The following is a 72,089-nucleotide window of genomic DNA, read 5'->3' on the forward strand; positions in this document are numbered from 1 at the left end:
ACCATCTACCAGGTACACGGTACCTACTCTTGCAACTCGGCCAACATTGTCTACCTGATACGCTGCAGGAAAGGATGTCCCGAGGCATGGTACATTGGGGAAACCATGCAGACACTACGACAACGGATAAATGAACACCGCTCGACAATCACCAGGCAAGACTGTTCTCTTCCTGTGGGGGAGCACTTCAGCAGTCAGGGGCATTCAGCCTTGGATCTTCAGGTAAGCGTTCTCCAAGGCGGCCTTCACGACACACGACAGCGCAGAGTCGCTGAGCAGAAACTGATAGCCAAGTTCCGCACACATGAGGACGGCCTAAACCGGGATGTTGGATTTATGTCACATTATCAGTAACCCCCACAGCTTGCCTCCTGGACTTGTAGAATCTCACCAGCTGTTCTGTCTGGAGACAATACACATTTCTTTAACCTGTGTTTGATGTTCCCTCCACCCACATTGTCTGTACCTTTAAGACCTGGCTGGTTGTAGGATTCGCTTTCTAATCAGTATTCTGCAACTTGATTTTGTCTGTTTGCACTGTTTGAGAGCACATTTCCACTCCATCTGACGAAGGAGCAGTGCTCCGAAAGCTTATGGTATTTGCTACCAAATAAACCTGTTGGACTTTAACCTGGTGTTGTGAGACTTCTTACCGTGTTCACCCCAGTCCAACGCCGGCATCTCCACATCATGCCCATCAAACACTCCCAGGACAGGTACAGCACGGGGTTAGATACAGAGTAAAGCTCCCTCTACACTGTCCCCATCAAACACTCCCAGGACAGGTACAGCATGGGGTTAGATACAGAGTAAAGCTCCCTTTACACTGTCCCCATCAAACATTCCCAGGACAGGTACAGCATGGGGTTAGATACAGAATAAAGCTCCCTCTACACTGTCCCCATCAAACACTCCCAGGACAGGTACAGCACAGGGTTAGATACAGAGTAAAGCTCCCTTTACACTGTCCCCATCAAACACTCCCAGGACAGGTACAGCACGGGGTTAGATACAGAGTAAAGATGTCTCAAAAGCCTCTCAGCAAAATGACTGAGTGGCCCAATGAGCTGGAGGCAGGACAGGGCTTGTTAACTCCCACAGAGTCTCCAAAATATAAAACTGAAAAGACAGGCTGAAGTTTTCTGAAATCTGGGAGCAAGGTTCTTTCTGCAATGAAAGGAGTGAGTGCAGGATAGTAACAATAATATACAAAATAGGCAAGATAAACTCAATCAAAATTATTCACTGGAGTGCCGTCTTCAGGCGTGATTGACAGATTTGTCCAATTATCTCCATTCTGGTCCTGACTTGTGATGTCATTATTTGTGTTTATTTATAAATGCTTGGGCCAGGAGACAGAATTCCCCAACTAGTGTCAGCACAGTTACCCTTTTGGCTCCACAATGTAGGCAAACGTTGAAGTGATCGGATAAGAACGTTTTGCAATCCTTACTGTTAGCCGACTGGTGAATTGAGAGATTCATTTTCCAGTTAAATGTGTAGTATTTTGTAATATCCTCCTCCCGAACCCAGTGATTGGTGTGCTTGTTGAGTCAGTCAAGGTCAGTGCTTTGCAACTTATTTCAGTTTCATATCTGTAACTATACACAAAATGTATCTGTGGATAGGATGATGAGTTGGAACTTTGGGCAGAAGTGTTGGGTTTTTTTCCCGGAACTAAATAAATGGGAAATCCCATTTTGTACTCCCACTGACAACGGAAATGATTGGCCCAGGCTGTGGAAATACTCACAAACCAGCTTCCCATCCATTGACTCTGTCTACACTTCCCGCTGCCTCGGGAAAGCAGCAGCATAATTAAGGACCCCACGCACCCCGGACATTCTCTCTTCCACCTTCTTTCGTTGGGAAAAAGATACAAAAGTCTGAGGTCATGTACCAACCGACTCAAGAACAGCTTCTTCCCTGCTGCTGTCAGACGTTTGAATGGACCTACCGTGGATTAAGTTGATCTTTCTCTACACCCTAGCAACGACTATCACACTACATTCTACGCCCTCTCCTTTCCTTCTCTATGAACGGTATGCTTTGTCTGTATAGCATGCAAGAAACAATACTTTCCACTGTACACTAATACATGTGACAATATTAAATCAAATCAAAGCAGAGTGTGTCAAAGTGAATCTCTGCAAAAGGGAGAAAGTTTGAAGCAAGAATTGAACATTTGTGTGATGGCAATAAAATCATTCATCTTCACATCTCATGGGGACAGAAAAACGTAAAAAGGGCAAAAAGAAAGGATAGATGGCATGATCCCAGCGAATGAGAGGATGAGATTCCGAATAAGGCAATAATTGTGAAAGTCCCTGGAGTGCCCCCTGCTGTCCCTGTCTCTGGTAATACAGATGTGGAGGGTTTGATTGGGGAGTCCTTCTCAGGAGTGGTCACCAGAATCCTGCCTCACCTCATTAACACACAGCACCAACTGGATACATGGTTCTATCATTTCAGTAACTTCTAAGTCGAGAGCGATTATTATTTGGATGTGGACATCACAGGCAAGGCCATCATTTGTTGCCCATTGCTAACTTCCCTTGAAGAGAGTGGCTTGCCACATCATTTCAGAGGACAGTTAAGAATCCAACACATAGCTGTGGGTCTGGAGTCACATGTTGGCCATACCAGGGATGGCAGGTTTCCTTCTCTAAAAGACCTGAGTGAGCCAGATGGGTATTTACAATAATTGACAATGGTTTCATGGTCATCATTACTGAGACTAGCTTTCCAATTCCATGTTATTCATTGAATTTAAATTCCACCAGCTACCATGATGGGAGTTGAACCCCGGTCCCCAGAGCATTGGCCTGAACCTTTGGGTTACTCGTCCAGTGATGTTACCGTTACACCCGTCATTCACATTATTTGTTACTCACATGGTCTACATTCATCAAACTTCAGAAATTAATTTCCAGAGAGTCCGGACAGCACACACCCTGCTCCAGGCACCATGCTCCAGACACCGTGCCCCAGACACCGTGCTCCAGACATTGTGCCCCAGACACTGTGCTCCAGACATTGTGCCCCAGACACCGTGCTCCAGACACTGTGACCCAGACACCGTGCTCCAGACACTGTTCCAGACACCGTGCTCCAGACACTGTGTCCCAGACACCGTGCTCCAGACATTGTGCCCCAGACACCGTGCTCCAGACACTGTGCCCCAGACACCGTGCTCCAGACACCGTGCTCCAGACACCGTGCTCCAGACACCACAGGCCAGACACCATGCCCCAGACACCGTGCTCCAGACATCGTGTCCAGACTCCGTGCTCCAGACGCCACAGTCCAGATGCCATGCTCCAGACAGCGTGCTCCAGACACCGTGCTCCAGATGCCATGCTCCAGACACCATGCTCCAGACACCGTGCTCCAGACGCCACAGTCCAGACACCATGCTCCAGACACCGTGCTCCAGACGCCACAGTCCAGACACCATGCTCCAGACACCGTGCTCCAGACACTGTGCCCCAGACACTGTGCTCCAGACACCGTGCTCCAGACGCCGAGCTCCAGACACCGTGCTCCAGACACCGTGCTCCAGACGCCACAGTCCAGACACCGTGCTCCAGACGCCGAGCTCCAGACACCGTGCTCCAGACACCGTGCTCCAGAGGCCACAGTCCAGACGCCATGTTCCAGACACCGTGCTCCAGACGCCATAGTCCAGATGCCATACTCCAGACACTGTGCTCCAGACACTGTACCCCAAACACTGTGCTCCAGACACCGTGCTCCAGACACCGTGCTCCAGACGCCACAGTCCAGACGCCATGCTCCAGATGCCTTGCTCCATGTGGAAGTTGTTATTCTCCAGATGTTGCACTGTTGAATCTTCCTGATGAGGTGAGAATGGCTAAAATGTTGTTCATTGGGCGGAGTGGGCTGAGGTCCTGCTACGGGATGGGAGTGCCAGGGTGGGAGGGGGGGGGGTGCCGGGCTGGGCGAGGTGGTGGTGGTGGGGGGGGGGTGGTGGGGGGGGTGTCTGAAAGCTCCAATCTAGTTCAGCGGGCAGGGGAGTGGGTCACTGAGGGTGAGGAGGGTAACAAACATCCTGATTGGTGGAGTGTGTCTGAAGGCCAAATGTTTGTTCATTGAGACCGTGGGTTAGGCCTAACTGACCACCGGGTTGTGGTATCCTGCGTGAAAGTTTGGGAATCTTTAATGTAATTTTCAATCATTGCTGCTGTTAATCACACCCAGGACTGAACGCTGTTTGTTCTGACAGTCAGAGTTTGTTTGAGGTGATGTTAATAATCCCTGTAACTGGGCTGGAGTTTAATATTCTGGATATAGATGAATTAAATCAGCTTAGTGTCAAAAAAATCAACAATGGTTGGATTTAAAAGTCATTAATTTAAAGAGTGACAGAACATCACAAATGTGCAAATTCTTCCTCCTATGATGTAGATTCTATCTGACCACATTTGGTTATATTATGTCAGAAGACTAAGGAAATTTGGCACATCCGCTCCGACTCTCACCAAATTTTACAGATGCACCATAGAAAGCATTCTTTCTGGTTGTATCACAGCTTGGTATGGGCTCCTGCTCTGCCCAAGACCACAAGGAACTACAAAAGGTTGTGAATGTAGCCCAATCCATCACACAAACCAGCCTTCCATCAAATTCACCAAGGACCCCACGCACCCTGGACATACTCTCTCCCACCTTCTTCCGTCGGGAAAAAGATACAAAAGTCTGAGGTCACGTACCAACCGACTCAAGAACAGCTTCTTCCCTGCTGCCATCAGACTTTTGAATGGACCTACCTCGCATTGAGTTGATCTTTCTCCATACCCTAGTTATGACTGTAATACTACATTCTGCACTCTCTCCTTTCTTTCTCTATGAATGGTATGCTTTGTCTGTATAGCACGCAAGAAACAATACTTTTCACTGTATACTAATACATGTGACAATATTAAATCAAATCAAATGTTTACGGTGCCACTCACAGATTAATACATTAATGATCTTGGGGTAAGGAAAACTTTTAATATATTGTAGTTATATATTATGTATTTGTATCTATTCCTGGTCATAATATTTTACGCTATGCATTCCCATATGATCCACTTTATAATGAAATTGCCTGCGTAGGGTGTCATGCTATAGTTACAGCCTCCACTCACTGGAATGGGGTATTACCCATGGCAAGATTGTGTAATACAGCGTGACAGCTTTACATTGGCAGTTGCTGTTGTAATCATAGACAACAACAACAACTTGCATTTATATGGCACCTTTAAAATGGGAGGATGCCCCAGAGTTTTACAGGAGTGCTAATCAGACAGAAATTGACACTGTACCACAGAGCGAGGACCAACCATAGAACCATGGAAGTCCGACAGTCCAGAAGGGGGCCATTCGGCCCATCGAGTCTGCACTGGCTTTTTGACAGAGTATCTTACCCAGGCTCTTTCCCCCACCCTATCCCTGTAACTCCACACATTTACCATGGCTAATCCATCTAAACTACACATCTTTGGACACTAAAGGGCAATTTAGCACGGCCAATCCATCTAACCCGCACATCTTTGGAGTGTGGGAGGAAACCAGAGCACCCGGAGGAAACCCACGCAGACACAGGGGGAACATGCAAACTCCACACAGTCACCCAAGGGTCCCTGGTGCTGTGAGGCAGAAGTGCTAACCACTATCCCACCGTGACAAGTGTTTAAAAGCTTGGTTGAAGAGGTAGGCTTTAGCAAGTGTTTTAATGGAGGATTAGGGATGGAATTCCAGCCGATAACATGGGGATTGAATTATGTCAATGAAGCATGGTCCAATTATTCTCTGGCTTTGAACGCTAATTTCTCTGAAACCTCCAAATAGAAATAAAGCCCGCGTGTACACAGGAGGATCATGGTCCCTGTGATTTGATCAGAGAAGCCCTTACAAATTGGTTCTTAAAGTCAAGTATATCAATCCCGGAGATCCTTGTGACCTGTCGGGGAAATGGGTAGGTGATTAACTTGTGGGAGGCAGAATTGGATGGGGGGTTGGCTGCTTATCTTAGAGGGCACTGTATGTGTGTGTTGTGTCGGGGAATATGTAGCATCCGTAACTAACCAGAGATACTGCCCCGGATTCTTAATGCCTCCCATCCTTCATCACCATTTAGATTTAATTAGTGCAGTAACTGGACTCTGGAGGGTGGTGCCTACTTGGATCTTGAGTGTCTGCACTGATTTAAAATAGTTTTAGAAAATGCCTGCTGCAGAGACTTGAGAATGTTAAACTATGAATATCTGCAACCTGAGCTCAGGGAGACTCTTTGACGAGGTAGCGTTAATAAATACACGACGCAATGGTGGTCAAGGCGATTTCTGTTGTGATACACTCATCCCATAATAAGCAGCAGGTTTATGACTGTCGCTGGATTTATTAATACACAACTGGAGAAACTGCATTTAAAATAGTTTAGTGTGTGTGAGGGCTCTACATCAGTGACTGCACCGCCAAACAACAGTGCTTTGGAACATCCTTAGGTCGTGAAAGATATTATAGAAATGCAGTCCTTTCCTTTTTTAATATCTTAACATTGGGTGACAGTTTAAACAGGTGGTAATGGAACATACATAGTCCATCATACATCTTTTCCCCATTTTCTCGATAGGCCGAATGGCCTCCTTCTCCAATGTAGGGATTCTATGATTCTATGAAATTATTTGAAGACCAACATAGTGACATTACACAGAGCAAGGTTTTGCTGAGCTTGTATAAGACATCAGCTGGATCTCTGCTGGAGTATAGTGTGCAGTTCTGGACACAACATCTTCGGAAGGATCCGAAGACATTGGAAAGAGTGCAGACACACACACACACACACACACACACACACACATTATACAAAGGTCCGTTGACCTCGGGTGGGATTTTCCGGTCTTGGGGCGAGCGAGGCTGGAAAATCCCACCCAACGAGTGGGTGGGGTCTGGAATGCACGGCCTGAGAGTGCGGTGGAAGCAGGTTCAATCAAAACTTCTGAAAGAGAATTAGAATGTTATCTGAAAAGGAAGAATGTACGGGGTTAGGGGGAGAAAACGGGAGAATGGAACGTGCTCATCTGGAGGGCTGGTACAGACATGATGGGCCGAATGGCTCCTTCTGTGCTGTAACAGTTCTGTACAAGAAGGGATAAAAAAAGCTGAGATAAAATTCTCAAATCCTCAAACTCATCAGCTTTGACTTGGAGACAAAAGCCCTTACTGCCTAAACCAAACTCAAAGTGAGGGCAAAATCATCAGCAGAAGTAAGAAATGAAAATACCAGAAAATGAAGGAAAGACGTGTAGGATTCTCAGGGGAAGGGAGTGGGGGGCTTGACAAGGTGGATGCTGAGAGGTTGTTTCCCCTTGTGGGAGAGACTAGGACCAGAGGGCACAGTCTCAGAGTAAGGATCACCATTGAAGACCGAGATGAGGAATTTCTTCTCTCAGAGGGTAGTGAATCTGTGGAATTCTTTATCGCAGCGGGCTGCAATGTTCAAGGCTGAGATAGACAGATTTTCAATCAGTAAGGGAATCAAGGGTTATGGGGATAAAGCGGGAAAGTGGATTTGAGGATTATATCAGATCAGCCATGATTTCATTAAATGGCAGAGCAGACTCGATGGGCCGAATGGCCTGCTTCTGTTCCTTCATCCTATGGTTTAAAGAGGTTGGCCTCTCAAACCTGGGTTAACATTTCAGCTACAAGCGCTCCCAGTGGAAGGATTCCATTTTCAGGTGTTTTCCAGCCCAGCTGGTTTCATATTTCTCTGAGCTTCTGTTTTGTTCTCGATATTACTGAGCTTGTACCCTTACCAAAGCTTCTCCCAGCCTCGCTGCACCCGACTAGCTTCAGCAGTCTGCTGGATAGCCTTACCGTAATGCAGCAATAAAGTTGCACAGATGCTACTGCTGTGATTTCAAGGTGATCTTTGAAAAGCCCTTGTATAACGAGGGCGGTAGAGAAGGCTTTAATCTCAATAGTGGGGGGAAAGATAGGTGTGATAAATTAAATAGTGAAGGCAAGGCAAAAGATCGAGGTAGGAGTAAGGGAAATGATGATCAGAGCATGGCAGGAAGGGACAGTGTACAAATCTAAGTGTGCACCAGCAGGTTAGACTAGAGATTACAAAAATAATATAAAGACAGAACCAAAGGCTCTGTATCTGAATGCATGTAGCCTACGTAACAAAACCGATGAATTGAACACACAAGGATTTGGATGATTTGATAGCTACTATGGGGACATGACTGCAGGAAGATGAAGGCCAGGACCTTAATATTCACAAGTACACAACATCTAGGAAGGACAGGAAGGTAGGAAAAGGTGGAGGGGTAGCTCTGTTAGTTAGGGTTGATATTGATACAATAGAGGGTGATGACCATAATTCTGGAGATCAAGATGTATTATCAGTTTGGATAGAGATGGAAAATAGTAACGGTAAGAAGTCACTTGTGGAAGTGGTTTATAGGCCTCCTAACGGTAGTCACACTGTAGGGTAATGTACACAGGAAGAAAGGCGAAGGCTTGTGAGAAAGGTACAGCAATAATCATGGGCTATTTTAATCCACATTTAGATTCGACAAATCAGATTGGGAAAAGTAGCCTGGATGATGAGTTCATAAAGTGTTTTCAGGACAGTTTCTCAGAGCAGTGTGTTTGAACACCCAACCAGACAGCAGGCTACACTGGATCTGGCATTGTGCAATGTGATATGATTAATTAATTACCCCATCTGAAAGTACTCCTGGGCAGCAGTGATCCTAATATGTTTGAATTTCACATTCAGTTTGTGTGTGTGTGTGTGGGGGGGGAGGAGTTGCAGGAGTGGATCTAAGACTAGTGTTTTTAACCTAAATAAGGGCAATCATGAAAAAAATTCTAAAGGAAGGGCACACTATCCATGGCTAACTGAAGAAGTTCAAGATAATATTAACTTGAAAGAAAAAGCAGATCATTTCACAAAGATGAGTGTCAGGTCACAAGATTGGATAAAATATAAAAAACAGCAAAGAATGACTAAAAGATTAATAATGAGGGAAGGTTAGAGTACGAGAGAAAGATGGTGATAAATATGAAAATAAAAAGTAAGAGTTTAGACAGGTATTTAAAAAGGAAAAGATCGGGTGAAGTAAATATTTGTCCACTAGGGAGTAAGAATGGAGAATTAGTAATGGAGGATAAGGAATGGATGAATTGAACAGCCTGCCTTCACCGTGGAGAATACAAATAACATCCTCAGAACACTTTTGAATCAGGAGGTGAAAGAAAGGGAGGAACTTACAACAACTGCAATCGCCAGCTAAATGGTACTGAGAAAATGATCAGCTCTGAAAGCTGACAAATCTCTGGGTCCTAACGGAACTCAGGCTAGAATCTTAAAAGAAGTGAATGCTGAGATAGCATCCGTTTCAATTTCTCAAAACTCCCTATCTTCTGGAATGGTCCATCAGACTGGAGAATGGTGGGTGGGATTTTCCACAGCATGCTTCGCGGTGGTGGAGGCCTTTGGCTGACGGTGGGATCTTCTGATCCCGCTGCTTTATACAGGGTTTGTCCATTGTATGCAGCCACCCCCCACCCGCACCCCCCCACCCCCTCCTCCTCCCCCCACCACCAGGAAATCTACGATGGGACGGAAAGATCCTGCCAGCGGGAATGCTGCAAAATTCCAGCCAGTGAATGTGACTCCTCTATTCAAGAAAGGAGAGGGACTAAAAACAGGAAACTGCAGGTCAGTGAGCTGTGTGAAACCGCTTTTCCTCCTATTAGAACAAAGTACAAAGAAGAACAAAGAACAGTACAGCACAGGAAACAGGCCCTTCGGCCCTCCAAGCCTGTGCCGCTCATTGGTCCAACTAGACCATTCATTTGTATCCCTCCATTCCCAGACTGCTCATGTGACTATCCAGGTAAGTCTTAAACGATGCTTCCACCACCGTACTTGGCAGCGCATTCCAGGCCCCCACCACCCTCTGTGTAAAAAACGTCCCTCTGATATCTGAGTTATACCTCGCCCCCTCACCTTGAGCCCGTGACCCCTCGTGATCGTCACCTCTGATCTGGGAAAAAGCTTCCCACTGTTCACCCTATCTATACCCTTCATAATTTTGTACACCTCTATTACGTCTCCCCTCATTCTCCGTCTTTCCAGGGAGAACAAGCCCAGTTTACCCAATCTCTCCTCAAAGCTCTCCTCAAAGTACCAGGCAACATCCTGGTAAACCTTCTCTGCACTCTCTCTAAAGCCTCCACGTCCTTCTGGTAGTGCGGCGACCAGAACTAGACGCAGTACTCCAAATGTGTCCTAACCAGCGTTCTATACAGCTGCAACATCAGACTCCAGCTTTTATACTCTATACCCTGTCCTATAAAGGCAAGCATGCCATATGCCTTCTTCACCACCTTCTCCACCTGTGCTGCCACCTTCAAGGATTTGTGGACTTGCACACCTAGGTCCCTCTGTGTTTCTATACTCTTGATGGCTCTGCCATTTATTGTATAACTCCTCCCTACATTAGTTCTTCCAAAATGCATCACTTCGCATTTATCTGGATTAAATTCCATCTGCCATTTCTCTGCCCAATTTTCCAGCCTATCTATATCCTGCTGTATTGTCCGACAATGTTCATCGCTATCCGCAAGTCCAGCCATCTTCGTGTCATCTGCAAACTTGCTGATAACACCAGTTACACCTTCTTCCAAATCATTTATATATATCACAAATAGCAGAGGTCCCAGTACAGAGCTCTGCGGAACACCACTGGTCACAGTGGTCACACTGGTTACTTTTCTTCCTTTAGCCAATTAGTTTCAATCTGTGCCCTCTCGCTCTCTGTTCCTTCCCGAGCGGGAACAGGTTTTCCCTATCTACTCTATCCAGGCCCCTCATGATTTTGAACACTCTATCAGATCTCCTCTCAGAATTCTCTTATGTTATTTCAACATCTGTCGAAGGAAAACCACTGGAATCTATTATTAAGGAGGTTATAGTGGGGCATTTAGAAATTCTCACTGCAACCAAGCAGTCAACATGACTTTGTGAAGGGGAAATCATCTTTGACTAATTTCTTGGAGTTCTTTGAGGAGTTAACAGGCAACATGGATAAAGGGGAACCTGAGAACGTGCTGTACTTACATTTACATCAAGGGATATGGAGAAAGCAGGAATATGGCATTGAGATCGAGGATCAGCCATGATTATATTGAATGGTGGGGCAGTCTCAAAAGTCCGAATGGCCTCCTCCTGTTCCTAGTTTCTATGTGACGATGCTAGCTGAGCCCCGACCTTGTTTTTGAATATAGCTCACGTGTCTGCTTTCAGCGACAATCACTTGATTGTCATCAAAGTGAAAAGTGCTGGTGTGGCAATTAGTTCCAGTTGGTGATAGCACTGCCTCACTCAGGTAAGCTAACCAGGTACAGACTGAGGATTGAACCTGTGACTGTCATGGAGACGGTGACACCCTGACTGATCTGAGCCACCTGGGGACTCAGCTGTTTGGAGACTTTTTCTGGGCTTTTTGAGGTCAGGACGGAGTAGTGAGTGAGTAATTCAGTGACTGGAGTGTGAGGCTGTGTGCTGACAAATCGGATTATTTGGCTTTTGATGTGAAATGTGCATGTGGAATTTCACAGACAGGTAGCAGACTTGTAATTGGATCATCTCCGGGCTGCGTCATCCAGCTGTGAGAGGAGCAGAGGCAGGTGGGAGGACAGAATGTGTCTGGGAAATCTTCAGCCGCTCACTGAAACCCGAGCCTTTGTGTTGTAAATAGAAGAAAACCAAGAAAGATATTTAATTTCTGTGACGCCTTTCACAATCTTGGGACATCCCAAAACAGTTCACATCCAGACAAGGATTTTTCACAAGTGGTGTCCGATCGGATCTTAAACACCCACCGCAACAGTTAAATGTGTTTAATTAAAGATATCTAAATGATCAACAGCCAAAACTGAGTTCTTTTTATTATTTATTAGGTTCACAAGTAGGCTTACATTAACACTGCAATGAAGTTACTGTGAAAATCCCCTAGTCGCCACACTCCGGTGCCTGTTTGGGTACACTGAGGGAGAATTTAGCATGGCCAATGCACCCAACCAGCACGTCTTTTGGACTGTGGGAGGAAACCGGAGCACCCGGAGGAAACCCACACAGACACGGGGAGAACATGCAGACTCCGCACAGACAGTGACCCAAGCCGGGAACCGAACCCAGCTCCCTGGCGCAGTTGTGTGGTCTCCTCCTGCATTTCAATAACAAACCCAGTTTTCCCACAGAAATCTGTCACAGAAACCATCCGAAAATCTTTAAAAATTACGACAATGGTCAAAACACAAATGCTGATTGAAGTATCTAACAATGAGTTGCTTTTTTTTATTCATTCGTGGGACATGGGCGTCTCTGGCTGGCCAGTATTTATTGCCCATCCCTAGTTGCCCTTGGAGGGTAGTTGAGAGTCAACCACATTGCTGTGGCTCTGGAGTCACATATAAGCCAGGACAGCAAATTCTTTCCCTAAAGAACATTAGTGAACCAGATGGGATTTTCCAACAATCATGGTCATCAGTAGATTCTTAATTCCTGATATTTTTATTGAATTCAAATTTCGGGATATGAACACGGGTCCCCAGAACATCGTCTGAGTTTCTAGATTAATAATTTAGCGATAATACCTCTAGACCATTGCTTCCTATAGCACTGAACATCAGGCCCATTACGATTAGCAGACTTCATTGCACAGGAGAAGAGGAGAGAAATGGTGGGGCCAGAGAAAGAGAAATGGTTTTCTGTCTGGATGGCGACTGTGAGGAAACTGAGTCTTAAAATTTATTTTCTTGAAATGTCCCATACTGGGAAAGAAACTTGTATGGATGCAATTGGTTGAATTGAATTGGAAACCGATATATTGCAATGGTAAAACGTCAATAAAAGAGGTGTAAAGGCAACTGGTTTGGGATGGTAATAAACAGAGAGCTAGCAGAGCTTGAATTGGAACTTATATAAGGCAAATAAAAGAAGTGGATTAATACTGGTTATTGTATTCCAAAAGGAATATATACAATTGGAAGATTGTAAATAGATGAGGCAAAATAGTGTTAGCTTACTTTTAAAATATAGCAGCTATGAAGTAAAAATGTGTTGATCAATTGTGGGGAAAGGGGTTTCTAAAGGATTGTTAACAAAGAGGAAAAAGAGATTTGAGGAAACATTGAAGACTGTGTTGGAGGTCGCTGTGAGATCCTGGACAGTTGTTGAAACCAAACCTACGAGCAGCAGTTATCTGCCATCCTCAGAGAGCAGCATGTTGTTGAGTGGTCATGGTAGAATCATAGAAATCATAGAAACCCTACAGTGTAGAAAGAGGCCATTCGGCCCATCGAGTCTACACCGACCACAATCCCACCCAGGCCCTACCCCCATATCCCTACATATTTACCCGCTAATCCCTCTAACCTACGCATCTCAAGACACTAAGGGGCAATTTTAGCACAGCCAATCAACCTAACCTGCACATCTTTGGACTGTGGGAGGAAATCGGAGCACCCGGAGGAAACCCACACAGACACGAGGAGAATGTGCAAACTCCACACAGACAGTGCCCCAAGCCGGGAATCGAACCCAGGTCCCTGGAGCTGTGAAGCAGCAGTGCTAACCACTGTGCTACCGTGCCAATCAAAAGTGGGGGATAAGAAAGGGGAAAATTAGTTCTGAATTTATTTAAACCAAAATCTTTTAGGAAATGTTTGAAAAGTACTGTCAACTGAGTAAAGGTGCTCCAGTGCTTTAAGTACTATTTTCTTTTTTCTTTATTCTAATGAATGTTTAACTTTAATATAAAATCACAATTGATCTGAGAGTTACTTATCTTGACTTCAGAAAGCTCCTCATAGTACACAAGTTTCAAAATTGTTCTGGCAGCTGATTCAAGTGTCCTGTGGGGATTTGGACAGCCTGGTACTCATCATTGGCTATGCCAGAACACTACATGGCAGCACAGTGGCACGTGGTTAGTTAACACTGCTGCCTCACAGAGCCAGGGACCCAGGTTTGATTCCCGGCTTGGGTCACTGTCTGTGCAGAGTTTGCATGTTCTCCCCGTGTCTGCGTGGGTTTTCTCTGGGTGCTTCAGTTTCCTCCCACAGTCTGAAAGATATGCTGGTTAGGTGCATTGGCCATGCTAAATTCTCCCTCAGTGTAATTAGACAGGCGCTGGAGTGTGGTGACTAGGGGATTTTCACTGTAACTTCACTGCAGTGCTAATGTAAACCTACCTGTGACACTAATAAATAAAATAAACACATGGGCACACCAATATCCCCCTGTTCATTTGGACAGACAGTGAAGTGAGCTTTGCCATTCTAACCAAAAGGAGAAGAGAGCTTCTGGTAAATGGAATCGGTACTTTTCTCCTCCCTTTGTGTCTTCTTCCCTCACTTAAGAATTCTATGAATTACGTCATCAGCACAAGATGACAAAACCTTACTGCTGTTGCCCTTTAATCTCTGCTGTAGTGCTGGGAAGCACTGTCCCATTTCCAGTGTTCTGTCAGTGGCAGCAATAGTTGGAGCTGAACCGGAAATTTTAGGTGGGAGCAGCCATGAAAATGCCATGGAAATCTTTTGTGTCTTTACCTCAGAGAGAGAAAAGGCTACTCAATAATAAATCAGTCAGGAATAATGACACACAAAAGGATGGAACATCCTACTCTTCAGTGGACTCCAGTTAATTTGTGACTTGCACAGACCAGCCTAGGTTTGACCTGCGAAGGGGAATGAGATTAGACTTCTTACTGATAACAAATATTTCAGAGTTGCAGACAGACTGATGGCCCGACCTAACACCTTATCTTCATCAAAAAATAAAACGTTACAAATAAAGTTACCTCTTGCCTTGTGTAAATGCTGGCAACAAGTTTGACTGGTGTGTGTGTGTGTGTGTGTGCCAGACTGATGTGGTGTTATGTTTGAGGAAATCAGATAAACACCATCCTGCAGCTTGTAGCTTTGCTTTTATGCTGGTACAATGGAGGGATCAAGTCACTGAAAAACAGCTCAAAACCCAAATGTGCATTGGCCCCTCAGTGACTGAGGTTGCACTCACCACTTAAACAGACCCAACTATGCCAACAAGTGGTTGAAGGAATAGTTTTAGGGACACAGTTTTATTGCTTCTCCCCTGTCACCTCTAATTACCCCCTCTCTGCCCTTGTCTTTCTAATTGCCCCCTTTCTGCCCCCCTCTCTCTAATTACCTCCTCTCTGCCCCATTTCTCTAATTTCCCCTTCCCTGCCCTCCTCTCTCTAATGACCCCCTCCCTGCCCCCCCTCTCTAATTACCCTTCTTTGCCCGCTCTAATTACCCCCTCCATGCCCCTCTCTCTGTACAATCAAGTTCTGTCTCTCCAATTATCCCTCGCTTCCCCCTGTTCAATTACCCCCATCTCTTGCCTATGACCCCCTCCATCTCTAATCACCCTCTTCCTGCCTTCTCTCTCTAATTATCTTTCTCTGCCTGCTCTAATTACACCCCCCCATGCCCCCCTTTACTCTCTAACTATTCCATCTGTAACCCCTCCCTTTCTAATCACTCCCTCCCTGCCCCTCTCTCTAATTACCCCCTCTCTGCCCTCCAAGTCTAATTAACCCCCTCTCTGCCCTCTCACTCTACTTACCCCCTCTCTGCCCTCCCATTCTAATTACCCCCTCACTACCCTCCAGCTGTAATTACCCTCTCCCTGCCACCTTCCTCTCTAATTAACCCTCCCTCGAATCACCCTCTCGCTGCCCCATCTCTCTAAATACCCCTTCCCTGCCTTCTCCTTCCGGCAAATTACCCCCTCACTGCCATTCTCTCTCCCTAATCACCCCCTACCTTGCCCTTCTTTCCCATCCTGCCTCTTTGACCGTACTCTGTAGTTTGTCTCCCACTTACGGCTCAGAGTGTAAAGCAGGCAGGGATTTTGTGGAAGTTGCCATGTGAGTGGTTTGTTTGTTATTTGTTGACAGAATCCACGACTCCTCAGTGCTCTTCAGGAAGCTGCTATGTGGTCATTGCTAAGAATAATGCAGCAAGTTTTCCAGTGTCAGGGACTGGTGCATTCCAGGTTCTGGGCATTGACTCGTTATGTGACACTCTGTCCTCTTTATTGATGTTCACTGCAGAATGCTGGACGTAAACACATCTCTTGAGGATTTATTTCCGACTGGAGCTGTAATCAAAGTGGGGAGAGGGAGTCCCATGCTAATTTAATGCCTCCTTTTCTCTTGATGCTTTTGGAAGCTGTCTGGAGAGGGTGACCATGTGTGTGGGGCATGGGCTCCTTTGGTTCACATTCAGATCCAGCACAAAGTATATTAGACCCATCCTTGTCACCCCTGTCTCAGTGGAACACTCTTAGCCAAAAGGTTTTAGGTTCAAGTCTCACACCAGGGACTTGAACACATTATCTAGAGTCTAATATTCCCAGGGTAGTACCTAAGAAGTGCCTTCTCAGGTAAACATGAAGTATCCCCAATAAAAACAGGCGGCACGGTGGCACAGTGGTTAGCACTGCTGCCTCACAGCGCCAGGGACCAGGGTTCGATTCCTGGCCTGGGTCACTGTCTGTGTGGAGTTTGCACATTTTCCCCGTGTCTGCGTGAGTTTCCTCTGGGTGCTCCGGTTTCCTCCCACAGTCCGAAGGACGTGCTGGTTAGGTACATTGGCCATGCTAAATTCTCCCTCAGTGTACCCGAACAGACGCTGGAGTGTGGCGACTAGGGCATTTTCACAGTAACTCCACTGCAGTGTTAATGTAAGCCTACTTGTGATTAATTAAAAAACTTAAAAGAAAATGCTGGATAAACTCAGCGGGTCTGGCAGCAACTGTGGAGAGAGAAACAGAGTTAATGTTTCGAGTCTGTGTGACTCTTCTACAGAACTGAAGCAAGGTAGAAATAAAATGAATGATACAGTAGGAGAGGGGGGTGGGCAGAATAGAGGAACAAGGATAGGTCAGAGCAAAGGAGAGATTGACAAAGATGGCTTGGACATAAAGACAGAGGAGATTGTTAATGAAATCATTTAGGGATGAATAATAGCAAAAGGTAAAATAGCAGAACCCCAACCACTCCCCAACTCTGCCACCTGTCTCTTGCTGCTCAGTTGCTCCCATTAATACATTCTGCTACCTTACCTTTTGCCACTAGTAGCACTCTTCATTCCTTAATGATACCATTAACACTCCCCTCTGTCTTTATGTCAAGACATCTTTGTCAATCTCTCCTTTGCTCCGATGTATCCTTGTTCCCCTATTCTGCCCCACCTCCTCCACCCCCCTCTCCGACTGTATGATTCATTACGTTGCTATCTTGCTTCAGTTCTGTAGAAAAGTCATTTGGACTCGAAAAGTTTACTCTGTTTCTCTCTCCACGGACACTGCCAGACTGCTGAGTTTATCCAGTATTTTCTGTTTATATTTCAGATTCTGTATCTGGAGTAGATTCCAGCAACCGCAGTATTTTGCTTTTATCCGAATATCCCCAAGCCACTTGTTATCTCTGTCAGTGTTTACCAAAGGTAAGATCATCGGGTCCCGCATTGCTGTTTGTGGGAGTTTGCTGTGTGTAAATTGGCTGTTGAATGACCCACTCCACAATGGTGACTGCGCGTCATTAACTGTGATGGGCTATGAGGTATTCTGATGGGTCATGTGACCAAATTCCTCACCATCAACATCTTGGGAATCACCATTTGTCAGAATCTGGACTGGGCCAGCCACATAAATACTGTGGCTACTACAGCAGGTCAGAGGCTGGGAATTCTGTGGCGAGTAACTTATCTGCTGGCCCCCAAAGCCTGTCCACCATCTACAAGACACAGGTCAGGGGTGTGGTGGAATATTGTTCATTTGTCTGGACAGGTGCAATCAGAAATTATTGTAGTTGCTAAGGACCTCAGGGAGCAGAATGTAAGATTTTATAAAGGATTAGGCAGTCCTAACTAATCCCATCAGGGTTAAATTGGCAAATCTTTCTGAATTTGCCCCACCCCCATCTCCCACTTGTCCTATGGAGACCACACTGCCACCAATTACTGCCTGAATTGAGATAGGGCTGTGCAATCATACTGTAAATGAACCAGGTTCAACCAGTCGGTGAGAGCAAGTCCCATTCCCCCCAAGGATTCCCCCGGCATCCTGGCAGACAGAACAATGGGGGGTCAAAGATCACAGTGAGGCTTCAACATTAGGTAATCTTTGGATTGAGACAGTCAGAAAATGCTGTGCCAGCACTGGAGTAGATGCAGAGAGGGGCTGTCCCAAACGCAACAAGGGGGAGCAATGAGAGAAGGTCAAAAAAGCTCAATTATTTAAGGATAACTGTAATGAATTTAATCAAGTAATCGAGGTTGGCCTGTTAGAATATGAGCTCCCTGATTAAGGGCCAAATTGATGGACCAATCAGGGAGCCTCTTGCTTTGTATTTAACGAGGAGTGTCAGTTCCTCTGGAACTCCAAGTGTAGACTGTGAACTGAAAGCACTCTGTCTGCTGTGGTCAGACTTGTAAATAAAGGGATTTTGGAGACAGGGACTTATTACAATAACACAAAGTGAGAATTGCATTATTGATTAAAGGGATCGGAGCAGAGAAGGTAAATGTACATTGGGCTAACCTTGTCAATTTTCATTTGCTTCACCCAGAATTAGTCAGAGGGTTTAGTTTCAAGGTGGGATCAGTATCTTTATCTGATGCCAAATGGGGTTTGAGTGCTGCCATTGAGTAAAGGCCAACACAATGGTGGCACCCTGACCCTGTGCAGACATCTCGCACCAAATACCACCCGTCACTGAGTACCTCCCTGTCTTTCCCATGCAGTGCTGGTTCTTCTCACTGTCCAGCTGTTGTTTTGTGCTGTGGCCTGGCAGATGGGACTGTTATATCCACAACATTCCTGTTCTTAACAGAATCAGACGCCAATCCCAAATCCAACGCAACCATAAACCATCGTGGTTACAGTAATCTGATCAGCCTGGTCCATCAATGAGCTTCTTTGATCCCAGATACTTGTGGAGACTGGTCACAGGCTATTTGCTGAGCTTTGAGTAAAGTGACCACCATGCACAAATGATGGCTTCAGAAATTTGCTCTTCAGAGCCCCCTAGCAGCCAGAGCCTGCAATTACACTGTGACAGTTGACATAAAAACTAGAAGCAGGAGTAGGCCTTTCGGCCCTTCAAGCAAGGCTGAGTCATAGAGTCCTAGAATCATGTAGCGCAGAAGAGGCCCTACGAGTCTGGACCGACACATTAGAAACAGCTGAACTCCCACCTAATCTCATCTCCCAGACTGAGAGACTGGGACTACTGAATGTTATGATGTGCCAAGTGCTCGTCCAGATGCTTTTTAAAGGATGTGAGGCAACACACCTCTACCGTCCTCCTAGGCAGTGCATTCCAGACCATCACCACCCTCTGAGTAAAAAGGTTTTTCCCTCACATCCCCCCCAAACCTCCTGCTCCTCACCTTTTCACAGTGACTTCATTGCCGTGTTAATGTAAGCCTACTTGTGGCACTAATAAATAAACTTTAACTTTGAACCTATGTCCCCATGTGACTGACCCTTCAACTAAGGGGAACAGCTGCTCCCTATCCACTCTGTCCGTGCCCCTCATAATCTTGAGCTCCTCGATCAGGTCGCCCCTCAGTCTTCTCTGCTCCAGAGGAAACAACCCAAGCCTATCCAACCTTTCTTCAGAACTTAAATGTTCCATCCCAAGCAGCATTCTGAGGAAGTACTGAGATACAATTTATAATGGTAAATGTTGGCATCAAAATTGTGCCAAAAGGAACTAAGGTTTTTGAACTAGGAGTCTGTGTCCTACACAAGGTTTAATATAAATTACAGTTAGAATAATCAATCACAACAGGAGAATCATAGAATAGAATAGAATCCCTACAGTACAGAAAGAGGCCATTCGGCCCATCGTGTCTGCACCGACCACAATCCCACCCAGGCCCTACCCTCATATCCCTACATATTTATCCACTAATCCCTCTAACCTACGCATCTCAGGACACCAAGGGCAATTTTTTAGCATGGCCAATCAACCTAACCCGCACATCTTTGGACTGTGGGAGGAAACCGGAGCACCCGGAGGAAACCCACGCAGACATGAGGAGAATGTGCAAACTCCACACAGACAGTGCCCCAAGCCGGGAATCGAACCCAGGTCCCTGGAGCTGTGAAGCAGCAGTGCTAACCACTGTGCTACCGTGCCGAGAAAGAAGACTGAAAGAATCCACAAGATACATCTTTTATTATAAAATGTTTAAAATATTTATTAAGAAATTAAGTATTTATGTTTCTATAAAGACATCATTCTAATTACAATATGTGCAAAATATCATTATGTACAACACCATTCATCTTCAAATTTATACTGAAATCAGATATTAACAAGAGGAGTAAAACACTGCAGGAGCAAGCCGGGGAATGCAAAAGTAGCAACCCCCATCCTTACCAACAGCAGAATAATAGGGATGGAATGGAGGGAGCAAGCTTACTCATCCCTTCTGTTCCTCTAAGAATTCAAACCTGTGAGATGGGTTCTCACCATTGTTAATGCAATGACGGGCAAAATACCTGCCTCAGGTACTTTGCGTTTAGCCCCAAGGTATACTTGGAAGTGGTGGGCTGGGATGGAGTTTCTGCCGATTGCAGTTTTCCTGTTTTGCCTGTGGGACAGCAGCCTATATATTGTCTACCTCTTGCTTCAGACAGGAGTAGCAATAATGGCTCCAATCGACACATCCTGGATTCTTGGCTAATTTCCTTATCTCTCACTACCACACTGGAACAGTTAGTTGGATTTTGTTTTGTTTGTTGGAAAACAGATCCCGGGTATGGATACTCTGTTTTTCCTCCGGAATCCAATCCCTCTCACCACCCCCATCTCCAAGTGACTAACACCACTCTGACAGTTAGTCTCGCTTGCAGGAGACCAATATAGATATATGGGCTCCATGAGCTTAAATCATTGCCACTGACTCCTTACCCCATTCTAATGAGTCTATATGCATAGGAGCATAGGAACAGGAGTAGGCCATTCAGCCCTTTCAGCCTGTTCTGACTATTTAAATAATAGAACAAGGTTTTATTCCACTTAGTGTTATCGTTGAAAAGTTTCCCTCTGACGTATTGTAAAGGGACCATGGTGTGGCTGGGTGAGCTCTGGCCTCAGAGTAGCTACAGCCCTGTGAGAACAACCCCACAAGATCAACAAATTAATGGCAACCTTTGGACAACTATTTTCAACACATCAGGATCTGTTCTTTCATGTGTAATGTCCTTATAACCGACAGATTTAGGACCCCTTTATCCCAGTGGCTTGGGGTGGTCTTAGCGACAGGAGTTTGCTGTGTGGAGCACAGTCCGTTAGCAGACAGGATTTCTCCTCTTTTAGACAACATCTCACTTCAGTTCAACAATCTCGATTTCTAAATCTGACTACCTGATCAAACTCACGCACACCAAGGTTAAATTCTACTCGGCAAGGCTGCTCTCCTCTTACACGTCTCTTGATATTGTTACAGAACAACACACAAGTGGCGTTAGTCTCATAAATCTATTCTAACTGATCGCAAAGGTCAGATACAAATGCAACCACATTTCCACATTACAGTAATACTGGCAGACACCAAGAAATATATTAAACACATACAGAAAAAAAAGTCTATAAATATACACTCAGAATATTTACTACACATGACCCTCTACAGTTGTTTCATTGCGCTTCAGAAACGAAGCATGTTCAGTTCAGATCACTCCACCGCAGTGAAGTTTGTTTTAAGGTGGGGGGGTGGGGAAATAAGAGTACAAATTAAATAGTTACTGTAGGAAGGTCCACCTCAGTGCACAGGCGTTAGCTGCCTGATACTAAAATATTCACATCTCTTGTTACACAGCGCACATTCAAGAGCTAATCTCTACTGCCCCAGCAGATGGAGAAGATGTCTTTCTAGGACTGAATGGTCTGACATTGTTTATAACTATCTCCTCAGAACAACAGGACCAGTGTTTGTCTGTGCTTTCTGATTGGTTGTTTAATTTCTTCCTAATGGATTTCATTGGCCCAAAGTTAAGGCCGACCGGAACGAAACAAGCTGCTCTCATCTTCTGAATGAGGGCAGTGTCAAGGAATTTGGAAGAATTGGGCTGAAATAATCAAGCACCACTCAAAATACGAATGCGAGACCCATGAATGTCCTAACTTCATGAACAAGACATTTGGGAAAAGTTTTGCCATTTGTTTATTAATTAATGTGACGCCAGACCTTGAGTAAAATACACCTTTGGAAATGTCGGAAGTGCCAACGTAAGCTAATTATTTGCCAAACACTTTCCATGAAGAGTCCGGCGTGACCTTACCGGCTGTTCATGCCATGTTCCCGCTGCAGCAAGGTTGGAGAATTTGGCGCCCAGCCCAATCTCCGTTCACTGCAGCGGGATGGGAAAATCCCACCAGCGCCAACAGTGGTAAGATTCCGGCCTCCGACTCTTCCATCCCTACAAATTATACCGTGGCTTTATGAACAGGAGGAGGCCATTCAACCCTTCAAACCTGCTCTACCATTGAATTACATATTGGCTGATCGAATTCCATTTTCCTGCTTTGCCCTTGGATACCCTCACTGAACAAAAATTTGTCAATCCCATTCTTTGAAAGCTCCAATTGATGGAACATTCACCACCTTTTGGGGCAGAAGGTTCCGGAATTCCAAAGCCCTGTGTGTGGAAAAGTGCTTCCTGCTTTCACTCCTGAACAGCCTCTCTCTATTTTTAAGACTGTGTCCCCTTGTGCTTGATTGCAGCAGCAGAGGCAATTGTTTCTCTGGATCCACCCGATCAAATCCTTTCACAAGCCTTCATGTAACAGATTGGGGGAAGACTGAGGGACATGACAAAGCAAAATCTCAAAATGACAGACAGACAGAGTGGACAAGTGATTACCACGGGACTCACTGCCATCTCAAATTGTCTTAAAGTGACAACAGCTGCTGTTAATCATAGAATCATAGAAACCCTACAGTGCAGAAAGAGGCCATTTGGCCCATCGAGTCTGCACCGACCACAATCCCACGCAGGCCCTCCCCCCATATACCTACATATTTACCCACTAATCCCTCTAACTTACACATCTCAGGACTCTAAGGGGCAATTTTTAGCATGGCCAATCAACCTAACCCGCACATCTTTAGACCGTGGGAGGAAACCGGAGCACCCGGAGGAAACCCACGTAGACACGAGGAGAATGTGCAAACTCCACACAGACAGTGACCCGAGCCGGGAATCGAACCTAGGTCCCTGGAGCTGTAAAGCAGCAGTGCTAACCACTGTGCCACCGTGCCACCCTGATGTGAAGGTCAAAGGTATAGGCAGTCCATTGGAGTGTGTTGCATGCTGGTGCACCTGGGTATTCATGCATTTTCCTCACATGCCAAACGCTGGAATGTGAGCTGACAGGGACAAGCTTTAATCAGTGTGGCCAGGTCTCGTAACCCCACCACCAGCTGAACCCCCATTTTAACCTCGCCCGATCGATGGAAATGTGTCGCGTTTGAATCCAGTGATTTCAGCGGAAAAATTGGGCAGGAATAAAATGGACATCTGGCCCAAACTCACCCTGGGTTAGATTAGAATTGGGGCTTTGATTGCAGACTTGGCTAGTATTACATTGGTGCCTGATTTTCTCGAGTGTTTGATAACATGACGCAGTGGAAAAGGAACTAAAAGTAGGAAAGAAAGATCAAAAATTTATGAAAATCTCTTAAAAAAGAGAGATTGATCAAAGTGTTGGAGCGTGGGGTCTGGTTGCCTTGTACTTGGCCCTTTCCTTCACCAGTTATTAATAGCAGAATACATTGCTCGCCTTTTCAAATGGAAGACTAGTCAGACCCTGATTCTCCATCTAATGCAGTATTCATGAGCTCAATCAGAAGTGCCATGGCAGAATGTCTTAGTATCTACCAGAAATTATCGGTGGCATTGGACATAGTTTCAGGAGAAATTGTAAGGTTAAAAAATAAAGCTTTAAGTCAGGCGCCATTAGGTCAGCCATCTTAAGCATCCTGAGAGGTTCCCCATCTTAAAGCCTCCACAGAGACTGCTACCAGTCTTCTTGAAGCCGGTTATCATAGACCCTCTTGCAGATGGACATCTTAAGCCTCCTTGGAGATGGTCACCTTCTCAGGTAATTTTTGAGAGGTGTTTAGACAGTACCATAGGAGAAACAGAAACCAACCACAATTCAGAAAGAACTCCCCTATGTGTTTTACATTCAAATATCCAAGTCCCTGTCCCATTTTCAACTTTGGAAAGAAACTATGTCCAATAACCTAAAATAACATTAAAAATCCATCTTCAACTATATATATATAACCACATTAACTCTGATTAAATTAGATTAGGAAAAACATCAATATGAATAGATTTTTGTTACAGTTAATTTGATCAGGTCTAAACCAAGCTGGAAAACTGGTTTAGGAGAGATGCTAGTCATAAACCAACCCATTCAACTGAAGTTTAAAGATTAGCATTTGCTGGATAGGTAGAGTTTGTCTGTGTTCTTTGTCCCATTTCTTAAAAACTCAATTTTCAGAGGTGCAAATCTCAAACAGCACATCCCGTTCTTTGAATTGACTGAGAGGATCTCACGTTTCTTGGATCTTTTCAATGGTTGGAGCCTTCATGTTTAATGGCTAGTTGGTTTCCAAGACATCAACATGTTGGCTTAATGGGTCAACAGGCCCCCTATGGGGGAGGCTCCAAGAGCTAGCGAGAGGTGTACTGCATGTGGACCACTGGAAATAAAAGTCAACAGGCACGACAGATATAACCATCGCCAGCACTTAACTCCAACGTTCAAATGTGCCATGAGAGCAAATGCTGCGAATGGTCACGAATCTAGTCTTTAGGGTTGGTTAAATAGGTCAGTGAACTGGACTGGTATGCTTGCCAGTGTAGACATGAATAGGCAGCAAAGTGGACTAGTGGGCACAGCAAATGGCCACCAGTCTTGACAATGCTGAAGTCTTTCTTTTGTCTGGAGTCCGCCTTTGCTGAGCTTACTCGGAGAACTTGTGAATGTCGTTGTGAAGCATGTAGTAAGGGTAGGAGGTCTCTTTCTGGTATGGGCAGTTGTAGTGGCACCGGCACTTGTTGGTCCACATCATACTTTTGGAGAAGGTCTCACCGTCCTCACAGAGGAAGCGCACGTGGATGGTGCGGGTCTGCGATGGGGTGCAGCAGCGTCCGTCAGTGCAGGAGCCGCACCAGCGGGGTTTGTATTTCCGCACGCTGGTACACCCGGCGTAAGTGAATTGCACGGGCTCCTTAGCCTTCTTCATTCTCAAGCATTTTTTGCCTTTCTGCAAATGACGAAAGAGGAAAAGTGATGGCACCTTGAAAAACTCATATCCAAATAACAGACAAACTCACAACACGCATGTCCCACCTCCATAGGCCTGACCTTCTCAATCGGCCAGACCAGGAATGGGGGAGCGAGTCTCATTGTCAGTCACACATAGCAGGACGGTTTCCCATTCATTTACAAAGCAAACTCACTTGACCCATGTCACCACACAACAAAGACCAACCCTTCATCTTGTGTGTATCTAGAGAGGATGGAACACAAACTGTCACGGGACTGGAATTAAATAATCACACCAGGTGATAACTACAGGCCCAAAACAGCACAAACTGCCTGTGACTCAGTCAGCAGCACTTTCACCCTGAGTTAGGTTCAAGTCTCACTCTAGGATGTGAGCACAAAATCCAAGCTGACGTTCCAGTGCAGCAATGAGGGGATGATGTGATGTCCTTTAAATAAGATGTTAAACTGACACAACACCTGTTCTCTCATTTGGACATCTAAGATGCCAGGAAGTTACTTTGAAGAGCAGCACAGGAACTATCCCTGTGGTTCCGGCCAATATTTATCCTTCCGTCCACATTGCCAACAGATTATTTGGTAACTTATCACATTGCTGTTTGTGGGATCTTGCTGTCCACAAATTGGCTGCTGCTTTTCATTGGATCAGAGGATGGTTACAGCACCAAGGTGCAATTCACCTGCTGTCGCTCCCTTCCAGCCCTCTTCCTTTTCAGACAATAATCCAACTCCCCCTTGAATTCCCACGATTAAACCTGCCTCCACCACACTCAGGTAGTGCATTCCAGGTCCTAGCTACTTGCTGCGTGAGAAAGTTCTTTGTCACGTTACCATTACTTCTTTTGTAAATTATCTTAAATCCGTGCCCTCCGGTTCTCGATCCTTTCACCAATGAAAACAGTTTTTCCCTACCTACGCTGTCCAGATCCCTCCTACGTTAAAGTAGTGACTACACTCTGAAAGTTCTTTATTGGCTGCAAAAGAGGGCGGCACGGTGACACAGTGGTTAGCTTTGCTGCCTCACAGCATCAGGGGCCCGGGTTCGATTCCCGGCTTGGGTCACTGTCTGTGCGGAGTTTGCACATTCTCTCCGTGTGGGTTTCCTCCGGGTGCTTCGGTTTCCTCCCATAGTCCGAAAGACTTGCCAGTTAGGTGCATTGGCCACGCTAACTTCTCCCTCAGTGTACCCGAACAGGTGCCGGAGTATGGCAACTACGGGATTTTCCCAGTAACTTCATTGCAGCGTTAATGTAAGCCTACTTGTGACTAGTAAATAAACTGTAAAGGCATTGTGGAACATTTTATATAACTGCAAGTCTTTCTGCTGTAGCCCAGTTTAGGGGAGTTGGCAGTCAAATGGCGACCAACTGTGTACAACACATAGCGAAGAGCAAAGCTTACCTTGAGGTTGGTGTTGAGCGTCAGGTTGCAGGGACGGAGCTGACAGAGGCGAGTCTCTTTCATCAGTTTGCACTGGGGGTTGTCGCTGGTAATTCTGGTGGAGGTGCCGATGCCACAGGTCTTGGAGCACTTGGACCAGTTAGTGGTCTGAACCAGACACTTGGACCTGGAGTCACGACTGTGGGTCTGCATCTTCCAAGCTGTAGACAGAAACAAGTCCTCATCAGGAACATGCTCACCATCCTGACATCGTGGGTAGTAACAGGCAGATAATCTCAGGGGGTCAAACCTTAGCCGGGGATTCTCCCAACACTTCAGAGGAACCCCCGGAAAAAGGGGAATAAGCAGCATTTGTCCAAGGTTTCAATGGATCTCCTGTCAAAGTCACAGCTAATACCTCGGGAATCCATATGGAAATTCACTCCCATGGAATACAACAACAACCTACATTTGTAGAGCATTTTGCACAAATCGGAATTTTAATATTGCTTCACTGGGAGCCAATGTAGATCAGCAAGCACAGGGGTGATAGGTGAATGGAACTTGGCTAGGACAAGGGCAGTGGGGTTTTGGATGACCTTTGGTTTATGGAGGGTAGAATTGGGACACTAGCCAGGAACGTACAGGAATAGTTGAGTCTGGAGGTAACAAAGGAAAGAATCAGGGTTTCAGGAACAGATGATATGAAACAGGTGGAGTTATTGAAGTAGAAATGGGTGGTTATAGTTGGGATACAAAGGTTGTGTTATATTTTAGTAGAATGAGTAAAGATACAAACAGATCAAAGTTACAGAATATATCAAAAACCTTAAATCCGCACATACTTTCCTCTTCTTTTTCCTCTCTATTCCTTGATGACATTTATAATGGAAATTTCCTGCGTAAACTTGTCCCATCTTTACCGTGCGACTGTTTACATAGAGAGTTTCCATTGTAAATGTAGATACATAGATTGATAATGGGAATAGAAAAATAAAGGACAATAATGTAGGTTATGAAATGAGGATTGAAGGATGCCTGCATATCTGCTCCTACTATCACTCGCTCTATAACCCCATGTCACCTGAAGGCTTGATCCTTAACTGCCTGAGGTGAGCTAGTGTCCTTTTAATTTCCCTCCCACCTTTCCTGAAGGCACTGTTACCGGGATACACTTCCACAGGAATTAGTGACTCTTCATTTGGCCCTTTCAAATGCCCATGTTCAAGCTGAGGCCATCAGTGACAGCAGGCTATTAGACCCTGAGGGTCAGCAATGTTCAAAGCCAAGCTTGTCCATAGCGGGAGAATGTGCACATACACATGTTTCCTAGCAGGGCTCACTGGATGTTGGAAGTTCATTAGGCTGATTCCTGGGTTTATCTTATGAGGAAAGGTTGAGCAGGTTGGACCCAAATTCATTGGACATTAGAAGAATGAAAGGGAATCTTATTGCAACATAAGATTCTGAGGGGGCTTGACAGGGTGGAGATTTAAGAGGATGTTTCCCCTCACAGGGCAATCCAGAATTAGGGGACGCAGTTTAAAAATAAGGCATTTCCTGTTTAAGGAATAGATGAAGAGGAATCCCTTCTCTCAGTTAATCTTTGAAATCCTCGATCCAGGGAGTGGTATTGGGGGCTGGGTCACTGACTATATTTAAGGCTGATTTTTGGTTTATCATAGAAATCATAGAAACCCTACAGTACAGAAAGAGGCCATTCGGCCCATCGAGTCTGCACCGACCACAATCCCACCCAGGCCCTACCCCCATATCCCCACACATTTTACCTGCTAATCCCTCTAATCTACACGTCCCAGAACACTAAGGGGCAATTTTAGCACGGCCAATCAACCTAACCCGCACATCTTTGGACTGTGGGAGGAAACCGGAGCACCCGGAGGAAACCCACACAGACACGAGGAGAATGTGCAAACTCCACACAGACAGTGCCCCAAGCCGGGAATCGAACCCAGGTCCCTGGAGCTGTGAAGCAGCAGTGCTAACCACTGTGCTACCGTGCCGCCCCAGGGAGCAGGGGGTCAAGGAACAGGCAGGAAAGCCGAGGGAAGACCTCAATCAGGTTAGCCATGATTGTATTGAATGGCAGAGTGGGCTCAATGGGCCAAATGACCTACTCCTACTCCTAGTTCTTATAGTACCGATCAGAGGGAATGGTCCCTGGTTATTTTCCCTCCCCTAGCCCAGGGGAGTAAGGCCCAATGTAGTACCCTATTCTTCTTCCCAGCTGAGACCAGCCACTGCACCACAGCCCAAAACTCAAACCTGGGGATGCCCAGGTGCAAATGGCACAGTCCCACATTGGCCAATAACAGTCAGCTGCCAATTCCTTTGTTAAAGGAGGAAATCCATGGGAATTAGCTGCTGTCCTACCTGGCTCTATCTTAAGGCCGACTCTGACCAGGTCAGTTAATTCATTGCTCGATAGAGGTTCTGCCTCTGGCTGGTCCCCAATCTCTTCGTAACTCATCGAGTCATCTGCTTCCTCGGTGCTGTCGCCAGAATCTTCACCAATATGGTTGGTGTCGCAGGCCCATTCCTCGCAGCACTGGCCCGGTATCTTGACTAGCCGAGGCTTGGGACAGTCCATGGTTGGCAGAGTGTACTCCTGGGGGCAAAGGGGCATACAGCCCACCACTCCGTCGATACAGGTACACTGGTGCTTGCAGTTGGGCTGGAAGTTCTCTCCGTTCTGGTAGATATTCCCACCAAACTCACAGGGCCTTCCTTCAGATTTGGCTACAGCATCAAAATAAAAATTAGCAATGTGGAACATTCAGCAAGAAACTGCTCAACTTAAAAATCTTTGTAATGAAAAGCCATCAGGTTGGTCTAGAATACACTGTCTGAAATACACAGATTCAATAGTAAGTTTCAAAACGAAATTGGAACTATACTTGGATAAAGAGATTTGTAGGGCTATGGGGAAAGAGTGGGGCAATAGAACTTATTGATAGCTTTTCCAAAGAACCAAAACAGTCACGAGGGGCTGAATGGCCCTCTTCTGTGCTGTAAAATTCAAGGCTTTCAATTCCTAGTTTATTCCTCCTCTTCAGCTGCTTTAGGGCCTTGCATGATGCTAGGCCCGGATAAACATTTGAACTAGTAGATGGTACTGGGTTATGCAGACAGTGCAGAGCAGTGAGATTCGGTTTGGATTACGTTAACAAATTGATAGCACAGATGTGCTAGGCTGAATTGTCTGTTTGTGCTGTATGGCACTGGGTGGCACAGTGGTTGGCACTGCTGCCTCACAGTGACAGGGACCCAGGTCCGAATCTGACCTTGGGTCACTGTCTGTGTGTAGTTTGCACATTCTCCCCGTCTCCGCGTGGGTTTCCTCTGGGTGCTCCGGTTTCCTCCCACAGTCTAAAGATGTGCGGCGTAGGTGGATAATAATTTGCTCCTTAGTGTCCCAAGATGTGTAAGTTAGAGGTATTAGCCATGGTAAATGCAGGGGACTATGGGGATAGGGCCTGGGCGGGATGCTCTTTGGAGAGTTGGTGCAGACTTCATGGGCCGAAAGGCCTCTCTCTGCACAGTAGGGGTTCTCATGTTCTATTACTGAGGTATGGTGAGATCCTGCTCCAACACTCAGGACTGCTGAGTCAATGGGACTGAACTAGAGTTCTGATAGTTACAAATAACCACAAAGGTTATGACTGATTACTGAGAACCAGGTGGGAGAATTCTGATTATTAATAATGGGAAAGGCTTCTATTGATTACTAAAAACCACAAAGGTGGTGATAAGCACGAGGGTTATTACAGATTATTAAAAACCGACCGTGAGAATTACTACTGATGGCTAATAACAATGAACTTTACCACAGGTTATTAATAACCATAGAGTTACGACAGGTTTCTAATCATGATAAAAGTTACTATGGGTTACTCTAGCTTACTAATCACCACCTGGGTAATGACTGATCACTAATAACCACAGGAGGTTACCACAGGTTACTCATAGCTACTGGGTGACTACAGGTTACTAATGATCACTTTTGCTTGGGACATCAGACTGAGCCCACTGATTCATTCTATCCACACTGAAAAACAAGATGGCTTTTCCCATCAGCGTTAAATGCCTGAATTACCTCGGCAGATTCCCCGTGTGGCAGTGCCGCTGGAGCCAAAGTTACACTCGAGTCCCTTGATGTAGTCACAGGGTTCCTTGGTGCTGCAATCCTGGTTGAATTGCCGGGCGCAGACCTTGCAGCAGTTGCAGCCATCCATTATCAAGCTGTTACCCGGGGAACAACTCGGAGGGGCATCAGGGCAGTGGCACTCTGACCCACAGCCAATCTCCACCTGGATTGGACAAGACAAACACCACTTAGCTCCTGTCCTGGTTATGGCCAATCAGATTGGAAGGTTATCAAAGAATGATCGGATCAGAAATGTGGGCAAACCAAGCCCTGGTATTAAACATCCGGAAAATTCCAGCATGGATGCAGCTCACTGCATTCCTTTCATTCATTCATTTCATTATACCAGGTACAGATTGGAATCTAATGAAGTGGGTTTGGGTGGTTTATATACAAAATTACAGATAATCCAGAGAGATTTACAGGTTGGAATCTAGTTGAAAAGTTTGAGGGGTTTATGTATAGAATAACCATAGAGGGCGGCACGGTAGCACAGTGGTTAGCACTGCTCCTTCACAGCTCCAGGGACCTGGGTTCGATTCCTGGCTCGGGTCACTGTCTGTGTGGAGTCTGCACATTCTCCTCGTGTCTGCGTGGGTTTCCTCCGGGTGCTCCGGTTTCCTCCCACAGTCCAAAGATGTGCGGGTTAGGTTGGTTGGCCATGCTAAAATTACCCCCTAGTGTCCTGATATGCGTAGGTTAGAGGAATTAGCGGGTAAATGTGTAGGGATACGGGGTTAGGACCTGGGTGGGATTGTGGTCGGTGCAGACTCGATGGGCCCAATGGCCTCCTTCTGTACTGTAGAGATTCTATGATTTCTATGATGAACAGAGACCCAGGAATGACTTGCAGGCTGAAATCTGGTCAATATGGTTTATATATAAGAGTGGTTTATATAGAGAATAATGGATACCTGGGAGTTAGATAAGACTAGGATCGAATCGAGGGGTTTCGGTGTAATCTTACTGGGGAAAGGAGAGAGACAATTTACTCTACACAATAAAAGACACCCCTAATGAGTAACAGATTAATATTAGAAATAGTAAATGCAGTACAATAGGACAGTGTATAAGATACTGATGTGACTATATTTAAAACAGATACTATAAAACTATTATATCGAGCAATATATATATATATATATAATTAAACAGAATATAACTGATCTTGACAGGCAGAGCAATGTATATCTATAGGCGGTGATTTGGGTAATTGGGCACATTGCTGAACATGCAAGCTATCTTCAGCACCTGATTGTCAAATGATTGTCCAACAATGGTTCTCTGATATATGTGTATGTGAGCATGGGTGTGTGTAATAATGTCATCAAATACAGTGGTGCTCCTATATATGTACGTATGTGCATATGTGTATGTGCGTGTGTGCAGTGTGTAATGTCATCAAATACTGTGATGCTCTGATATATGTGCATGTGAGCACGTGTGAGTGTGTGAGTGTGTGAGTGCGTGAGTGTGAGAGAGTGTGAGAGAGTGTGAGAGAGTGTGAGAGAGTGTGAGTGTGTGAGTGTCTGTGCAGTGTATAATGATGCCATCAAACACTGCTTCTTAAGGAAGAATTCTTTGAACCTTTTTTATTGAATGGAGTTTGTGTCTCAGAGTACAACATGGTGACACAGGTGAAACTCTTTATGCACCATTACTGAAACAGGTTTTACTGATGGAGGAATTGAAGGTGAGAAAAGAAGTATTCACCACCAGTGGGGCCTCATCACATTGCGCGACCACTGGACAGTGTGGAGTGCTGAGGGTGCTCCCACCATATGATAAAAGCAGCTTCTTTATACCAGAGTTTTAACATTGGAAACCTATTTATTGTATTTTTCCAGAAAACAATCCCCCTGACCCCGCAAAGCCAGATGGGTCAGCAGATGGGGGGATTGGGGGGTGACAGGAGATAAGGGGTCCTAATAAACCAGCTGCCAGGGGAGTATGATTGAAAAGATATGTGGGGAGATCTCAGCAAGCACCCACAGGGGTTCAGTGTGATGCCTTGTTACAGACAGGGTTTGTATTCCTGCAGTCTAGTACTTCATTCTCATGCTGTTTTTTTTGATGAGACATTAGACAGAGCTCCTGTCTCCCCTCTCCGGGGTTGTTTCACTGCAGAGTTTCTCCAGGAAGCAGTGAGACACTGACCCGTCAGATCACATCCCTGGCCAGCCCCTCAGCCCCCAACTGGTGCTGGCGTATTTGTAGGGGACTGTCCATGCAGAGAAATGACTCAGCACAGCACAGAAATAGAACGCACACTTGTGCCAAACTCAGTGATCTCCAAGGCACTTCATTACTACAATTTGCAATTAGACTTCAGCAAGAATCTTTTGCTGTGAAGTTGCCTGCAGGCTTTTAACCCTGACACGTTCAGACAAATAACTAGCACTGCGCTTCTGATCTTCAGCTCACAGATTGTGACACTGAAATAAATACCAATGCTCTGTTACTAAAAAAAACTTACAATCATAGCTATCGGTTCATTATTGGAGTTAGTTGTTATCCACAAGAATAAACTTCAAAATTTCAATGTTAAGTTTTTTAATAAATACTATAAATTATGCTTGCAATGTCCCCTCCAACCCACCTCACTCTCTCTCAACAATTTCCCTTTAATTCTACTTCTATGTGTTACATTTCAGTAAAATCTGCACTTTGGAAAAAATCTAACCCCCCCGGAATCAAACAAGTAGCCCAGGGTGCAATGGGAGATTGCGATGTAATCAGCTGCCACATAGAATCATAGAATCCCTACAGTGCAGAACGAGGTCATTCAGCCCATCAAGTTTGTACCAACTCTCCAAAAGAGCACCTGACCCAGGCCCTATCCCTGTAACCCCATGTATTTACCCTGCTAATTCCCCTGAATCTACCTGCTAGCCTTGTGAAACCAGAGCCAAAAAGGGGCAAATGCAAAATCAGGTCAGCTGCGATGTCAAGGCCAGCATGCATGCACATGGTATCACAATTTGCCAACACCATTAAATCATTCTGCTACTCCTTACACTGGACAGCCAGGAAGAGCTGATTAAAAAAAACATAGGCAGGCTTGGGTGTCAATCATAGATCAGTGAGTAGCTCTCACCTACCAGTCACTGCAGAGGCCTAAACCCACAATGCAGCTCACACCCTGTCTAAGACCACATGAAACTACAAAGGGTCGTGAACGAAGCCCAGTCGATCATGTAAACCAGCCTCCCATCCATTGACTCTGTCAACACTTCCCGCTGCCTTGGCAAAGCAGCCAGCATAATCAAGTACCCCACGCAACCCGGACATTCTCTCTTCCACCCTCTTCCTTCGGGAAAAAGATACAAACGTCTGAGGTCACGTACCAACCGACTCAAGAACAGCTTCTTCCCTGCTGCTGTCAGACTTTTGAATGGACTTACTTTGCATTAAGTTGATCTTTCTCTACACCCTAGCTATAACTGTAACACTACATTCTGCACTCCCTCCTTTCCTTCTCTATGAACAGTATGTTTTGTCTGTATAACGCAAGAAAGAATACTTTTCACTGTATACTAATACATATGATAATAATAAATCAAATCAAATCAGAATCAGTACTGAGAGGGTGATGCACTGTGAGAGGTGCTGACTTTTGGATTGGATACAAAACATAGGTCACGTCTGCCCTCTAAGGAGGATGTTTATTCTGACCCACTCAGCACTAAACACAGATTATCTCACCTTAATCTGACTACAGGATCTTGTATTCCCTATAACAATGACTACTCTTTGAAAGTACTGGCTGTGGGATGTCCTGAGTTTGTGAAAGAACTCTATAGAAAAAGAAATGCTTCTGTTTCCTTGCCTCCGTGTGAAAACTCTTGAGTTCAGGTGTTAATTTCACCATTTTACAGAATTCCTGATCCAGGTGCAACTCCAGGGAATTTGTAACCTGGATTGGCATTTTCTGAGAAGACAAGGATGTTTTGTATTCTTAATTGCATTGGCAGGCAGACTGAGAGTGCAGAATCAGGGATGTTTTGAGATGGTAAAGATACTGAACTGGGTCACTACAGCCTGCGCTGTAGAACTGGCACATTAACTGCTTGGATGCTGTACACCTTTTCACTGTTTATTAACAGGGCAAGGGAACAGTGTGATACGAGGGCAACACCATCAAAGGAGGGACCATTAACCCCGAGTTACCGGCTGCAATTCTCATAGATGCTCCAGGCAAATAACATTAAGATTTTCCGGAAACACAACAAACAACTAAAGGCAAATTATATATTCACTAAACACAAATGGTAGCTTTGGGCAGACTCAATGGATAGCAATGCTCTTTTCTTTAAAAAAAAAGGAGCTAACAATTCCATCCAAGGAATCAAGGGGTTAATGGCGTTAGTTTCCTGGTAGTGTTCCCAAGGCTGGCATCAAGCCGTGGCCCCTTTAAGAGTTACCTCTGTCCACTCTGCCCCCTGCCAATTGTCCCACCCTCTGCAATCCGGCCTAGATGTGAAGTTTTCCAAAGGGAGCTTCTATCACTCAGTTTGTGGTTATTAAGGAGGGGCCATAGTCAGGCTTCTAAACTGTGCCATTCAGTCAGTCAGCTTGGTATCCTGCGTGCATGTCAATGACAGGGCCTCCAGTATGTCAGGAACTTAGATCCAGAGTACAGAGGCTCATGGTCTGATGAGGCAGGAGTTATTTTTCCCCTCACTCTGCCCTCATTCCCTTGGAGAAGAGTGTGAAGTGAGGGAGGGACTTACAGGCTGGTAAACAGCTACAACACTGCTCAGTCTGTCATAACTAATTTCCCCCCCCAAAGTAAACTTTATTTATAAAATTTACAGAAGTACATTACCAAAATCTCAACTTGAAAATTATAGAGTGCAATAAAATTCAATTTGTTTCCATCCAGCATGTTCCACTCTGAGATGCCTCAATATAATTATAATACACTTAATCTTTACAAAATACATTCCTCATCAGGCCTACTGCCTGAGGGCAAACCTTTCAAACTGAAGATTACAGAAAGTGCAGTAGACTTTAGCTCATTGCCATACAGCATGCTTCATTGAAATGTCTCAAATCAATTTCAGTATTCTTGATATTTACAATACAGAGTCCTTGCTGGGTATATACGGAGAGGCTCCACACACTTTCAAGGCCCTTGGTGTACTATAGCTGAAAGATGTGGAGATGCCAGCGTTGGACTGGGGTAAACATAGTAAGAAGTCTCACAACACCTGGTTAAAGTCCAACAGGTTTATTTGAAATCACAAGCTTTCAGAGCACTGCTCCTTCATCAGGTGACTCGCCTGATGAAGGGGCAGCGCTCCGAAAGCTCGTGATTCCAAATAAACCTGTTGGATTTTAACCTGGTGTTGTAAGACTTCTTACATGGCTGAAAGAAACTGATTTTAATTGCTGCACTGTTGGCTTGGGCTGCCAGGGTCCTGAGCTCTGAAATTCCCTCCCTGAACTTTCCTATTTCTTCCCTCCTTCAAGTCACTGCTTAAAACCTAGAGCTTTGGCCCAACCTTTGGCCGTAATATCATCTTATATGCTGTCAAATTTTGTTTATTAACCGTCCGGTGAAGCACCTTCGGATGTTTTACTCCATGCTGTACAGATGCAAACGTTTGCTGTTCAGTGGCTGGTTAACCCTGTGCAATGGGGGGAGGACGGGGCGCTCAGTGACTCCCCTGCCCGTGTAGTGTTCGTGAGTTGGGGGGAGGAGATTGGCCACTTCCAGCAGGACATGAATCCTTCTGGATGCCAATTCAGAGCCGAAGTGAAGTGAAATGATCTCTACTTACCGGGAGTGCCTGGATTTGGGCTCGGGCTGTGCGTCTCCTTGTCTTGGAGTGGGAATGCTGAGCTAAAGGTTCGCTCCCAGGCTTTCCCGATGACTCATTGTTGCAATCCCTTTTGGCAGGGGATGTCACCTAATGTAAGGGGCGGTGACTGGAATTCCCATTGGCTGAAGGGAGGGAGGGGGGGGGGGGGGGGACGACGACGACGACTCATGCTGGCTGTTTTTCAGTTTCACGTGACTTATTTAAAGGTCCCTTGTTCCAGCCAGGTTTAGTGCAGGCTGTTTGAATGCTCTCAGTGGCTCAGGGAGTAGCACTCTGTACTCTGGGTTCCAGGGACTTGATTGCAAAGTCCAGGCTGACACTTGGCACTGAGAGCTGGTGGCCTTGCCAATATTTATCCTTCAACCAGTATCATCAATCCAGATTATCTGGCCAATGATCACATTGCAGTTTGAAAGAATTGCATTTCCCACATTACAAACAGTGTTGACACTTCAATAAGCAGGCTGTAAAGTCCAATAGGGTCCCCCGAGGTTGTTAAGGGTGCTATAGAAATGCGAATATTAGCTTCAACATCCAAAAAGTGTAGCACAAAGTCAGAGAGTCTGTTGCCTGGAAAACCTTCCCCCAGCTGCCTGCCTCACGCTGCTCCCAGTTCTGTAGCTCAGCGGGTCTGTAGTGCCCAGCACCCTAATTCAATTGGGGAAAAGGCTAGTCTGATGAGGCCACCGTGAGCAATGGGTATATTGATCTTGGCTTCTCAGCCTTTTGGCTAAGATCAAGTGTCAGATCCAGCCCAGGATGGGGTGCAATGCCTCATCTTGGCAGCTTGGATCTTGTTTGTCTCTCTCGTTGGGACCTTGAATTGGATTTGATTTGAATTGGGGTTTGGGGAGTAAGCAAGGAATGATTTTGGATTTGCCCAATCCACTCTGAGCATTGGCTTTGTAACTTTAAGAATGAAATTTTAAAAAAAATCTTTCTGGGGTGGAATTAGGGTATTTCCATCAAAAGTTACTAATTTTTGTCTTTGTCAGGATTACACGGGGATGAGATGAATTCCAGTGAAAGGTGTGACAGAAAGTACAAAGGTTGCAATAGACAATGTCCCATTGATTAAAAAGTCCTGACTTCTTACACTTCCTGACTGAAAATAAATCTTGCATTTATATAGCGCCTTTCACAACCCCGGGACGTCCTAAGGCACTTAGCAACCAATGAAGTCATGTGAAGTGTAGTCACTGCGTGGCAGACAATCTGAGCATAGAAAGCTCCCACAAATAGCAGATTGCCACCACATCAGCTGAGGGATAAATACTGGGCAGGATACTTGGGGGAACTTTTGTTCGGAATAGCACTGTGGGATCTTCCACACTCACCTGAGAGGGGAGATGGGACCATTCGTCTCATCCGAAAGGCAGCACCGCCGACAGTGCAGCGCTTCCTCAGTACTGCCCTGCGCTGGAGGGGCACTCTCGATCACCTAGCCCAAGTCCGGCTGGAGTGGGTCTTGGACCCACAAACCTCTGCCTCAAAGGCAGGGGAAGGGTAACGCCTGCTGAGACAGGGGCTAAAAACTGAATAAACAGCAGCCTCCCCCTCCCCAGATTAAACCCCCTAACTGTGGAGTTTACTTTAAACAAAATTTTCACTTGGCAATAATCCAGAATTTAAAACAATAAAGTTACCAGGCTTTGTGAGGTGCAGACTGCTACAACAGAGAGGCGGCAGAAAATAATTGGCAAGAAGGTTTAAGGTCAGCTGGCAGAGTGGATGAATATGTGAGTCTGCCTCTCTTACCCCACACACTCATCACTGGATTTGGACACACTGATAATCAGGAGTATTTAGAACAGAATAGAGACTACACACACACGCATATAAATAATTTATACACACACTTTATAAGCTCTGTAGTGAAGAATTTAAAAGATTGAAGACTTACCCCAGCTGCAGTGGAGAGTAAGATGACCAGATACACAAGTGCTTCCATCCCCTTTGCCAAAAAATCGTCAAAAAAATAATAAAGTACCTTCCCTGTTTTCTAATGACTTTCTAAATAAAACTTTAACAATAAACTAAAGCCCCTCTGTGCAAAAGGAAAGTTGTCAAAATGTGTCACCCAGTTTCGGGCGGTCGGGTTACTTTCAGGTAAATTTCAGCGGCGTGAGATCCACTTTGTTCCTACAGGATTATTGGGAGGAATGGACAAAATCAATCTTTCTCTCTCCCCCCTTGCTGTTTTGGATCTACCGTGCGCACCAGTCGAGTACTGCACTGCCTGCCTTTCCCCTCCTAGATACCTTGCTGAAAAAAGGCAGTGCTGTTCTCGCTGGTGTCCTTGTCTTTCTAGCCGGTGTCAACACCGCGGGTCGCAGTTCATTCAGCCCAGCAGCTCAGGCTTGTTTTTATAAGCGGGGAACGGCGCTGCCATCCCCTCCCCTCCCCTCTCTCCCCTCCCACGGCCCTCCGCGTCACCAGCTTGGCCGCTCTCGCAGCGCAGATGCCCGGCGCCAAGTGCCAAACACCTTCCGCCGTGAAAACCCAGCCAAGAAAAAGGAAATAAAGCCATTAAAAAACATCACAGCCAAAGAGAGAGAGAGAGAGAACAACAGGACCTTTAACACCCTGCTTTCTCAAATAATCCCAGCACCTTCACTAAATAACACCTCCTATCAGAATTTAAATCTAGAACTTTCCTTAAATAAAACCACTCCTTTTGGAATAACACTCGGGCAGTTTTGTGAATTTCTCTGCTAGCTGTACACAGAGCCCCGGTCAATGCGATTTAAGCCTCATTTTCCACCCCTGTGCTGTCCCATCCCTGTCAACTTGTTCTGAAACTTGTTCTGGAATTGGTCCATTTAATTCATTTTTCGATCTGCCTGCGGGTTAATGTTACCCAGTCGCGGCCACAAAGGTTTCTCTTAGAATCAAACGCTCCTTTTTTATTAAAAGAAAGTGGGTTTAAAATGCAGGTTTTTGTGGGGGAGTGTCAGGGAGAGAGGTGAAGAAAATCCACGTGCCGGGACTGTCAAAGGGACTTATGCAAGAGTTAGCTATCTCTCTGCTCCCGTCCCCATCCCACATTAATAACTCGCACCTAAATTCCCAGTCTAACCATTGGAAACTGATGCAAACGCGTTGGTCTCGGAGTTGGAAAACAACAAGGTAAAATCAAGATGATTCGCTGAGTATTTACATTTGGATTATTGCTCGTCTCCGAAGCAACTGAGTGTGCTTTGCCGATAACACCGCATTCCATTCATTCCAGCCTCTGCTTCAGAGCTGGCTGCTCAGACCCAGGTAGCTGCTGTACCGGGGCCGGCTGCTGGGCGGCGCTCATTCCACACGGCTCCAGCCTTGCGGCCGCGCTGCATTTTGGCTTCTGGCTTCTCGTTAATTTGGGGAGCTTATTCACGATTTTTGCCGCCTCCATTCACTACCAGTTACCGTGCTTGAGCAGAATGGGACGTTTCCACAACGCGTGACACTTTGCATTAGGTTCAAGGGTGCCTCAGCCGAAGTTCCTCAGTACAACTCACTGATATACCCCACACCCCTCACAGTAACACTGATATACCCCATACTCCTCAATGTATAACTCTGATATAACGCACACCCCTCACTGTAACACTCTGATATACTCCACACCCCTCACTGTAACACTGATATACCGCACACCCCTCACTGTAACACTCTGATATACCGCACACCCCTCACTGTAACACTCTGATATACTCCACACCCCTCACTGTAACACTGATATACCCCACACCCCTCACAGTAACACTGATATACCCCATACTCCTCAATGTATAACTCTGATATAACGCACACCCCTCACTGTAACACTCTGATATACTCCACACCCCTCACTGTAACTCTGATATACCGCACACCCCTCACTGTAACACTCTGATATACCGCACACCCCTCACTGTAACACTCTGATATACTCCACACCCCTCACTGTAACACTGATATACCGCACACCCCTCACTGTAACACTCTGATATACCGCACACCCCTCACTGTAACACTGATATACCGCACACCCCTCACTGTACACTCTGATATACTCCACACCCCTCACTGTAACACTGATATACCGCACACCCCTCACTGTAACACTCTGATATACCGCACACCCCTCACTGTAACACTCTGATATACTCCACACCCCTCACTGTAACACTCTGATATACCGCACACCCCCCACTGTAACACTGATATACCGCACACCCCTCACTGTAACATTCTGATATACCCTACACCCCTCACTATAACACCCTGATATACCCCACACCCCTCACTGTAACACTGATATACCCCACACCCCTCACTGTGACACTGATATACCCCACACCCCTCACTGTAACACTCTGATATACCCCATACCGCACACCCCTCACTATAACACCCTGATATACCCCACAACCCTCACTGTAACACTCTGATATACCCCACACGCCTCACTATAACATCCGGATATATCCCACAACCCTCACTGTAACACTCTGATATACCCCACACCCCTCACTATAACACCCGGATATATCCCACAACCCTCACTGTAACATTCTGATATTCCCTACACCCCTCACTGTAACACTCTGATATACCCCACACCCCTCACTGTAACACTCTGATATACCCCACACCCCTCACTGTAACACTCTGATATACCCCACACCCCTCCATGTATAACTGTGAGATACTCCACACCCTCACTGTAACACTCTGATATACCCACAACCCTCACAGTAACACTTTGATATACCTCACACCCCTCACTGTAACACTGTGATATACCCTACATCCCTCACCGTAACACTCTGATATATCCCACACCCCTCACAATAACACTTCAATATATCCCACATCCCTCACTGTAACATTCTGATATATCTGACATCCCTCACTGTAACACTCTGATGCACTGTAGTAGCAAGCCCCTTTAAGTGGCGATTGTCGGAAGGGTCATGTGACCAGATTGCCCAAAGGGGTCCTTGTGGTTCAGCTTGGGCTTTTGGCAGCAGATTGATGGTGGCACTGGGGAATGAGGAAATGTATTATAGTGCTGTGTAAATAGCAACAAACCTGTTGTTGTTTGTTTGCTAACTGGTGGTCGCCAATCGTTGCGCTTCTTCCACTGGTGACCAGGAAAACATGATGTGGAGATGCCGGCATTGGACTGGGGTAAACACAGTAAGAAGTCTCACAACACCAGGTTAAAGTCCAACAGGTTTATTTGGTAGCAAAATCCATTAGCTTTCGGAGCGCTGCTCCTTCGTCAGGTGAGTGGGAGTTCTGTTCACAAACAGGGCATATAAAGACACAAACTCAATTTACAAAATAATGGTTGGAATGCGAATCTTTATAGGTAATCAACTCTTAAAGGGACAGGCAATGTGAGTGGAGAGAGGGTTAAGCACAGGTTAAAGAGATGTGCATTGTCTCCAGACAGGACAGTTAGTGAGATTTTGCAAGCCCAGGCAAGTCGTGGGGGTTACAGATAATGTGACATGAACCCAAGATCCCGGTTGAGGCCATCCTCATGTGTGCAGAACTTGGCTATCAGTCTCTGCTCAGCGACTCTGCGCTGTCGTGTGTCGTGAAGGCCGCCTTGGAGAACACTTACCCGAAGATCAGAGGCTGAATGCCTGTGACCGCTGAAGTGTTCCCCAACAGGAAGAGAACACTCTTGCCTGGTGATTGTCGAGCGGTGTTCATTCATCCATTGTCGTAGTATCTGCATGGTCTCCCCAATGTACCATGCCTTAGGACATCCTTTCCTGCAGCGTAGCAGGTAGACAACATTGGCCGAGTTGCAAGAGTATGTACCGGGTACCTGGTGGATGGTGTTCTCACGTGAGATGATGGCATCCGTGTCAATGATCCGGCACGTCTGGCAGAGGTTGCTGTGTAAGGGTTGTGTGGTGTCGTGGTCACTGTTCTCCTGAAGGCTGGGTAGTTTGCTGCGGACAATGGTCTGTTTGAGGTTGTGCGGTTGTTTGAAGGCAAGAAGTGGGGGTGTGTAACCAGGTACAAGATACATGTCACCAGGTACACGGTACATACTCTTGCAACTCGGCCAATGTTGTCTACCTGATATGCTGCAGGAAAGGATGTCCCAAGGCATGGTACATTGGGGAGACCATGCAGACGCTACGACAATGGTTGAATGAACACCGCTCGACAATCACCAGGCAAGAGTGTTCTCTTCCTGTTGGGGAACACTTCAGCGGTCACGGGCATTCAGCCTCTGACCTTCGGGTAAGCGTTCTCCAAGGTGGCCTTCACGACACACGACAGCACAGAGTCGCTGAGCAGAGACTGATAGCCAAGTTCCGCACATATGAGGACGGCCTAAACCGGGATCTTGGGTTCATGTCACATTATCTGTAACCCCCACGACTTGCCTGGGCTTGCAAAATCTCACTAACTGTCCTGTCTGGAGACAATGCACATCTCTTTAACCTGTGCTTAACCCTCTCTCCACTCACATTGTCTGTACCTTTAAGACTTGATTACCTATAAAGATTCGCATTCCAACCATTATTTTGTAAATTGAGTTTGTGTCTTTATATGCTCTGTTTGTGAACAGAACTCCCACTCACCTGACGAAGGAGCAGCGCTCCGAAGCTAATGGCTTTTGCTACCAAATAAACCTGTTGGAGTTTAACCTGGTGTTGTGAGACTTCTTACTGTGTTGACCAGGAAAACAACAGCAATCAGTTTATAATGGAAAAATTGAAGAAATGTTTTTTTGCAAGAGTTGCAGAACAGGTCCAATCAAATCCAAGCTGCAAAAAAGAAACAGTAAGAAGTCTCACAACACCAGATTAAAGTCCAACAGGTTTAATTGGCAGCACGAGCTTTCAGAACGTTGCCCCTTCATCAGACTCACCCGATGAAGGAGCGACACTCTGAAAGTTCACGCTACCAAATAGACCTGTTGGACTCTAACTTGGTGTTGTGAGATTCTTACTGTGCCCACTCCAGTCCAATGCCGGCATCTCCACATCCTGGCAAAAAATAAAAATAGAGGCTCTGTCTAAAGTTGGCTGGGGGGTCTGACACGTACGAACCTGGACACGAGCCACGCTTACCAACTGTTAGAATTTGATGACACATCAAGAGGATATGTCACCATAAATACTCATAGGGGGCTGTACCAGTACACATGTTTACTGTTTGCGGTTTCATCAGCTTATGCCACCTTCCAACATACCGTGGAAAGGTTGCTACAAAGTTTGCCTAAAGCTGTTGTTTTTCTGGATGATGTTTTGATTACAGTATTTACTGAAGGATGGGACAGCACGGGGTCGCACAGTGGTTAGCACTGCTGCCTCACGGCACCCAGGTCCCAGGTTCAATTCCAGCCTGGAGTGACTGTGTGTGTGGAGTTTGCACGTTCTCCCCATGTCTGCGTGGGTTTCCTCCGGGTGCTCCGGTTTCCTCTCACAGTCCAAAGATGTGCAGGTTAGGTGGATTGGCCATTCTAAATTGCCCCTTAGTGTCAGGGGTACTAGCAAGGGGTTGCATGGAGTTATGGGGATAGGGCCTGGGTGTGATTGTGGTTGGGACGAATGGCCTCCTTCTGCACTGTAGGATTCTATGATTCTATGAGGGACATTTGGCCAATTTGGACAAAGTTTTGAAGAGATTTCAGGAGTGCATCTAAAAAGAAAAAAGTGCAGTTTCAAGGGGAAGGAGGTGGTTTATTTCGGTTATGGGGTTGGCACACAGAGGCTACACCCCATGGAGGACAAAGTGAGAATGACTAAGAAGACACCTCGGAATTTAAGTCCTTGCTTGGATTGGTCAATTATTATGCGTGGTGCCACCCGAATCCATTTACATTGCTATCACTTTGCGCATGCTATTAAAGAAGCACCAGAGATGGGGTTGGATAGCATTGAAAACAAGAACTTTGAACCAAATGAAGCAGGCATCATGTTTATCAGTGCATTTTGTTGCACTCATAAACTGTAACTGAGTGGGGCAATGAGTGCGATCATCTTGGAGCTGAGTGAGGCCCTTCGGCCCATTGTGTCTGAACCGGCCATCAAGCACCAATCTATTCTATTCCCATTTTCCAGCCTTGTATGCTACGGTGTTTCAAGTGCTCAACTAAATGCTTCTTAAATATTGAGAGTTCCTGCCTCGACCACTCTTTCAGGCCATGAGTTCCAAATTCCCATTATCCTTTATCTCCCCTGCCCTTCTATGTGGCAGTGGTCATGGGTTTGGAAGGTGCAGTCTCAGGAGCCTTCGTGAGTTCCTGCAGTGCTTCTTGTAGATGGTACACACTGCTGCGAGCGTCAGTGATGGAGGGAGTGGATGTTTGTGGATGGGGTGCCAATCAATTGTGCTACTTTGTCCTGGACGGTGTCGAGTTTCTTCAGTGTTATTGCAGCTGCACCCATCCAGGCAAGTGGAGAGTGTTCCATCACATGGCTGACTTGTGCCTTGGGTCTCGGGAGTCAGGAGGTGAGTTACTCACCACAGGATTCCCAGCCTCTGACCTGCTCTTTTACCCACAGTATTTATGTGGCTAGTCCAGTTCCTGGTCAATGGTAACCCCAGGATGTTGATAGTGGGAGATTTAGCAATGGTAAGGCCATTAATGTTAAGAGACAATGGTTAGGTCCTCTCCTGTTGGTGATGGTCAATGCCTGACATTTGTGTGGTACAAATGTTATTTGCCACTTGTCAGCCCAAACCTGGATATTGTCCAGATCTTGTTGCATTTGAACATGGACTGCTTCAGTATCTGAGGAGTTGCAAATGGTGCTGAAAATTGTGCAATCATCGGCGAACATCCCCACTTCTGACCTTGTGACGGAGGGAAGGTCATTGATGAAGCAGCTGAAGATTGTTGGGCCTGGGACACGACCCTGAGGGACTCCTGCAGAGATGTCCTGGAGCTGAGATGATTGACTCCAACCATCTTCCTTTGTACCAGGTATGACTCTGACCAGTGTAGAATTTTCCCCAGATACCCATTGGCTCCAGTTTTGCTAGGGCTCCTTGATGTCACACTTGGTTAAATGCTGCCTTGATGTCAAGGGCAGTCACTCTCATGCCACTTCACGTCCGGAATTCAGCTCTTTTGTCCATATTTGAACCAAGGCCAGGAGCAAGGTCAGGAGCTGAGTGACCCTGGCAGAACGTAAATTGAGCATCAGTGAGCAGGTTATTGCTGAGTAAGTTCCAAATGATAGCACTGTTGATGACATTTCCAGCACCTTACTGATGATCAAGTGTAGACTGATGGGGTGGTCATTGGCCGGGTTGGATTTGTCCTGATTTTTGTGTACAGGACACAGTGCCGGATTTAGACTTGGTGAAGCCCTAAGCTATATAAAGCTTGGAGGCCCCTTGTTAAAAAGTTACACCAAAAGGTCTCACAAAGGTGTGTACCAAAACAGGACCTTGGGTCGCCACAAAAAAATTGAAAACATAATTATACCTTTTAATTATTTAATAGCAAGGTATTTAAAGTGAAAAATACAAATTATTTTCAAATGAATGCATTTACTGATTACATATTTATCATTTGGCTGGCTTGATCTCTCTCATAGATTTTGGTAATTTTGGTAATTTTTTGAGTTGCTCTTCAAGCTGGTCCTTTCTTTTTCTTTTCTGGTATCCGCTCTTAAATGTTCTCTTCATTGTAAACCTTCTGAAATTTTGTGAGGCCCCTGCGGATTGTGAGGCCCTAAACTGTAGCTTGTTTAGCTTATGCCTAAATCCGGCACTGACAGGACATGTCCAGGCAGTTTTCCACATTGCCGGGTAGATGTCAGTGTTGTAACTGTACTGGAAGAGCTTGGCTCAGGGCATGGCAAGTTCTGGAGCACAAGTCTTCAGCACTATTGCCAATAAATTGTCATGGTTCATAGCCTTTGCAGTATCCAGTGACTTCAGTCGTTTCTTGATATTATGTGGAGTGAATTAAATTGGCTGAACACTGGCATCTATAATGCTGGGGTCCTCCAGACGATGCTGAGATGGATCATCCATTCGGCAATTCTGGCTGAAGATTGTTGCAAATGCTTCAGCCTAATCTTTTGCACTGATGTGCTGGGCTCTCTCATCACCCGAGGATGGGGACATTTGTGGCGCCTTCTCTTCCAGTGAGTTGTTTAATTGTCCACCACCATTCATGACTGGATGTGGCAGGACAGAAGGGCATGTCAGGTGTTGCTCCTGGCATTACCTTCTGCGTTCTTCTTTGAACCTGTTGAAGGCATTGGTCTCTTTATTTAAGGAAAGATGTAAATAGTTGGAAGTAGTTCAGAGAAGGTTTACTGGACCAATACCAGGAATGGGCAGGTTGTCTAACAAGGAAAGGTTAGACAGGCTAAGCTTGTATCCGCTGGAGATTAGTAGAGTAAGAGGGGAATTGATTGAAACATATAAGATCCTGAGGGGTCTTGACAGGGTGGATGTGGAGAGAATATTTCCTCTTGTGGGACAATCTAGAACAAAGAGTCACTGTTTTAAAATAAGGGATTTCCCATTTAAGACATTCTCTCGAGAGGGCTGAGTCTTTGGAACTCTCTTCCTGGAAGCAGAGTCCTTGAATATCTTGAAGGCAGAGCTGGATAGATTCTTGGTGAGCAAGGAGGTGGAATGTTATCGGGGGTAGGCAGCAAGGTAGAGTTGAGATTACAATCAGTTCAGCCATGGTCTTATTGAATGGCGGAGTGGACTTGAAGGGCCGAATGACCTCTCCTTGCTTCTAATTTGTATGTTTGCATTTTGACACAGGGAGACACTGTCACAGAGTTACTCATCCCTAGAGATATTCTAGTAGCACTTAGAATTGGACAGTAGCTTAGAGAGACTGTACCAGTTCAGAATCTCAGAATACCAGAGATTGGATACCATGTTGAATGTTTATGATCACCAAGCGTTATTCTGCCAGCCTGTGGTACTTGGGTTCAAACTCATTGGGAGAGATTTTCCAGCTTCGTTCGCCCCTAAACAGGAAAATCCCACCCAAGGACAACGGACCTTTGCATGGTCCGCCCCCCCCCCCCCCCCCCCACCCCCGCCCCCACACCGTCTTCTACAATTCCTGTGACAGGAAGGATGGGAAAATTCCCCTCATTGTCTCTATAATTCCCCCATTGTCCCTATAATTCCCCCACTGTCTCTATAATTCCCCCACTGTCTCTATAATCCCCCCACTGTCCCTATAATTCCCCCACTGTCTCTATAATCCCCCCACTGTCTCTATAATCCCCCCACTGTCTCTATAATTCCCCCACTGTCTCTATAATTCCCCCACTGTCTCTATAATTCCCCCACTGTCTCTATAATTCCCCCACTGTCTCTATAATTCCCCCACTGTCTCTATAAATCCCCCCATTGTCTCTATAATTCCCCCACTGTCTCTATAATTCCCCCATTGTCTCTATAATTCCCTCATTGTCTCTATAATTCCCCCTATTGTCTCTATAATTCCCCCACTGTCTCTATAATTCCCTCATTGTCTCTATAATTCCCTCATTGTCTCTATAATTCCCCCTATTGTCTCTATAATTCCCCCACTGTCTCTATAATTCCCTCATTGTCTCTATAAATCCCCCCATTGTCTCTATAATTCCCCCATTGTCTCTATAATTCCCCCATTGTCTCTATAATTCCCTCATTGTCTCTATAAATCCCCCCACTGTCTCTATAATTCCCCCACTGTCTCTATAAATCCCCCCATTGTCTCTATAATTCCCCCACTGTCTCTATAATTCCCCCATTGTCTCTATAATTCCCCCACTGTCTCTATAATGCCCCCACTGTCTCTATAATTCCCCCACTGTCTCTATAATTCCCCCACTGTCTCTATAAATCCCCCCATTGTCTCTATAATTCCCCCATTGTCTCTATAATTCCCCCACTGTCTCTATAATTCCCTCATTGTCTTTATAATTCCCCCTATTGTCTCTATAATTCCCCCACTGTCTCTATAATTCCCTCATTGTCTCTATAATTCCCCCTATTGTCTCTATAATTCCCCCACTGTCTCTATAATTCCCCAACTGTCTCTATAATTCCCCCACTGTCTCTATAATTCCCCCACTGTCTCTATAATTCCCCCACTGTCTCTATAATTCCCTCATTGTCTCTATAATACCCCATTGTCTCTATAGTCCCACCACTGTCTCTATAATTCCCCCATTGTCTCTATAATTCCCCCATTGTCTCTATAATTCCCCCATTGTCTCTATAATTCCCCCACTGTCTCTATAATTCCCCCATTGTCTCTATAATTCCCCCACTGTCTCTATAATTCCCTCATTGTCTCTATAATTCCCCCATTGAGTCTATAATTCCCCCACTGTCTCTATAATTCCCTCATTGTCTCTATAATTCCCCCACTGTCTCTATAATTCCCCCACTGTCTCTATAATTCCCCCATTGTCTCTATAATTCCCCCACTGTCTCTATAATTCCCCCATTGTCTCTATAATTCCCCCATTGTCTCTATAATTCCCTCATTGTCTCTATAATTCCCTCATTGTCTCTATAATTCCCCCATTGAGTCTATAATTCCCCCACTGTCTCTATAATTCCCTCATTGTCTCTATAATTCCCCCACTGTCTCTATAATTCCCCCACTGTCTCTATAATTCCCCCATTGTCTCTATAATTCCCCCACTGTCTCTATAATTCCCCCATTGTCTCTATAATTCCCCCATTGTCTCTATAATTCCCCCATTGTCTCTATAATTCCCCCATTGTCTCTATAATTCCCCCACTGTCTCTATAATTCCCCCATTGTCTCTATAATTCCCCCACTGTCTCTATAATTCCCCCACTGTCTCTATAATTCCCCCATTGAGTCTATAATTCCCCCATTGTCTCTATAATTCCCCCACTGTCTCTATAATTCCCTCATTGTCTCTATAATTCCCCCACTGTCTCTATAATTCCCCCACTGTCTCTATAATTCCCCCATTGTCTCTATAATTCCCCCACTGTCTCTATAATTCCCCCACTGTCTCTATAATTCCCCCATTGTCTCTATAATTCCCCCACTGTCTCTATAATTCCCCCATTGTCTCTATAATTCCCCCATTGTCTCTATAATTCCCCCACTGTCTCTATAATTCCCCCATTGTCTCTATAATTCCCCCATTGTCTCTATAATTCCCCCACTGTCTCTATAATTCCCCCACTGTCTCTATAATTCCCCCACTGTCTCTATAATTCCCCCACTGTCTCTATAATTCCCCCATTGTCTCTATAATTCCCCCATTGTCTCTATAATTCCCCCACTGTCTCTATAATTCCCTCATTGTCTCTATAATTCCCCCACTGTCTCTATAATTCCCTCATTGTCTCTATAATTCCCCCATTGAGTCTATAATTCCCCCACTGTCTCTATAATTCCCCCACTGTCTCTATAATTCCCCCATTGTCTCTATAATTCCCTCATTGTCTCTATAATTCCCCCACTGTCTCTATAATTCCCCCACTGTCTCTATAATTCCCCCACTGTCTCTATAATTCCCCCACTGTCTCTATAATTCCCCCATTGTCTCTATAATTCCCCCACTGTCTCTATAATTCCCCCATTGTCTCTATAATTCCCCCACTGTCTCTATAATTCCCCCACTGTCTCTATAATCCCCCCACTGTCTCTATAATTCCCCCACTGTCTCTATAATTCCCCCACTGTCTCTATAATCCCCCCACTGTCTCTATAATTCCCTCATTGTCTCTATAATTCCCCCACTGTCTCTATAATTCCCCCACTGTCTCTATAATTCCCCCACTGTCTCTATAATTCCCCCACTGTCTCTATAATTCCCCCACTGTCTCTATAATTCCCCCACTGTCTCTATAATTCCCCCACTGTCTCTATAATTCCCCCATTGTCTCTATAATTCCCCCACTGTCTCTATAATTCCCCCATTGTCTCTATAATTCCCCCACTGTCTCTATAATTCCCCCACTGTCTCTATAATTCCCCCATTGTCTCTATAATTCCCCCACTGTCTCTATAATTCCCTCATTGTCTCTATAATTCCCCCACTGTCTCTATAATTTCCCCACTGTCTCTATAATTCCCCCACTGTCTCTATAATTCCCCCACTGTCTCTATAATTCCCCCATTGTCCCTATAATTCCCCCATTGTCTTTATAATTCCCCCACTGTCTCTATAATCCCACCACTGTCTCTATAATTCCCCCATTGTCTCTATAATTCCCCCACTGTCTCTATAATTCCCCCACTGTCTCTATAATTCCCCCACTGTCTCTATAATTCCCCCACTGTCTCTATAATTCCCCCATTGAGTCTATAATTCCCCCACTGTCTCTATAATTCCCCCACTGTCTCTATAATTCCCCCATTGAGTCTATAATTCCCCCATTGTCTCTATAATTCCCCCACTGTCTCTATAATTCCCTCATTGTCTCTATAATTCCCCCACTGTCTCTATAATTCCCCCACTGTCTCTATAATTCCCTCATTGTCTCTATAATTCCCCCATTGTCTCTATAATTCCCCCACTGTCTCTATAATTCCCCCACTGCCTTTATAATTCCCTCATTGTCTCTATAATTCCCCCACTGTCTCTATAATTCCCCCATTGTCTCTATAATTCCCCCACTGTCTCTATAATTCCCCCACTGTCTCTATAATTCCCCCATTGTCTCTATAATTCCCCCACTGTCTCTATAATTCCCCCACTGCCTTTATAATTCCCTCATTGTCTCTATAATTCCCCCACTGTCTCTATAATTCCCCCACTGTCTCTATAATTCCCCCATTGTCTCTATAATTCCCCCACTGTCTCTATAATTCCCTCATTGTCTCTATAATTCCCCCACTGTCTCTATAATTCCCTCATTGTCTCTATAATTCCCCCACTGTCTCTATAATTCCCCCACTGTCTCTATAATTCCCCCATTGTCTCTATAATTCCCCCACTGTCTCTATAATTCCCCCATTGTCTCTATAATTCCCCCACTGTCTCCACAATTCCCCCACTGTCTCTATAATTCCCTCATTGTCTCTATAATTCCCCCACTGTCTCTATAATTTCCCCACTGTCTCTATAATTCCCCCACTGTCTCTATAATTCCCCCACTGTCTCTATAATTCCCCCACTGTCTCTATAATTCCCCCATTGTCCCTATAATTCCCCCATTGTCTTTATAATTCCCCCACTGTCTCTATAATTCCCCCATTGTCTCTATAATTCCCCCACTGTCTCTATAATTCCCCCATTGTCTTTATAATTCCCCCATTGTCTCTATAATTCCCCCACTGTCTCTATAATTCCCCCACTGTCTCTATAATCCCCCCACTGTCTCTATAATTCCCCTATTGTCTCTATGATGTTATTCCACACCAACATCAAAATAGCTAAGGCCTGTGTGTTCATAGTGGTTTTTCAACATGAAATTGCTTGTTTGTGATTCAGTCTAGCCCTGTATGGCTATCTAAAGGCAGGAAAATTAATGAGAATCAATTCCATGCTAAATAGAAGGGCATACTTCAGATATAGGGCTTGTCTTGATGGAGGATTCTCTGAAAGATGAATCACATCATGACATTTCTGGCATAATCCTATAGAAGGTGGGGAGTCATGAGTCAAATCAGCCTTTATTGGTAAACCACTAACTCTAAGTCATGTATTACTCAATATTTATATCTTTTGCATCCTTGTGACTTTGGCAGGAGCCTATGCCGATTTGACTTTGCCCATTGCGGTCGGGAAGAGTCCAAATCCAGGTTTTGTAGAATTGTCTCGGAACTGTGGAAGGTAGTTGTTGTTCCATGCTTGGTCTCAGATTTTCCTGGCACAACCCGAATTTCCCAGTGGTCCTGTGGTGGTCGTCCTTTAGCCACATACAGTGAACATCAGACAAACACAACTGACCACTGGAAAATACTCAATCCTGACAGGTAGGAAATTACTGCCGGAGGTGTAAACTCCAATTAACTGTCGCTCTGCCATAGATTGGTAGATGTTTTCTGTGCAAACCTGTTCCATGTTCTTGCCCCTCAAACAGACTATGGGGCAGAAGTTTGCCTTGGACGATGCCTCAATACAGCAGCATCTCATCTCCGGCCTGTTACCCAATTTTCTGTTAATCTGAAGTGATGAAAGTATCAAATGGGGAGTAGAAAGGGAATTTGATAAAATGACACCCTTCTCCCTCACTTCCCAAGATTAATTTGTATCTCTTTGTGTCCATTGGCAACCATCCTGGGTGCACTGAACACTTCAAAATCTAGCTGGTTATGCCAGTCATGTGGCTCATACTGAATAAGAGCTCTGGCTGATTTCCACCCAATCAAATGCTAATTTATTTTCCCAAATCACTGCTATGTCCAAAAGTATGAGTGAGATCAGAAAGGTTATGAACAAGCTTCAAGGAAGAACAGCTTAAGAATTAAAATATAATTTGGGAAGTTAAAAAAGTGTAGAATTAATTAGAACATAAATGCTATTGCAGTTCTATTCTCTCTAGAGGGTGAGAACACTGGGGGTAGAAATCACACTTCACCTATACACAGCCCTGGACATACCACACCTGGAACAATTTAAAAAGGATATATTGGCCTTGCAGAGAGCGTAATGTGGATTTACCAAAATTAAATTAAAGTTTATTGGTGTTACATTAACACTGAAATGAAGTTACTATGAAAATTCCCCTAGTCGCCACATTCTGGCGCTTGTGCAGGTACGCTGAGGGAAAATTTAGCATGCACCTAACCAGCACGTCTTTCGGACTGTGGGAGGAAACCGGAGCACCCGGAGGAAACCCATGCAGACATGGGTAGAACATGCAAACTCCACACAGACAGTGATCCAAGTCGGGAATCAAATTGAACCCGGGTCCCTGGCACTGTGAGGCAGCAGTGCTAACCACTGTGCCATCATGCCGCCCACACCTTAACTCCAAGGGTTAAATCACAAAGAGATATTACACATTGCGGGAATATCAATAGTTAAAGGATGACTTGATTGAGGTTTTCATGACATTAAGGGGAACAGCTATTGTCGATAGAAATAAATTATTTCTGCTGATTTTGGAATCTAAGACTGGGTTGTAGCTTAGCAGTTAGCTTAACATCTGTCATTGGGAAAATGTTAGAGTCTATTATAAAGGATGTAATTGCAGAGCATTTAGAAATACATAATATAATCAAGCAGAGTCAGTGTGGCTTCATGAAGGGGATATCATGCCTGACAAATTTATTAGAATTTTTATGAGCCAGATAGATAAAGGAGAACCAGTGGATGTAATATACCTGGATTTCCAAAAAGTGTTTGATAAAGTACCCCACACAAAAGGCTAAGTAATAAGATAGAATCCATGGTGTTGGGGTAGTATATTAGCATGGATAGAGGATTGACTAACTGATAGAAGACAGAGAATTGGGATAAGAGGGCATTTTGAGAATGGCAACCTGGTGGAGTGCCTCAGGGATCAGTACTGGGGCCACAATTGTTCGCAATAATTGTAATTTTTTGCATTATTTGGACAAGGGAAGTGAATTTATTATTGCCAAGTTTGTAGATGACACAAAGATAGGTAGGAAGGTAAGTGGTGAGGATGACAGAGTCTACAGAGGGATATAGAAGTGGTAGGTGAGTAGGCAAAAAACTTGGCAGATGGAATATAATGTCAGAAAAAGTGAAGTGATGCACTTAGGTAGGAAGAATAAATGAGCTGAATATTATTTAAATGGAGAAAGACTGCAGAAAGCTGCAGCACAGAGGGATTTGGGGTCCTCGTGCATAAGTCATAAAAAGCTAGCATGCAAGTTCAGCAGGTCACAGGGAAGGCAAATGGAATGTTGGATTTTATTTCAAAGGTCATGGGATATAAAAATAGGGAAGTCTTGCTAAAACGATACAAGGCACCAGTTAGACTAAAGCTGGAATGTGAACAGTTTTGGTCCCTTTATCCAAGGAAAGATATACTGACATTGGAGACAGTCCAGAGAAAGTTCAGTAGGTTGATCCTGGGTATGGTGGAATTTTCTATCAGGAGAGGTTAATTAGATTGGGCCTGTACTCTTTAGAGTTTAGAAGACTGAGAGACGACCTTATTGAGACATAAAGGATTCTCATTGCAGCTTGACAGGCTTGATGCTGAGAGGTTCCTGGAGCATGGCGACTTCTTGCGAGCTGTGCCCAGCGTACCCTCGAATTCTATCTTTTACTATCGTTCTATGCTTTTAAAATTATTCTAACTCTTTTGAACTCTGTAACAATGCTTTAATGAACTTACCTCATATTATGTTGATCTTTCTCTGCATCCTAGCTATGACAGTAACACTGCATTCTGCACCCTCTCTTTTCCTTCTCTATGAACGGTATGCTTTGTATAGCGCGCAAGAAACAATACTTTTCACTGTATACTAATACATGTGACAATAATGAATCAAATCAAATCAAATCAGATTGTTTGCCCTTGTGGGAGAGTCTAAGACCAAAGGGCATCATCTCAGAGTAAGGGGTCACCCACTTAAGCCAGAGATGAGGAGGAATTTCTTCTCTGAGGGTAGTGAATCTGTGAATTTCTTCATCACAGAAAGATGTAGGGGATGGGACATCAGTAAAATAATCAAGAGTTATGGGGATAAGGTGGGAAAGTGGAGTTGAGGATTATCACACCAGATCAGTCATGGTCACATTGAATGGCAGGGCAGACTCATTGAGCCGAATGGTCCTCTTCTGCTCCCACCTCTTATTGTCTTATATATAGTCAATTAAATTAGAGCCAGACTTATCAGCAGGAAACAGTTGGACACACAAAGGATGGCAGAAGTCTGGAATTTTATTTCGGAAATTGATAGATTTTAGTGAACCAAAGTTATTAATGGATATGGAGCAAAGGTGAGTACATGGAGCTAGTTGCAGATCAGCCATGATCTCATTGAAAGGCAGAACACGCTCAAGAGATCATTGTCCCACTCCTGTTGCTTTGTTTATAAGTCCTGAAATGCAATGAATTGAGAATTGGTCAGTCCAGGGAGGCAGAATTTCCCCTGATCTATCATCGGTCTAGTGGTTACCACCAGATTGTTGGTCAACCTTAACAAGAGCAGCAGAAACCTTAAGTAATCATCAAATCCAGATAGGAAACTTACAGTGAGGCGACAAAGGCCCTTTCCTTCTCCGAACTTATAATGTTTCTGAACCTCAAAGATGGGCTAGTGTCTCCTGTTGAAGCAGTGCAAGATCTCCATTTCCAGAACCAGCCATTCCACAAGGTCACCGATTCAGATTGGGAACTCTTTCATTTCCCTCAGGATCTTACACCTGTCAAATATTAGACTTTCATGGTCACGCGGGTGCCTGAGGTGAAAATGTGGGATTCTAACTCACTGCATTACCCAATGCTCCACCCCATACATCACTCAGACCCTTGATCGTGCAATAGAAATAAAAGCGATACAGTAACTATACCAACAGCTGAACCCTCAGCTTGGACAGTGACAGTGCGTATAAACTATGCAGAGAGCAGAGAATAGTTGGGAATGATTGTTTTTCAGACTGGAGGGAAGTATAAGATGATGGTTCTGAGGGGGTGGTACTGCTCTTTTTGATATATATCACTGACTTGGACCTGGGTATACTGAGCATAATTTCGAGGCTTGCAAATGACCCAAAATTGAGAAACATGTTAAAAAATGAGGAGGATAGTAACAGCCTTCAGGGGATATAGGCAGACTGATGAAAAGGGAAGACATATGGCAGGTGAAATTTCATTCTGAAAAGGGAAATGCTACAATCTTCTGAGGAAGATTGAGGAAAGCCAATATGAACAAAATGGTATGATTTTGTAATGGGTGCAAGAATGTAGAGATCTGGGAACTTTTGTCCACAAATCTTTGAAAGTGAGGATTTATTTTTCGTTATCAGACTATGTCAGTACACTGTCCATGACCCGCCACTTACCAAGTACATGAAGATAAATCTTCACAGTGGAAGTTGAAGCTTTCACATTCTTGATGACCAAATCCTCACCAGCAACAGACAGAATTTGTGGGAACTTTCTGTGGCCACAATGCAAGATGAAGACTGTATCGGAGTTTGCACTAACTACCTGGACAGATGGTCACAGTTACATTCCAAGCAACCCGTCTCAAGGTAATGTTTAAAACAGCATCACCACTTCAGGGTCATAGATAACCTCCTGGTATATGATACAGGAGTGGTGCTATTACCAGCTCACTGCCTGCAAGCTCTTCAGATAATCCAGCAAGGATATCTTGGTATCACCAAGTGCTAAATCAGAGCACAGCAGTGAGCATGATCCATAGAATCCGTACAATCCTACAATGCAGAAGGAGGCCATTCGGCCCATCGAGTCTGCACCAACCACAATCCCATCCAGGTCCTATCCCTTATGCCTAGCTAGTCCTCCTGACACTAAGGGCCAATTTAGCATGGCCAATCCACCTAATCCACACATCTTTGGACTGTGAGAGGAAGCCGGAGCACCCGGAGGAAATCCACGCAGACACGGGGAGAATGTGCAAACTCCACACAGACAGTGACTCAAGACGGGAATCGAACCTGGATCCCTGGCACTGTGAGGCAGCAGTGCAAACCACGAACCTGAAGTGCCACCCCAGCACTGGAATTTCACATACCATTGAAGAGCGAGCCTCCAATTACCTGTGCCATTCACATACAGCAGTTGAAAGAGCCACCTCTGCCTTCCTTCCCATCAAAACCTTGTGAACACCATAACATGGATCTGGTCGACTATAAAGGGAAAATATTTCTTATCTTGGTGGACTATAGTTCACGCTGGATAAAGCTGCCAAAGCAACAAGGCTCCGAAGCCTGAAAGAAAATATTCTTTACACAAGACATTCCAGACATTGTCATCTCTGATATTGGATCACAATTCACCAATGAGTGTTTCCAATGGTTCGGAATGTCACATGGTCCTGTGCAAATTCCCCAAAATATTCCCAGTCTAATGGAGAAGATGAGTGAAGAGTACACACTATAAAAACCCGACTGAAGAATAGGGACAATGAAGTGTACACATTATAAAAACCCGACTGATGAATAGGGACAATGAAGTGTACACACTATAAAACCCGACTGAAGAATAGGGACAATGAAGAATACACACTATGAAAACCCGACTGAAGAATAGGGACAATGAAGAGTACACACTATAAAAACCCGACTGAAGAATAGGGACAATGAAGTGTACACACTATAAAAACCCGACTGAAGAATAGGGACAATGAAGAGTACACACTATGAAAATCCGACTGAAGAATAGGGACAATGAAGAGTACACACAATAAAACCCCAATTTAAGAATAGGGACAATGAAGAGTACACACAATAAAACCCCAATTTAAGAAGAGGGACAATGAAGAGTACACAATATAAAAACCTGACTGAAGAATAGGGACAATGAAGAGTACACACAATAAAACCCCAATTTAAGAATAGGGACAATGAAGAGTACACACAATAAAACCCCAATTTAAGAATAGGGACAATGAAGAGTACACACAATAAAACCCCAATTTAAGAATAGGGACAATGAAGTGTACACACAATAAAACCCCAATTTAAGAATAGGGACAATGAAGTGTACACACTGTAAAAACGCGACTGAAGAATAGGGACAATGAAGAGTACACACTTTAAAAACCCGACTGAAGAATAGAGACAATGATGAGTACACACAATAAAACCCCAATTTAAGAATAGGGACAATGAAGAGTACACACTGTAAAAACCCGACTGAAGAATAGAGACAATGATGAGTACACACAATAAAACCCCAATTTAAGAATAGGGACAATGAAGTGTACACACTGTAAAAATACGACTGAAGAATAGGGACAATGAAGAGTACACGCTATAAAAACGCGACTGAAGAATAGGGACAATGAAGAGTACACACTATAAAAACCTGACTGAAGAATACGGACAATGAAGAGTACACACAATAAAAACCCGACTGAAGAACAGGGACAATGAAGAGTACACACAATAAAACCCCAATTTAAGAATAGGGACAATGAAGAGTACACACAATAAAAACCCAATTTAAGAATAGGGACAATAAAGAGTACACACAATAAAAACGTGACTGAAGAATACGGACAATGAAGTGTACACACTATAAAACCCGACTGAAGAATAGGGACAATGAAGAGTACACACGATAAAACCCGGCTGAAGAATAGGGACAATGAAGAATACACACTATAAAAACCCGACTGAAGAATAGGGACAATGAAGAGTACACACAATAAAAACCCGACTGAAGAATAGGGACAATGAAGTGTACACACTATAAAAACCCAACTGAAGAATAGGGACAATGAAGAGTACACACTATAAAAACCTGACTGAAGAATAGGGACAATGAAGAGTACACACAATAAAAACCCGACTGAAGAACAGGGACAATGAAGAGTACACACAATAAAACCCCAATTTAAGAAGAGGGACAATGAAGAGTACACACAATAAAACCCCAATTTAAGAATAGGGACAATGAAGAGTACACACAATAAAAACGTGACTGAAGAATAGGGACAATGAAGTGTACACACTATAAAAACCGACTGAGGAATAGGGACAATGAAGAGTACACACTATAAAACCCGACTGAAGAATAGGGACAATGAAGAGTACACACTATAAAAACCTCACTGAAGAATAGGGACAATGAAGAGTACACACAATAAAACCCCAATATAAGAATAGGGACAATGAAGAGTACACACAATAAAACCCCAATTTAAGAATAGGGACAATGAAGAGTACAAAATATAAAAACCTGACTGAAGAATAGGGACAATGAAGAGTACACACAATAAAACCCCAATTTAAGAATAGGGACAATGAAGAGTACACACAATAAAACCCCAATTTAAGAATAGGGACAATGAAGAGTACACACTGTAAAAACCCGACTGAAGAATAGGGACAATGAAGAGTACACACTGTAAAAACGCGACTGATGAATAGGGACAGTTAAGTGTCCAGACTGTAAAAACCCGACTGAAGAATAGAGACAATGATGAGTACACACAATAAAACCCCAATTTAAGAATAGGGACAGTGAAGAGTACACACTGTAAAAACCCGACTGAAGAATAGGGACAATGAAGAGTACACACTATAAAAATGCGACAGAAGAATAGGGACAATGAAGAGTACACACTGTAAAAACCCGACTGAAGAATAGGGACAAATAAGTGTACACACAATAAAACCCCAGTTTAAGAATAGGGACAATGAAGAGTACACACTGTAAAAACCCGACTGAAGAATAGAGACAATGAAGAGTACACACTATGAAAACCCAACTGAAGAATAGGGACAATGAAGAGTAAACACTTTAAAAACGCGACTGAAGAATAGGGACAATGAAGAGTACACACTATAAAAACCCGACTGAAGAATAGGGACAATGAAGAGTACATACTGAAAAACCCGACTGAAGAATAGGGTCAATGAAATGTACACACTGTAAAAACCCGACTGAAGAATAGGGACAATGAAGTGTACACACTATAAAAACCCGACTGAAGAATAGGGACAATGAAGAGTACACACTATAAGAACCCGACGGAAGAATAGGGACAATGCAGAGTACACACTACAAAAACCCGACTGAAGAATAGGGACAATGAAGAGTACACACTGTAAAAACCCAACTGAAGAATAGGGACAATGAAGAGTACACACTATAATAACCCGACTGAAGAATAGGGACAATGAAGAGAACACACTGTAAAAACTCGACTGAAGAACAGGGACAACGAAGAGTACACACTATAAAAATCCGACTGAAGAATAGGGACAATGAAGACTACACACAATAAAACCCCAATTTAAGTATAGGGCCAATGAAGAGTACACACAATAAAACCCCAATTTAAGAATAGGGACAATGAAGAGTACACACAATAAAACCCCAATTTAAGAATAGGGACAATGAAGAGTACACACTATAAAAACCTGACTGAAGAATAGGGACAATGAAGAGTTCACGCAATAAAACCCCGATATAAGAATAGGGACAATGAAGAGTACACAATATAAAAACCTGACTGAAGAATAGGGACAATGAAGACTACACACTGTAAAATCCAGACTGAAGAATAGGGACAATGAAGAAGATACACCAGAAAACCCGACTGAAGAATAGGGACAATGAAGTGTACACACTGTAAAGACCCGACTGAAGAATAGGGACAATGAAGAGTACACACTATAAAAACCCGACTGAAGAATAGGGACAATGAAGAGTACACACTATAAAAACATGACTGAAAAATAGGGACAATGAAGAGTACACACAATAAAACCCCAATTGAAGAATAGGGACAATAAAGAGTACACACAATAAAACCCCATTTAAGAATAGGGTCAATGAAGAGTACACAATATAAAAACCCGATTGAAGAATGAGGGCAATGAAGAGTACACACTATAAAAACCCAACTGAAGAATAGGGACAATGAAGAGTACACACAATAAAACCCCAATTTTAGAATAGGGACAATGAAGTGCACACAATATAAAAACCAGACTGAAGAATAGGGACAACGAAGAGTACACACAATAAAACCCCAATTTAAGAATAGGGACAATGAAGAGTACACACAATAAAACCCTAATTTAAGAATAGGGACAATGAAGAGTACACACAATAAAAGCCCAATTTAAGAATAGGGAAAATGAAGAGTACACACTGTAAAATCCCGACTGAAGAATAGGGACAATGAAGAGTACACACTGTAAAACCCCGACTGAAGAATAGGGACAATGAAGAAGAAGCACCAGAAAACCCGACTGAAGAATAGGGACAATGAAGTGTACACACTGTAAAGACCCGACTGAAGAATAGGGACAATGATGTGTACACACTGTAAAAACGCGACTGAAGAATAGGGACAATTAAGTGTACACACTATTAAAACCCGACTGAAGAATAGGGACAATGAAGAGTACACACTATAAAAACCTGACTGAAGAATTGGGACAATGAAGAGTACACACTATAAAAACCCGACCGAAGAATAGGGACAATGAAGAAGAAGCACCAGAAAACCCGACTGAAGAATAGGGACAATGAAGTGTACACACTGTAAAGACCCGACTGAAGAATAGGGACAATGATGTGTACACACTGTAAAAACGCGACTGAAGAATAGGGACAATTAAGTGTACACACTATAAAAACCCGACTGAAGAATCATAGAAACCCTACAGTGCAGAAGGAGGCCATTCGGCCCATCGAGTCTGCACCGACCACAATCCCACCCAGGCCCTACCCCCACATATTTACCTGCTAATCCCTCTAACCTACGCATCTCAGGGGCAATTTTAACCTGGCCAATCAACCTAACCCGCACATCTTTGGACTGTGGGAGGAAACCGGAGCACCTGGAGGAAACCCACGCAAACACGAGGAGAATGTGCAAACTCCACACAGACAGTGACCCGAGCCGGGAATCGAACCTGGGACCCTGGAGCTGTGAAGCAGCAGTGCTAACCACTGTGCTACCGTGCCGCCCACGGGACAATGAAGAGTACACACTATAAAAACCTGACTGAAGAATAGGGACAATGAAGAGTACACACTATAAAAACCCGACCGAAGAATAGGGACAATGAAGAGTACACACAATAAAACCCCAATTTAAGAATAGGGACAATGAAGTGTACACACTATAAAAACCTGACTGAAGAATAGGGACAATGAAGAGTACACACTGCAAAAACCCGACTGAAGAATAGGGACAATGAAGAGTACACACTGAAAAACCCGACTGAAGAATGGGGTCAATGAAATGTACACACTATAAAAACCCGACTGAAGAATAGGGACAATGAAGAGTACACACTATAAGAACCCGACGGAAGAATAGGGACAATGAAGAGTACACACTACAAAAACCCGACTGAAGAATAGGGACAATGAAGAGTACACACTGTAAAAACCCGACTGAAGAATAGAGACAATGAAGAGTACACACTGTAAAAACCCGACTGAAGAATAGGGACAATGAAGAGTACACACAATAAAACCCCAATTTTAGAATAGGGACAATGAAGAGTACACAATATAAAAGCCTGACTGAAGAATAGGGACAATGAAGAGTACACACAATAAAACCCCAATTTAAGAATAGGGACAATGAAGAGTTCACACAATAAAACCCCAATTTAAGAATAGGGACAATGAAGAGTAAACACAATAAAACCCCAATTTAAGAATAGGGACAATGAAGAGTACACACTTTAAAATCCCGACTGAAGAATAGGGACAATGAAGAATACACACTGTACAAACCCGACTGAAGAATAGGGACAATGAAGAAGAAGCACCAGAAAACCCGACTGAAGAATAGGGACAATGAAGTGTACACACTGTAAAAACCCGACTGAAGAATAGGGACAATGAAGACTACACACTGTAAAATCCAGACTGAAGAATAGGGACAATGAAGAGTACACACTGTAAAAACCCGACTGAAGAATAGGGACAATGAAGAAGATACACCAGAAAACCCGACTGAAGAATAGGGACAATGAAGTGTACACACTGTAAAGACCCGACTGGAGAATAGGGACAATGAAGAGTACACACTATAAAAACCCGACTGAAGAATAGGGACAATGAAGAGTACACACTATAAAAACATGACTGAAAAATAGGGACAATGAAGAGTACACACAATAAAACCCCAATTGAAGAATAGGGACAATAAAGAGTACACACAATAAAACCCCATTTAAGAATAGGGTCAATGAAGAGTACACAATATAAAAACCCGATTGAAGAATGAGGGCAATGAAGAGTACACACTATAAAAACCCAACTGAAGAATAGGGACAATGAAGAGTACACACAATAAAACCCCAATTTAAGAATAGGGACAATGAAGTGCACACAATATAAAAACCAGACTGAAGAATAGGGACAACGAAGAGTACACACAATAAAACCCCAATTTAAGAATAGGGACAATGAAGAGTACACACAATAAAACCCTAATTTAAGAATAGGGACAATGAAGAGTACACACAATAAAAGCCCAATTTAAGAATAGGGAAAATGAAGAGTACACACTGTAAAATCCCGACTGAAGAATAGGGACAATGAAGAGTACACACTGTAAAACCCCGACTGAAGAATAGGGACAATGAAGAAGAAGCACCAGAAAACCCGACTGAAGAATAGGGACAATGAAGTGTACACACTGTAAAGACCCGACTGAAGAATAGGGACAATGATGTGTACACACTGTAAAAACGCGACTGAAGAATAGGGACAATTAAGTGTAAACACTATTAAAACCCGACTGAAGAATAGGGACAATGAAGAGTACACACTATAAAAACCTGACTGAAGAATTGGGACAATGAAGAGTACACACTATAAAAACCCGACCGAAGAATAGGGACAATGAAGAAGAAGCACCAGAAAACCCGACTGAAGAATAGGGACAATGAAGTGTACACACTGTAAAGACCCGACTGAAGAATAGGGACAATGATGTGTACACACTGTAAAAACGCGACTGAAGAATAGGGACAATTAAGTGTACACACTATAAAAACCCGACTGAAGAATAGGGACAATGAAGAGTACACACTATAAAAACCTGACTGAAGAATAGGGACAATGAAGAGTACACACTATAAAAACCCGACCGAAGAATAGGGACAATGAAGAGTACACACAATAAAACCCCAATTTAAGAATAGGGACAATGAAGTGTACACACTATAAAAACCTGACTGAAGAATAGGGACAATGAAGAGTACACACTGCAAAAACCCGACTGAAGAATAGGGACAATGAAGAGTACACACTGAAAAACCCGACTGAAGAATGGGGTCAATGAAATGTACACACTGCAAAAACCCGACTGAAGAATAGGGACAATGAAGAGTACACACTGAAAAACCCGACTGAAGAATGGGGTCAATGAAATGTACACACTGTAAAAACCCGACTGAAGAATAAGGACAATGAAGAGTACACACTATAAGAACCCGACTGAAGAATAGGGACAATGAAGAGTACACACTACAAAAACCCGACTGAAGAATAGGGACAATGAAGAGTACACACTATAAAAACCCGACTGAAGAATAGGGACAATGAAGAGTACACACTATAAAAACCCAACTGAAGAATAGGGACAATGCAGAGTACACACTATAAAAACCCGACTGAAGAATAGGGACAATGAAGAGTACACACTATGAAAACCCGACTGAAGAATTGGAACAATGAAGAGTACACACTATAAAAACCCGACTGAAGAATAGGGACAATGAAGAGTACACACTATAATAACCCGACTGAAGAATAGGGACAATGAAGAGAACATACTGTAAAAACCCGACTGAAGAATAGGGACAATGAAGAGTACACACTATAAAAATCCGACTGAAGAATAGGGACAATGAAGAATACACACAATAAAACCCCAATTTAAGAATAGGGCCAATGAAGAGTACACACAATAAAACCCCAATTTAAGAATAGGTACAATGAAGAGTACACACAATAAAACCCCAATTTAAGAATAGGGACAATGAAGAGTACACACTATAAAAACCTGACTGAAGAATAGGGACAATGAAGAGTTCACACAATAAAACCCCGATATAAGAATAGGGACAATGAAGAGTACACAATATAAAAACCTGACTGAAGAATAGGGACAATGAAGAGTACACACAATAAAACCCCAATTGAAGAATAGGGACAATAAAGAGTACACACAATAAAACCCCATTTAAGAATAGGGTCAATGAAGAGTACACAATATAAAAACCCGATTGAAGAATAAGGGCAATGAAGAGTACACACAATAAAACCCCAATTTAAGAATAGGGACAATGAAGAGTACACACTGTAAAATCCCGACTGAAGAATAGGGACAATGAAGAGTACACACTGTAAAAACCCGACTGAAGAATAGGGACAATGAAGAAGAAGCACCAGAAAACCCGACTGAAGAATAGGGACAATGAAGTGTACACACTGTAAAAACGCGACTGAAGAATAGGGACAATTAAGTGTGCACATTATAAAAACCTGACTGAAGAATAGGGACAATGAAGAGTACACACTATAAAAACCTGACTGAAGAATAGGGACAATGAAGAGGACGCTCTATAAAAACCCGACTGAAGAATAGGGACAATGAAGAGTACACACAATAAAACCCCAATTTAAGAATAGGGACAATGAAGTGTACACACTGTAAAAACCCAACTGAAGAATAGAGACAATGAAGAGTACACACTATAAAAACCCGACTGAAGAATAGGGACAATGAAGAGTACACACTGAAAAACCCGATTGAAGAATAGGGTCAATGAAAAGTACACACTGTTAAAACCCGACTGAAGAATAGGGACAATGAAGTGTACACACTATAAAAACCCGACTGAAGAATAGGGACAATGAAGAATACACACTATAAGAACCCGACGGAAGAATAGGGACAATGAAGAGTACACACTACAAAAACCCGACTGAAGAATAGGGACAATGAAGAGTACACACTGTAAAAACCCGACTGAAGAATAGAGACAATGAAGAGTACACACTGTAAAGACCCGACTGAAGAATAGGGACAATGAAGTGTACACACAATAAAACCCCAATTTTAGAATAGGGACAATGAAGAGTACACAATATAAAAGCCTGACTGAAGAATAGGGACAATGAAGAGTACACACAATAAAACCCCAATTTAAGAATAGGGACAATGAAGAGTTCACACAATAAAACCCCAATTTAAGAATAGGGACAATGAAGAGTAAACACAATAAAACCCCAATTTAAGAATAGGGACAATGAAGAGTACACACTTTAAAATCCCGACTGAAGAATAGGGACAATGAAGAATACACACTGTACAAACCCGACTGAAGAATAGGGACAATGAAGAAGAAGCACCAGAAAACCCGACTGAAGAATAGGGACAATGAAGTGTACACACTGTAAAAACCCGACTGAAGAATAGGGACAATGAAGTGTACACACTGTAAAAACCCGACTGAAGAATAGGGACAATTAGGTGTACACACTATAAAAACCCGACTGAAGAATAGGGACAATGAAGAGTACACACTATAAAAACCTGACTGAAGAATAGGGACAATGAAGAGTACACACTATAAAAACCCGACTGAAGGATAGGGACAATGAAGAGTACACACAATAAAACCCCAATTTAAGAATAGGGACAATGAAGTGTACACACTATAAAAACCTGACTGAAGAATAGGGGCAATGAAGAGTACGCACTGTAAAAACCCGACTGAAGAATAGGGACAATGAAGAGAACACACTGTAAAAACCCGACTGAAGAATAGGGTCAATGAAGTGTACACACTGTAAAAACCCGACTGAAGAATAGGGACAATGAAGTGTACACACTATAAAAACCCGACTGCAGAATAGGGGCAATGAAGAGTACACACTATAAAAACCCAACTGAAGAATATGGACAATGAAGAGTGCACAATGTAAAAACCTCACTGAAGAATAGGGACAATGAAGAGTACACACAATAAAACCCCAATTGAAGAATAGGGACAACGAAGAGTACACACTGTAAAAACCCGACTGAAGAATAGGGACAATGAAGAGTACACACTATAAAAACCCAACTGAAGAATAGGGAAAATGAAGAGTACACACTGTAATAACCGGACTGAAGAATAGGGACAAGGAAGAGTACACAGTGTAAAACCTAATTGAAGAATAGAGACAATGAAGAGTACACACTATTAAAACCCGCCTGAAGAATATGGACAATGAAGAGTACACACTATAAAAACCCGACTGAAGAATAGGGACAATGAAGAGTACACTCTATAAAAACCCGACTGAAAAATATGGACAATGATGAGTGTACACTATAAAAACCCGACTGAAGAATAGGGACAATGAAGAGTACACACTATAATAACCCGACTGAAGAATATGGACAATGAAGAGTACACACTGTAAAAACCCGACTGAAGAAGGGACAATGAAGAGTACACACAATAAAACCCCAATTTTAGAATAGGGACAATGAAGAGTACACAATATGAAAACCTGACTGAAGAATATGGACAATGAAGAGTACACACAATAAAACCCCAATTTAAGAATAGGGACAATGAAGAGTACACACAATAAAACCCCAATTTAAGAATAGGGACAATGAAGAGTCAACACAATAAAACCCCAATTTAAGAATAGTGACAATGAAGAGTACACACTTTAAAATCCCGACTGAAGAATAGGGACAATGAAGAATACACACTGTACAAACCGACTGAAGAATAGGGACAATGAAGAAGAAGCACCAGAAAACCCGACTGAAGAATAGGGACAATGAAGTGTACACACTGTAAAAACCCGACTGAAGAATAGGGACAATTAGGTGTACACACTATGAAAACCCGACTGAAGAATAGGGACAATGAAGAGTACACACTATAAAAACCTGACTGAAGAATAGGGGCAATGAAGAGTACGCACTGTAAAAACGCGACTGAAGAATAGGGACAATGAAGAGAACACACTGTAAAAACCCGACTGAAGAATAGGGTCAATGAAGTGTACACACTGTAAAAACCCGACTGAAGAATAGGGACAATGAAGTGGACACACTATAAAAACCCGACTGAAGAATAGGGACAATGAAGAGTACACACTATAAAACCCCAATTTAAGAATAGGGACAATGAAGAGTACACACTATAAAAACCCAACTGAAGAATATGGACAATGAAGAGTACACACTGTAAAAACCTCACTGAAGAATAGGGACAATGAAGAGTTCACACAATAAAACCCCAACTGAAGAATAGGGAAAATGAAGAGTACACACTGTAAAAATCCGACTGAAGAATAGGGACAATGAAGAGTACACACTGTAAAACCCAATTGAAGAATAGAGACAATGAAGAGTACACACTATTAAAACCCGCCTGAAGAATATGGACAATGAAGAGTACACACTATAAAAACCCGACTGAAGAATATGGACAATGATGAGTATACGCTATAAAAACCCGACTGAAGAATAGGGACAATGAAGAGTACACACGATAATAACCCGACTGAAGAATAGTGACAATGAAGAGTACACACTATAAATACCCAACTGAAGAATAGGGACAATGAAGAGTACACACTATAAAAACCTGACTGAAGAATAGGGACAATGAAGAGTTCACACAATAAAACCCAACTGAAGAATAGGGACAATGAAGAGTACACACAATAAAACCCCAATTTAAGAATAGGGACAATGAAGAGTACACACAATAAAACCCCAATTTAAGAATTGGGTCAATGAAGAGTACACAATATAAAAACCCGATTGAAGAAGAGGGACAATGAAGAGTACACACTTTAAAAACCCGACTGAAGAATAGAGACAATGAAGAGTACACACTATGAAAGCCCGACTGAAGAATAGGGACAATAAGAGTACACACTATAAAAACCCGACTGAAGAATAGAGACAATGAAGAGTACACACTATGAAAACCCGACTGAAGAATAGGGACAATATGAGTACACACTATAAAAACCCAACTGAAGAATAGAGACAATGAAGAGTACACACTATGACAACCCGACTAAAGAATAGGGACAATAAGAGTACACACTATAAAAACACTACTGAAGAATAGGGACAATGAAGAGTACACAGTATGAAAACCCGACTGAAGAATACGGACAATAAGAGTACACACTATAAAAACCCGACTGAAGAAAAGGGACAATGAAGAGTACACACTGTAAAAACCTGACTGAAGAATAGGGACAATGAAGAGTACACAATACAAAATCCTGACGGAAGAATAGGGACAATGAAGAGTACACTCTGTAAAAACCTGACGGAAGAATAGGGACAATGAAGAAGATACACCAGAAAACCCAACTGAAGAATAGGGACAATGAAGTGTACACACTGTAAAGACCCGACTGAAGAATAGGGACAATGAAGAGTACACACTATAAAAAGCCGACTGAAGAATAGGGACAATGAAGAGTACACACTATAAAAACATGACTGAAGAATAGGGACAATGAAGAGTACACACAATAAAACCCCAATTGAAGAATAGGGACAATAAAGAGTACACACAATAAAACCCTAATTTAAGAATAGGGACAATGAAGAGTACACACAATAAAACCCCAATTTAAGAATAGGGACAATGAAGAGTACACACTGTAAAATCCCGACTGAAGAATAGGGACAATGAAGAGTACACACTGTAAAAACCCGACTGAAGAATAGGGACAATGAAGAAGAAGCACCAGAAAACCCGACTGAAGAATAGGGACAATGAAGTGTACACACTGTAAAGACCCGACTGAAGAATAGGGACAATGATGTGTACACACTGTAAAAACGCGACTGAAGAATAGGGACAATTAAGTGTACACACTATAAAAACCCGACTGAAGAATAGGGACAATGAAGAGTACACACTATAAAAACCTGACTGAAGAATAGGGACAATGAAGAGTACACACTATAAAAACCCGACTGAAGAATAGGGACAATGAAGAGTACACACAATAAAACCCCAATTTAAGAATAGGGACAATGAAGTGTACACACTATAAAAACCTGACTGAATAATAGGGACAATGAAGAGTACACACTGTAAAAACCCGACTGAAGAATAGGGACAATGAAGAGTACACACTGAAAAACCCGATTGAAGAATAGGGACAATGAAGAATACACACTATAAAAACCCAACTGAAGAATAGGGACAATGAAGTGTACACACAATAAAACCCCAATTTTAGAATAGGGACAATGAAGTGTACACAATATAAAAACCAGACTGAAGAATAGGGACAATGAAGAGTACACACAATAAAACCCCAATTTTAGAATATGGACAATGAAGTGCACACAATATAAAAACCAGACTGAAGAATAGGGACAATGAAGAGTACACACAAGAAAACACCAATTTAAGAATAGGGACAATGAAGAGTACACACAATAAAACCCTAATTTAAGAATAGGGACAATGAAGAGTACACACAATAAAACCCCAATTTAAGAATAGGGACAATGAAGAGTACACACTGTAAAATCCCGACTGAAGAATAGGGACAATGAAGAGTACACACTGTAAAAACGCGACTGAAGAATAGGGACAATTAAGTGTACACACTATAAAAACCCGACTGAAGAATAGGGACAATGAAGATTACACACTATAAAAACCTGACTGAAGAATAGGGACAATGAAGAGTACACACTATAAAAACCCGACCGAAGAATCGGGACAATGAAGAGTACACACAATAAAACCCCAATTTAAGAATAGGGACAATGAAGTGTACACACTATAAAAACCTGACTGAAGAATAGGGACAATGAAGAGTACACACTGTAAAAACCCGACTGAAGAATAGGGACAATGAAGAGGACACACTGAAAAACCCGACTGAAGAATAGGGTCAATGAAATGTACACACTGTAAAAACCCGACTGAAGAATAGGGACAATGAAGTGTACACACTATAAAATCCCGACTGAAGAATAGGGACAATGAAGAGTACACTCTATAAGAACCCGACTGAAGAATAGCGACAATGAAGAGTACACACTACAAAAACCCGACTGAAGAATAGGGACAATGAAGAGTACACACTATAAAAACCCGACTGAAGAATAGGGACAATGAAGAGTACACACTATAAAAACCCAACTGAAGAATAGGGACAATGAAGAGTACACACTATAAAAACCCGACTGAGGAATAGGGACAATGAAGATTACACACTATAAAAACCCGACTGAAGAATAGGGACAATGAAGAGTACACACTATAAAAACCCGACTGAAGAATTGGAACAATGAAGAATACACACTATAAAATCCCGACTGAAGAATAGGGACAATGAAGAGTACACACTATAATAACCCGACTGAAGAATAGGGACAATGAAGAGAACATACTGTAAAAACCCGACTGAAGAATAGGGACAATGAAGAGTACACACTATAAAAATCCGACTGAAGAATAGGGACAATGAAGACTACACACAATAAAACCCCAATTTAAGAATAGGGCCAATGAAGAGTACACACAATAAAACCCCAATTTAAGAATAGGGACAATGAAGAGTACACACAAGAAAACACCAATTTAAGAATAGGGACAATGAAGAGTACACACAATAAAACCCTAATTTAAGAATAGGTACAATGAAGAGTACACACAATAAAACCCCAATTTAAGAATA

At 43.8% G+C, this 72,089-nt stretch overlaps 1 protein-coding gene across 1 annotated transcript; it reads right to left on the reverse strand.

The window, feature by feature from the left end:
- Positions 1-20,321: 20,321 nt before the first annotated feature.
- Positions 20,322-39,138, reverse strand: LOC144502568 (CCN family member 1-like). The gene is made up of 5 exons (XM_078226671.1): positions 38,725-39,138; positions 30,943-31,156; positions 29,220-29,585; positions 26,847-27,046; positions 20,322-25,422 (listed from the first exon to the last, which is right to left on the reverse strand). The coding sequence occupies exons 1-5, from the start codon at positions 38,770-38,772 to the stop codon at positions 25,120-25,122; spliced, it is 1,131 nt and encodes a 376-aa protein (XP_078082797.1). The 5' UTR covers positions 38,773-39,138; the 3' UTR covers positions 20,322-25,119.
- Positions 39,139-72,089: the final 32,951 nt, after the last annotated feature.

This window comes from Mustelus asterias, chromosome 13, assembly GCF_964213995.1.
Source record: "Mustelus asterias chromosome 13, sMusAst1.hap1.1, whole genome shotgun sequence".
Lineage (NCBI taxonomy): Eukaryota > Metazoa > Chordata > Chondrichthyes > Carcharhiniformes > Triakidae > Mustelus > Mustelus asterias.

Coding starts and splice junctions, on each gene's coding strand:
- LOC144502568 (XM_078226671.1), bottom strand. CDS start 38,772: ATGGAAGCACTTGTGTATCTGGTCATCTTACTCTCCACTGCAGCTGGG. Junction 31,157..38,724: donor TACTCTCCACTGCAGCTGGG/GTAAGTCTTCAA, acceptor TGTCCAATCCAG/GTGGAGATTGGCTGTGGGTC. Junction 29,586..30,942: donor CACACGGGGAATCTGCCGAG/GTAATTCAGGCA, acceptor TTGATGCTGTAG/CCAAATCTGAAGGAAGGCCC.